Source organism: Scleropages formosus, chromosome 3, assembly GCF_900964775.1.
Source record: "Scleropages formosus chromosome 3, fSclFor1.1, whole genome shotgun sequence".
NCBI lineage: Eukaryota > Metazoa > Chordata > Actinopteri > Osteoglossiformes > Osteoglossidae > Scleropages > Scleropages formosus.
The window spans coordinates 6,506,543-6,557,033 of NC_041808.1; the positions used below are offsets into that span (position 1 = coordinate 6,506,543).

Here is a 50,491-nt window from a genome sequence, read left to right on the forward strand (position 1 = left end):
CAACTTTTAAAAAAAAATTATATTGTTACATTTCAAATTTGATGTATAGATTATATCCAGTATACTTTGCTTATTTTATATTTTTATTTTTTTATTTTCTGTACAATACGTATATTTCCTAAAATAATGGGATTTATTCCTCCAAATAATTTAAAAAAATTTACAATTGATTTTTGTAATAGAGGAAGGTGTCTAAAACCAGTGAGTTATATACTAGTCTAGATTAGCTCTCTTATGTCTCAGGGTACTTTTGCAAGAGTCGAACCCAACCCTGATAAATGTGCAATCTGCAGTTTTAACCAAAATATTCCCATTGAGAGACCAGAATAATGTTAATAATGCTTTTTACAGAAGAGTTACAGGTTACAGTCAGCAATTAGAACTATATTTGCAGACTCAACAATATTACTTTATAGTTGAATATGTAAATATTCATCCCCTATATTATATGTTCCGGTACTGTGATTTGCAATATTTTATTGTGTTGTGTTGCACTGTTGTATTTATTTTGCACTTCTGTATTGCTTTGCCCTCTTATCTTTTCCCACACTATTGCTTTCTATTGTTTCTTGTTTGGTTGTATCAAAGGGACTCTGATCCTGCTGTAATGACTCCAGCTTCCATAGCTGTTGATCTGTTTGTTGCACTTTCCACTGTCAGATTTGTGAATCCATGCTGACCTGAGGAGAAAACATGAACGGTATATGTTAGTGTCTTTTGATGCAAAAGTACAATACCAGTCATAAGTCTGGTAAAGGCTTATGACCCAGTGAGGTGCCAAAGGCTGTTTTCCACTTGTTCCATAAGACTTTTTAAACTGTGTAAACTTGTCTGTAAAAACCAGACAGTGCTGCTTCAAAGTATATGCAACCTATAAGAATGGTCATTATTCTTCAATAAAATATTAAAATAAACCTATTAAATCCACACACACACACACACACACACACACACACACACACACACACACACACACACACACAGTCTGAAACCACTTATCCCAAGTGGGGTCGCAGCGAACCAAAGCCTAACCCTGCAACACAGAGCGCAAGACTGGAGGAGGGCACAAACCCAGGACGGTATGCCAGTCCATCACAAGGCACCGCAAGGAGGACTCAAACCCCAGACCCACCAAAAAGCAGGACCCGGTCAAGCCTACTGCTTAAAATAAACTTGTAAAATGAATAGAAATTATGACTTGCACACTTGATTCTGCTTACCAACTTTGTTTAACCAATACAACTTGGGATTCACCTGCACTGCTTCCATTATTCTACTACACACTTGATTTTCGCTGAACCAACAAATGGAATTAGTAATTACACACCTATTATGCCAGATGAGAAAGACCAGCTGTGATTAAATTATAGTTTTGTAGCAAAATAAAGGAGCACAAGGGTTTTACATACTGTAACAACCCGCGTTACTGTGTTTAGGTGGGAAACCTGCTCAATGTAAATATTTGTATTGTGGGGAAAAAATGTGGAATGTAAGTGTGCAGTCACTGGGGGCACTTCTGGGGAAAATAAGGGGGTGACTGTGTCCATCAGTGTATTGGGAGACAGCCTGCGGGCACTAAGCAAGCTGGGGAGGTTGGTTTGAGGTGCAGGTCCTGGAGGAAACGTGATCCTCGGACCAAGAGCATTATTTTCCTGGTGCCGGTGCACAATAAAGTGTTTGAGATGAACACTGTCTCTGCATCCTTCTTCGTCTCATCCAAACCCACAGTCCTGTGCGCCACGATACCTCCAAACAGCACTGTGTATTTCAATACCTATACTTTTACCAAGCAGAAAAAATTAAAATTGTAAATGTGTGTGTGTGTGTGTGTGTGTCTGCAATGAGCTGGTTTTTTTGTCAGATGTCTTTTGTAGTCTAGTATGCTTCCAGAATAGGCTCAAATCTGCCACCACCCTGCCTTAGGATAACTGAAAGGGAGTGAGAAAAGTTCATAGTAAACTTGAGAATATTGTACATTTTAAAAATATTATCTTCTACAGGAGGATTTCATTTTAATTGAAGTCTGAAATGTTTTTGGCATTACAATACCCTGCTGTCCTAAATAGTGTAGAAGTGAAACACAGGTAATATGGTTTTTCTTTCTTGTCTGGTGTGATGTGTTAATTAGAGGTTAACAGGGGTTCTTGGGAACTGATATGTTTTCTATCAGGATTTCTCACTCATATATCAGATTTACAAAAATATTGCAGACCTACATTTTCACGATCTTCAGATATTCAGTATTTTTCTCTAAAACACTGAACTAATAAATATATCTATCATTTAAAGTAGTTATACAGGTTCATTACAGGAACTGATTTTGGTTAAATGTCACAAGTTTTTCTAATAATATTTCTCCAAATTGGTATTTTTCTCAAGATTGATTTCTCTGTGATTTATGCAGTGTGATACACAAAAACTGGGAATTAACGCTGCCTTTCTTCCCTCTCGGTTAACCATCACTAACACCACCATGCATTCTTTTGACTCAAAGAGTTCAGTTATTTATTTCTACAGTCAAAAGTGATGTTGCATTTGCAATGGAAAGTGTAAATTTCACAATGTACTAAAAGCATTTTAATAGCTGTAACTCATAAAAGGGTCACCTTTGCATGTTGAGTTGTTATGAAGAACAAGTGTCTCCCAGTGAAACACCGCTCAGCAGATTCTCAATCATCTGAAACAAAATCAGAAAGAGGCTGGATAACAGTATTATTTTCATTACATAAGAAATTGTCAGGAATAATAAGTTCACCTGCATTGAAAGCATGGTACAGAGGTTTCATAGTAGTTAGGTAAGAAGACAGAAAAATAGATTACCGTCTGTATCAGCTGAGGATCTTTGGGATTCAGCTGTAGACCTTTGCTAGTCACATGAACCCTCAAGAACACCTTATATGCTGCAGTAAACATATTGAAAAAGAATTCACATGTGTGGTCTGAATCTTGATTCAAACATTATTTGCACATGATAATATATGATTGTTCCCTTGAACATCAAGCTCATCTGCTAAATTGTGCACTGATTTAATGGAAAACTACTTATAACCCTCCTTTTGGTTTAAATCAACATTTCCTTCATCTTCATGACACTGGAGGAAATTTTTTATTTTATAAAAGCCTATGAAGTGTAAAAAGAAACTTATTATTATGTCTTTTCGTTAGAAGTTTTACCTTTGACACAGCTGAAAGATGTTTGAAACACCCAGCGACCACTGACATTGACATTTTTGCTCAAAGTCAACCCTGTGACTGAAGTAGACCACAATATATTGTAGTAATGTGCTGAATCTCCTGAGCTATAGCCAGCCTGAACCTAAGACAGACAAAAAGAGAAAGCATTTAGATATTTTATGGACTGGAATCATTTAGACTGATAACAAATGTGTCATAAATTTGCTAAAAATTTACAAAATTTTAAGTAGAACTATTATGCTTACCTGTGTATTTGAAAGTAGATCTGAGATCCGACCGTAGTTGAACAGTACAAAGGACTGACCTCCGTTTGAGATCAGAACCACCTGGAAGGAGGTTTCCTGAAAAGAGAAGTGTATGTATGGGAACTGGAATTTGTTCTGGAATTCTTCATTAAGAAAATCACTGGAAACAATAATGCTTGAACATCACTGAGGGAGTTGGTCCATTTCTGGGACTGGAATTAATGATGTTTTTTAACAGAATTTCAAATCCATCAAAAACTATATTACAGAAGAAGTCAGAATTTTCCTGTGGAGGAGTGTAGAATTCAATCAGCACATTTCTGGGATTGAAATAACTACAAGCTGACAAGTCTTAAGACTTCGTCTGAAAATAAACATTGAGGCGTGCAACACCATGGGTTTGGATGGGGCAAAAAAGAATGCAGAAACAGCGTTCCTTACGAACGATTTATTTAAACACCAGTACCAAAGAAATAATGCTCTTAATCCAAGGACTCCATTTTCTCTAGGACCTGTGCCTACACCCAACCTTCCCAGGATGCCTAGTACACGCAGCTTCTCTCCCAACACACCCATCATTTCCCTCAGAGGTGCCCCCAGTGGTTACACACACTATTTACAAGTTACCCACAATGCAACTTTTTACATTTAACATCTTCCCACCTAAATGCCAGTAACGCGGGTCGTTACAATATCACAAAATGCAGCGTTCTTGATTCTTTACTCAGTACTCTCAATGTTATTTTAATCTGAAACAACTACAAATAACTTTGCTATTTCAAGGTGCAGTGCCAACGAGTAGCGTCTTTACCGTGTCCATGTTGTTGAAGGCCACACTGTCCCATGTGGCAATGAAGACCCAGGTAGCAACGAAGTTCAGCTGAGGAAAGTACTGGTTTATGTCACTGGTGGCCCGTTGGAGATCACTGCCACTGGTCACTTGACGGTAAGAGATGACGCCACTTTTTGCGTTGTTCCAGTAACTCCATAAAGGAGCAATGGCAACATAGCTAGTGTACAGGTAAGGGTAAGAACTGCTCACTGATTGGTCAAATGTCAGTAATCCCATGTTCTTTACCTAAAATAGATAAACAAATAAAGATCAACGACACTGTCACAACTGGTGGTCATGCTGACAGGAACTTGTTTTACTGTGTGTCCAAATGCAGACGGAATGGGTGATACTCTTAAATGTGCGCAAATATATATCTGTGCACCGGGTGAAGTAAGAAAGGAATCAGCGATATAATACAAAGAACACGGAGCGAAGAGATGCGCTGAGTGTGTTCTCGTAGGGGAAACTGAATTAGTACTGAACCCAGAACCCTTTATTACCAGTGTACAGCATATTGGAATGGGTTGTGGTTTGGTGGCGAACATGAAACAACAACACGACGCAATAACAATATACTGAACAATCACCATGTCAAGTAATAAATAAAACAACAACATGACTGAAAACTGAAGTACTACATTACCTGTTAAAGCTATTAAAAAAAAATTGGAAGAAAGTGAGAATGGAGAGAAAAGCATTTAAAATGACATTTTGAGGTATTTTTTTAAGAAAAGTTTGAAATAAGTTCTAATGTAGTGTTCTTGTTATGAAACTTGTTATGCGACTTACATAAAGTTGGTTGTATGCGTTTCCAAAGTATGGAAACGTGTTAATTAAGGGGATCGCAGAGGAACTTCCGTCATCCACACTTGGGTTCACTGTGTCTCCATTGCTGGGCCCATATGGGTAGAAATTTTCTAATACAAATGAGAGAAAAGTAAAAATCTCAGACTGCAATGGACTTTGGGTCCCATCCAGGGGTAAACTCTACATATTCTTGCACTCCACAGTGCCAGGATAGACTCCACACCACCATGACACCATGACTGGATGAAGATGATTGGTTAAAGGAGTCCTGTACAGCAAAACACTTCAAGAGCTTAAGAAAATGTATTTTCATCCATATATATTCTTATTTTTACATTAAAGGCTTTTATTGATTGTATTGTATTCTTTTTCCAGCTCTATACCCTCACTAGGGTGCTGGAGGGTTCGTGGGAGTTTGCCCAACCAGTCCATATGTGTTTTGTGGACCTGGAGAAGGCATTCGACCGTGTCCCTCGTGGCATCCTGTGGGGGGTACTTCGGGATTATGGGGTTCGGGGCTCGTTGCTACGGGCTGTTCGTTCCCTGTATGACCGGAGCAGGAGCTTGGTTCGCATTGCCGGCAGTAAGTCAGACCTTTTCCCGGTGCATGTTGGACTCCGCCAGGGCTGCCCTTTGTCACCGATTCTGTTCATTATCTTTATGGACAGAATTTCTAGGCGCAGTCAGGGAACGGAGGGTGTCTGCTTTGGTGGCCGCGAGATCTCGTCTCTGCTTTTTGCGGACGATGTGGTCCTGTTGGCTTCATCAAGTCAAGACTTGCAGCGTGCACTGGGGGGGTTTGCAGCCGAGTGCGAAGCGGCGGGGATGAGAATCAGCACCTCCAAATCCGAGGCCATGGTTCTCAGTCGGAAAAAGGTGGATTGCTCCCTCCGGGTTAGGGGGGAGTTGCTCCCTCAAGTGGAGGAGTTTAAGTATCTCGGGGTCTTGTTCACGAGTGAGGGAAAAATGGAGCGGCAGGTCGACAGACGGATCGGTGCGGCGTCCGCAGTAATGCGGTCATTGTACCGGTCTGTTGTGGTGAAGAGGGAGCTGAGTCGTAAGGCGAAGCTCTCAATTTACCGGTCGATCTACGTTCCTACCCTCACCTATGGTCATGAACTCTGGATCATGACCGAAAGAATGAGATCGCGGATACAAGCGGCAGAAATGAGTTTCCTCCGCAGAGTGGCTGGGCGCACCCTTGGGGATAGGGTGAGGAGCTCAGTCACCCGGGAGGAGCTCGGAGTAGAGCCGCTGCTCCTCCGCATCGAGAGGAGCCAGTTGAGGTGGCTCGGGCATCTGTTCCGGATGCCTCCTGGACGCCTCCCTGGGGAGGTGTTCCGGGCTTGTCCCACTGGGAGGAGGCCTCGGGGCAGACCCAGGACACGTTGGAGAGACTATGTCTCCCGGCTGGCCTGGGAACGCCTTGGGGTTCCCCCAGAGGAACTGGAGGAGGTGTGCGGGGAGAGGGAAGTCTGGAGTACTCTGCTCGGACTGCTGCCCCCGCGACCCGGCCCCGGATAAAGCGGAGGAAGATGGATGGATGGATGGATGGATGTATTCTTTTTTATTCTGATTCTGGTCTGGCTCTTATCTGGTTACAAAGTATATTAAAAGTGTGTTCAAGTGCCCCTGTGTATTAAAATCTAAATTACACTGGAAACAAAGACTGTTGTTGTAAATAAAGCCTTAAATTTTTGTTCTCTCTACCAATTCTATGTGCAGCTACCCATGTAAGGTATGGTGGATCAAATGGTGACATCTGACAAAGTGACTTCTTCGAGAATCACGTGTCTGTAGCTATATCTCTGTTGGTGAAATTCACTTATTTGCTGTTATACAGCACTTTGGCTAAATGTGTGTGCTAAATGAATGAACGCATAAAATGAACATTCATCGGGTGATGCTGTTTTTCATTTTGAACCTTTTTTCCCATTTTACCCAGGAAACCGTCTTTATTGAGTATGTGCTAACTGCGTGTTGTCTTTGTCACTTTGTTGAGGAAAAAAACACTATATAAAATTGTTAAATTACTTTTTCTGTGCTTGGTTAATTGTGTGTTGCAATACAATATCTCTTTCTAGACTGCCATCAGCTGTTATCATGCAGTGCTGTAAACATATTTTGTCTTGTCTTAATCTAATGTCTTAAAATATATAAAATTTCTAAAAGTTCCAACTCAAGTTACTTTTTAGGACATGACACTAACTTATCCAATAAGTTATCCAATAAAATAAACTGCATAATTAATATTGAAAACTTGCTTCTTAAACCCATCATATCAGTAAAAATATTTACCTTGGAAGAGACAATCATTCAGACAGTAATCGGTGCGAAACACCCAGCGACCCGACGTGTTGACATTACTCGTGAAAGACAAGTCGGTGATGTTGCCTTGGAATGATTCGGCCATACTGAAGTAATTTGATGAATTTAATGAGTCATATCCAACCTAAAAAAAAGAACATTAATAAAATCAAAACCAGGATGTTTTGTTTACTTCACTGCCAGAAACGGTCAACAGTTCGATCAACCAATGGGAACAGTAACGAATTAGCACTTCTATGGACTGTAGTATAATCTTGACAGTTATACCTTGTCAGGTCCGCACACGTCCTGCGTCACCACAGTACAATGGTCAGGAAGGGTGGGGGGAGCCATTGATACTTGGAACCCCAGAGGATTAATTGTCTCCCTTCTTCTTTCAAGTTGGGATGGGGAATTTTTTGAATTTCTCTCCAGTGTTGTCAGCTGACTTAATGTATTGTTAATTATGTATGTTATATGTGTTATTTGGGGGTGCGGTGGCGCAGTGGGTTGGACCACAGTCCTGCTCTCCGGTGGGTCTGGGGTTTGAGTCCCGCGTGGGGTGCCTTGCGATGGACTGGTGTCCCGTCCTGGGTGTGTCCCCTCCCCCTCCGGCCTTACGCCCTGTGTTACCGGACAGGTTCCGGTTCCCCGTGACCCCCGTATGGGACAAGCGGTTCTGAAAGTGTGTGTGTGTGTGTGTGTATGTGTTATTTTTCAGTAACATTATTTAGCATTCTAACTTTGTTCAGTGCTCAGTGTCACTGGTGAGCAGTGTTCTATAAAAACTAATTGAATTCACTTGAATTGTGTCTTCATCCGAATTTCTGAATCTTGTGCAGCACACAAATATATGATACTACCATGTTCACATTTTTCATGTTTTAATGCAGTAACTAAGTTATAACTGTAGCAACAAGCATATTATTATGTTTCTTTCCCCAGACATGCACTTCAATCAATGAGATGATACTCACACATTATAATTTAATAAATCACAGACTCCTTACCTGGACATTTTCACTAGTTGGGGCAAGGTTTCCATAGTTCATCATGACAAATGACATATTCCCATCTGAGACCAGAACAACCTGGAACATGGTGTCCTGAGAGGGACAGAAAGGTTGCATAGGTAGATTTTTTTAAAACAAACAAAATTGTTATTGCTGTTTTCATTGCTGGTCTTGGAATTTATGTAGCTGATTTACAATTTTAAGTAATTTTTAAAAAATGTTCACACAAATATAGTAATGATTTTCCCTGTGAATGAACTAGCCACACTCTGGCACAACGAATAGATATATTCTTCTTAGTGGTTCGGCTGGGTTCAAGTCTGGGCTCTATGCAGGCCAGTCAGGTTCTTCTTTACAAGACTCAGTAAACCATTTCTTTATAGACCTTGCTTTGTGCACAGGGGCGTCATCATGCTGAAACCAAAATCCCCAAACTGTTGCCTCAAAGTTGGAAGCGCACTAACGTCCGGACGTGAAACAGACACAGATGAGTTTTGCTGTTACGACCGGACACAGGTGTGAAATGCAATGATCTCAACTGCAGTGTTGATACAAGTGCACAGTGCAGACCCGGAGATATTAATTAGAAACGGTGCCCATATACTTTTGGCTGTGTAGTGTGTGTATGTGAATATACCTATATATAGCTCTTGCCCTTTCAGAAATATTTCAGTTTCAGCATGAGATCACCTGACAATTCTTCACCCCAAAAGTGCCCAATATCTCTGAAAACTGCTCCAGAAGAGCTGAGAGGACATGTCTTGATAACACAATATATCACACGGTTCTATAGGAAAACTGCTTGTGGAAAATTTTGCTATAGTCTTGGTCCAAAAGCCTGTAGTATTTTGTGTGTGTGTGTGAGGTGCTGCTGTCCAGCAGAAATGGAAGAAGGCTGATAAGCTACATGGCCACCTGAGCAAGACAGACTGACTCCACCAGAAGGATTTGTGGGGTTCTTACTGGTGTCATCAGTGTGCAGTGTTGTGGACTGTATATTTTGTTTGAGACCTCGTTCTCATCCATATGCACTGAAAGTTGTATGAAGGCTGTGTAAATAGCCTGTAAAAACCCCAGCTGTGTATTATGTGTAAATCATTTTTTTTTTTTTGTAAATAAGTGTAAATAAGCAACTGCCTGTTTTTTTCAGTTACAAGACAGGCTAGATTGGTTTTTTGGTTTGTTTGATTTGATAGGGTAAGTAGGCATCACTAAGGGCAGGCTTCATTTCTGTTTGTTGTGTTGGTGTGGCACACCCCTGGAGTGACGGCTTATGGGTTGCTTGTGTTCAGTAAAACAGACCACCTTCTTGCAGTGTGAAAGAATTGGTGACCTTCTTTCTGGTGGTAGCTGATCTCAACAACCTTGTGTCACTGCCCAACCCTAGACTGGGCTGTAACAGTTTGCAGTCATCAGCAGTGTATACTTTTACATTGAACTACTATCTGACACTTACATTGTCCATTGCTGGTTGATATTCCAGCCAGTTCCATGTGGCAATGAAGACCCAGGTAGCATTGAAGTTCAGTTCAGGAAAGTAATGGTTTATGTCACTAGTGGCCTGTTGGAGGACGCTGCCACTGGTCACTTCACGGAAGCTGCTCACACCTCTTTGGAGACTGTTAATGTTCATCCAGAAAGGAGCAATGATATTATTTATTGAATAGGTTGGGATGGTGGCAGAGTAATAGTAGGGTAAATTTGATCCTAAGCTCAAGAGCCCATTACCATAAACCTACAAGTGGAGAAAAAGAACAATATGAAAATTCTTTTATTAATAAAAATCACACATGTTCTAAGCTCCATGAAGCTGGCTACCCTAGAAACAGCACAGAAAATCCCCTATAACTTGTTACTACTGTGTTTGTGCTGTTTTGTGCCAAGACAATTGAAGCTTGTGCCATTTTTGTTTTTAAGATAATAGAAATTATTAATTGCAGGCTGAGACATCACCCAGCACCCCTATAACAGCCAAAGAGATCCGAAAGCCAGCTCATTCATTAGTGGTACTTTTGTGCTCTTTGCGCTGTTGAAAGCATCATTCCATTTCTTTTACTTTTTGAGATATTAATAATTATTAATGAGAAATTATATAGCATTATCATATTTAAACAGGTGTTTAGAAACTGTAAAAGAACAAATTAAAACATTTGCAATGTTTCCACTTACAATTGTTCGATAATATTTGCCACCAAAGAAGGGAAAATTGTTTGTCCAACTCTGACTTGAATAATAATAATAATAATAAAAGTAATAATAATAGTAATAATAATAATTCCAGAATTGCTGTATATCTCCATTATTTGTGCCAAATGGGTAGAAAGGTCCTGAAAAAGCAGAATAAAACACTTTGAAATAACAGACTGGGTATTCATTCACAAAATTATATACAGTACAACAAAACAAGGAAACAGTAAAAAACCACCCAAAGAGATTCAGTTTCTTTGTGATTCTATTAATTATCCAATCATTTAGCTCACACTTTTCTCCGAAGTGACTCAATGTTACCATACTAAGATACTTATTTGTCTGTTTACAAAAGTCACACCCCAAGATACACCTCTTCCGTCCTCCAGACTTTGTAATGAGACTTTTCATTTCTTCCTCTACAACATCTAACCTTTTATCAGTGAGTACGCTACCTACCTTCTTGTCAAGACCCTTGTTTTCTCCAGACTTGATTAGGGTAATTCATTTTCAAATAATCATAATTTAATGTTTTTGTCTTCCTGTGTTTGCCATCTGCTCTCACCATCTCATACAAAATGCTACTACTGCTTTGGTTTATAATATTCTACAATATACTCAACACTCCACTGCTCTGGTCCCTCCACTAGCTTCCCTTTCTCCGAAGTCTCATACTGTCTTGATCATAACCCCTGCTTTGTTTGCGTTTTCTCAGTGGGTCTTTCCTAATGCACAGTGAACAATTGCTCATTATCTTATTTCAAATTTCACTCTCAAACTGTGGCATGAGCTGCCATTTGACATCAGCTGTGCTAAAAGTCCTGTCCTTTTGGCACCTTTGGAAAATTTCTCTTTGCTTGTAACCTTGGAGCATCTTAAACACCTTCAGCCACTGCAGGCCATTTCACTCTTCTGTTTCCTAGGCTAAAACCATCTTCTTCCACAGCAAACTACAGTCTGCAGTCAACAATCTACACAGACTCTTCTCCATCTTCTGCCCTTCTGCCTCTCCATCCTCTTCTCTCGCTGCTGACGATTTGCTTTGTTGTACAACAGAACAAAGTTAACTCCAGACATGTTCCCGACACTGTCCTGCCCTCATCATGCTGATTCTCCCTGCAAAGTCTCATTCTCTACTTTTCCACCCCTGTCAGAACTCCTGCTCTCACACAGAGCCACAACCTCCTCCCTCGATCCTATCTCTTCATTTCTTCTATAGGACATTTTGCCACAACTTCTCTTATCTCCACGATCATCAGCTGCTCATTGTCCTCCAGTTTGATTCCCATCTGCCTTCAAACATGCCTTCATCTCTCAATTCAATTCAATTCAATTCAATTCATTTCTACAGAGCGCTCTTCTCACACAGTGAAGCACGGTGCTGAACAAAGGATCAGAAACATAATACAAATAAAAAGTTGGCCACAAATTAAATTACTACAATACACACACACACATTTTCAGAACCGCTTGTCCCTTACGGGGTCACGGGGAACCGGAGCCTACCCGGCAACACAGGGCGTAAGGGGACACACCCAGGACAGGACGCCAGTCCGTCACAAGGCACCCCAAGCGGGACTCGAACCCCAGACCTACCGGAGAGCAGGACTGCGGTCCAACCCACTGCGCCACCGCACCCCATTACTACAATAACTATGCAAATTATTAAAGCTGCAAGCAAGCCAATTTGCCATGGAGGAAAGAACGAAAAAAGTGTCAGCCGAAAGACAAGGGAGAAAAATATAACCATTGGGTTCCAACTGCCAGTGGCTGCCCACCCTTAATGGGCATTCTAGATTGAAAAAAAGAGACTTATAACATAATAATGCTAATAAGTTGATTTTCAAGTTAACATAAGCATGTCGTGTCCTTCATGGTATGGAGTTATTGGTTTCTGTCAACATGGACTGCTGGTATCACATGTTGGTGCTGTGATCAGCTGTCTGCATTCCACGCCAGAATGATCTCCTTGACAGTAATCAGTATGATCCCAAGTGACTCTGTCAAGGAGATCATTTTGAGTGTGGATTGTTAATATTATATATATTTTTAACTGTCAGTATCTCGGAGAACATTTTAATGTCACATCACGTTAATAAAACATAATAAACTGGTGTCCCATCCATGGTGTACCCTGAAAATAATTGAAAGTGTACTTTGAAACGTTTACTGAATTGTTAAATGGGTTTATTTCTGAACTATGCTGGGTTGTTTGCAACAGTCTTTGAGCTGGTTTTGGTTCATACAAACAAATGAAAGAAAGTTGTTTTGGAGATAGGTGTCAACTAAAGACACACACACTTTCTGAACCACTTGTCCCATACAGGGTCACAGGGAACCAGAGCCTACCCAGTAACACAGGGCTTAAGGCCAGAGGAGGAGGGAACACACCCAGGATGGGACACCAGTCCGTCACAAGGCACCCCAAGCAGAACTCAAACCCCAGACCCACCAGAGAGCAGGACTCAGTTCAACCCACTGCGCCACCGTGCCCCCAACTAAAGATGCCGTAATAATAAAGTCTAAGGCTTGAAAACAGAAAAGAAAGCACAAAGAATCATTATTTTCACTTAGAAATAACTATTTTATGCAAATTTATTATACCTTTGGTATAATTCATGTTCAACTGAAAGACCCAACGACCTCTGTCATTGATATTGCTGCTGAAAGTCAAGTCTGTGTATAAAGTTTGCTCCAGGATATTGAAGTAAATCATTGAGTCAGCAGTGACAAATCCAGCCTGAAAACAAGAATTAAACAGAATTAGGATTTTTAAAAAATGTCACACAATTTGCTCTATAACCATGACTGTATTTTTAAAAAATTCACAGTCAATAGCTGTTCTTTCATTATAGTTTCCAGATTTTTAAAAAATCTTGATAAAAAGTGGCCTACAATACGAAGCAAGAATTGGAAATGTTAACATTAAATATTTTGCCTACCTGCAAATATGAGACCACAGAAGAGATTCGCCCATAGTTCAACAGTACAAAAGAAAGATTTCCATCTGAAATCAGAACTACCTGGAAAGAGGTTTCCTAGATAAAAAGAAAGATCCGTGAGGCTGCCACTGTGGCTGTTTTTTGGAGGGGAAAAATCCCGGCTCTCTAAGAAAACTATCATGTTTAATCTAAAATTCTTTCACAGTCACTTTATCTTTCAGTCTTAATAAATCTTTGATTTCTTCAATATGTAAAACCCAACAAACAAGAACAAATCATTTCAGAAGCATTTACTGTGTCCATGTTGCCATAGGCCACGCTGTCCCATGTGGCAATGAAGACCCAGGTAGCAGTGAAGTTCAGCTGAGGAAAGTACTGGTTTATGTCACTGGTGGCCTGTTGGAGGTCACCGCCACTGGTCGCTTGACGGTAAGAGATGACGCCACTTTTTGTGGTGTTCCAGTTACTCCATAAAGGAGCAATGATATCATAGCCAGACTGAAACATTGAAGGGTAAGAATTGCTCACTGGTTGGTCAAAGGTCAGGAAACCATTGTTGTTCACCTAAGAAAAATGTTAAGAATGTTAAGAAATTTGTTTAAAACTTATTTAAATGTGAAATAATTTTATTTAATAGCAGACAATATTTGCCAGTGGAAAATCACATTGGCACCATACCACACACACACACACACACACACACACACACACACATTTTCAGAACCGCTTGTCCCATACAGGGTCACGGGGAACCGGAGTCTACCCGGTAACACAGGGCGTAAGGCCGGAGGGGAAGGGGACACACCCAGGACGGGACGCCAGTCCGTCACAAGGCACCCCAAGCGGGACTCGAACCCCACACCCACCAGAGAGCAGGACTCGGCCCAACCCACTGCGCCACCGCGCCCCCCTACACATTTTTAATTAGTTAAAAATATTTTATGGAAGGTTGAAAAACATTTAAGAAAACAAAGTTTTGTTTTTTAGTACTTTAAAAGTCAGGTGTAAACTGAAAAATTTTATTTTGTTTAGCAACTAATTGAATGACTTACATAAAGCTGGTTGTGGTCTGATCCAAAGAACTGAAAAGTCTCATTTAATAGAATTACAGAGGAACTTCCATCATCCACAGCTGGGTTCACTGTGTCTCCATTGTTTGGACCAAATGGGTAAAAGTTTTCTGAGACACATGAAGAATAGAGAAGAAGCTCAGTAATTCAGTTCAGAGATTGTATGTTGCAACAGTTGGAGCAAAGTAATCCCACAGCATACTGTACATAATGAATGGTATTGTACATTGGAAATCATAAAATTCAGTGATTGACCGTGAATAATGTAACAGTAATTAAAAAGTAAATTCAAAGTAATTTACATTTTCTTAAAGTCATTCTTTTAGGGCTTTTTGGCAGAACAAAATTCAAATTATTACTTAACAATATTAATGTTTTATAATCAAATAAAATGACATTATGAATGTGGTTCTAATTTGTGTAACACTTCTCCAGTTTTAAGTACCTGAGGACACAAAAACTCATCCAAACTACCAAATTTCCTAATTAATGTTCAGTCATTTTTGGTTCCATCTACCATGTTACAAATAAAAAGTATTCATCTTGAGACAGAGCTTGAGCCTGAATTTAGACTGGTTAAATAATTATAATTATAATTATAATATTATTAAAAAGAAAAAATAAAAATTTGGTAGGAGGGTATCAGGATTTGTCTATCCTGTTATGCACCTACTTGAACAGTGAACCTCGGTGCAGCAAGTGGTAGGTAACAAATTAGGTTTGCTTGGGTCACATGTCTGCAGCTATGTCTCTTTCTCTTAATGTAATGCATAAATTGTACTTCTGCTGAGATGTATGTCACTTTGGACCAAAGTGTCTTCTAAATGAATAAATGTAAATGTAAATGTAAAATGAAACATGTATTTATGTATGACCCACCACCACAATTAACCTTTGGGGCCCCAAATATTAACTTGTTCACATACATGTGGTATTTCACTATAACCAGTCCAATATCGTAAACTGAAAAAAAAACATTTTACCTTGGAACAGACAGTTATTAGGACAGGAATCGGTGCGAAACACCCAGCGACCTGTTACATTCACATTACTGGTGAAAGACAAGCTGGTGATGTTGCTTTGAAAAGACTCAGGCATGTTGAAATAATTGGTTGAATTAAATGTGTCATATCCAACCTTAAAGAAAGAAAGAAACAAATAAATAAATGACAATTACTTCATTTCTTTGCAAACCAAACTGATTAATGACATGACAAATATGTACTGTTTACATGTTATGAAAATTTTGTATACTAATTATTTTTGCTGAAATAATTGGTTGAATTAATTGTATTGAATCCAATCTAAAATAATAATTAATAATTTATATATTAGAAATTTTACACATAAGCATGACTGATGTGATATGACAACCCTGCACTACTGGCAGCTCGACATGATTTTCCAACAACATAGGCATTTATTGAATGAGATAACTACTAATGATCAAGTTGTATTCAATCAGCCATCAGACACACAATGTTTCACACAAAAATGTTTTGCAAATCCTGTGGCAATGTAAATGCGAAATAATACAATATTTTTATCCTAACTCAAACCGTAGCAACAAAGTGCCTTTTTCCACCACAAATACGTGTCAATAAAAGACTTTACACTTATTTTGTTTATTAACCTAATAAAACAGTGTCTTTGTACCTGGACGCTTTGAGTTTTTGGTGCAAGGTTTCCATAATTCATCATGATGAAAGACAAATGTCCATCAGAGACCAAAACCACCTGAAACATTGTGTTCTGAAAGAGGAAAAAAGGATTGCATTTTTAGAAAAAACTTTAAAAATTCATACACAGAAACATTCTGATGAAAATCTTCCCTTTCACTTAAAAGGACTACTGCAAACTTTAATAATACTGGCAAAAAAAATTGCAATATATTTCAAGAGAAACTCAAGAAATTAAATCTTGTAGCATGTGCTGAATATAAATTTTAGGATTTTATCCAGTTTGTTTCTTGTTCAGATGACAGAGTTTTGGAGGAATAATGCAAGATGAGTATTGGTTATATAATCATTCAGCAGTGTGCACTTATTACAATAACATTTATTATGAAATTCGAACTGTATTATGTACATACCAGAGTCAAAGTTTTCAACCATTTATATATGACACTTACATTGCCCATTGTTGGGTAATATTCCATCACGTTCCATGTGACAATGAAGACCCAGGTAGCGGTGAAGTTCAGCTCAGGAAAGTACTGGAGTATATCACTAGTGGCCTGTTCAAGGACACTGCCACTGGTCACTTGGCGGTAGGAGACCACGGTGCTTTGTGTGTAATCAGTGAGCAACCAAAAAGGAGCTATGTAATTATTTCTAGAATAGGTTGGGAACTGGACAGGTATTGTGTAAACACTCCCAGGAAAAGTCAACAAGCCGTAGCGGTAAATCTATAAAAAGAAAAAAGATACAATAAGAAAATGTTTTTCCAAATGACCTACTTTCTGATTTTAGTCATTAATTTCAATGTGTGAGATAATTATTTAGTTCCATTTCCAACCCAGAAAATCAGATGTAGACTTAAAAAAATCATTTTTGAAAACACTTACATATAGCTGATAGTATTTGCCACCAAAGAAGGGAAAATTAATGGGTGTTCCAGTCTGAGAATAATAACTATAATAATAATAAGAATAATAATAGTAGCTGTAGTAATAACTTGGAATGTATTGCTGTGTATCTCCATTGTTGGTGCCAAATGGAAGAAATGGTCCTAAGAGAAACAGAATAAAACAGTGTATTGCAGTGTAAATGACAAACAACATCTTATGTGGTGCAATTCACAAAATACTTCACAAAGTGTCAGGAAAAAAAAAAGAAATTCTTCATGGTTCGATTAACTGTTGGGGTTATCTGAGGTTAACTAGTAGCACAGGGTGTTCCTGTGGGAAGACTGGAACTGCCTACTGCGTATATAGTAGATTATTAAGGTGAAGAGAGATTTACATGAAGGAGTGAATTGTATTAAAGTATGCAAATATAAAGAGAAATAAAACGCTGTGAATCATCACACAATGGCTGTGGAAGGGAAATAAATAATTCACAAAGTTACCTTTTTCATAATTGATGTTGGTTTGAAAGACCCAGCGCCCTTTAACATTGACATTGCTGCTGAAAGTTAGATCTGTGTATGAGCTGTACTGCAGGATATTGAAGTAAATCATTGAGTCTGCAGTGACAAAGCCAGCCTGAAAACAACAATAAAGCATTGACGCTTGGAACATTACTGAAATATTCTTTAAATAAACTCAGAGTTGCAAGTGAAATACAGATGTAAGTTAGAATTTGCTGATGCCAGAGAGACATTTTCCTAGAAATTACCTGCAAATATGAGATCACAGAAGAGATTCGCCCATAGTTCATTAGTACAAAAGAGTGATTGCCATCTGAAATCAGAACCACCTGGAAAGAGGTGTCCTACAAAACACAAAGGTCTTCATGAGGAGTTTCATTACATAGGTTTTATCCTCTATAATGTTCATGTTGTTAAGTACAGTTAATATGATTTTCCTAAGGGTTACAACCTCAACAAAAATAGAAGCACAATGAGAGTCTGTTACTTTCAACTGGTTATAAACTAATAAATTTTGGCTTATATTATCGTGGGAAAAATGTATACAATGTTTCTTGCTAAACAGTATAAAATAAGTATAAACCCATTTCTAGAATTTCTCCTGGGTTTTCAGCTTATTAATGTAAAATTATTTTGAAGATGGGGGTGCAGTGGCGCAGTGGGTTGGACCAGGTCCTGCTCTCCAGTGGGTCTGGGGTTCAAGTCCCGCTTGGGGTGCCTTGCCACGGACTGGCGTCCCGTCCTGGGTGTGTCCCCTTCCCCCTCCGGCCTTACGCCGTGTGTTGCCGGGTAGGCTCCGGTTCCCCGTGACCCCGTATGGGACAAGGGGTTCAGAAAGTGTGTGTGTGTATTTTGAAGATTTCTTGCAAAGGAAATCTGTACATAAGTATTTATATTAACATTGCTCATTGAAATAAGTCAAGCTGCTTAGCCAATAATTCGTGGTAAGAAATTTTCCTTGTATTCTAAATAAATATTTGATTTCATCGATACAAAAAAAGTCAACAAACATAGTAAAGTATTTGAACTGTCCTTACTGTGTCCATGTTGTAGAAGGCCACATTATCCCATGTGGCAATGAAGACCCAGGTAGCAGTGAAGTTCAGCTGAGGAAAGTACTGGTTTATGTCACTGGTGGCCTGTTGGAGATCACCGCCACTGGTCACTTGACGGTAAGAGATGATGCCACTTTTTGTGGTGTTCCAGTTACTCCATGAAGGAGCAATGATGTCATAGCCAGACTGAAACATCGAAGAGTAGGGACTGCTCACTGGTTGATCAAAGGTCAGGAAACCATTGTTGTTCACCTGAAGAAAAATGTTAAGGACAGGCAAATACATTGTGAATTACATTTTTGTTTAAAAGTTATTTAAATGTGAAATAATTTTATTTAACAGCACACACACACACACACACACACACACACACACACACACACATTTTCTGAGCCGCTTGTCCCATACGGGGTCCCCGGGAACCGGAGCCTAACCCGGCAACACAGGGCGTGGGGACACACCCAGGACGGGAGAGCAGGACCTGGTCCAACCCACTGCGCCACTGCGCCACCACGCCCCCCCCTTAATAGCAGGCAATATTTTCACAGTTGAAAAATACACTGACACAATACCATATTTACACATAAATAATAACACTGAACGTGTTAAGCTTTTGGGGGTGCGGTGGCGCAGTGGGTTGGACCTCAGTCCTGCTCTCTGGGAGGTCTGGGGTTTGAGTCCTGCTTGGGGTGCCTTGCAGCGGACTGGCGTCCTGTCCTGGGTGTGTCCCCTCCCCCTCCGGCCTTATGCCCTGTGTTGCCGGGGAGGCTCCGTGACCCTGTACGGGACAAGCGGTTCTGAAAATGTGTGTGTGTGTATTTGTGTGTGTGTGTGTGTGTTAAGCTTTTCTCAGTCAAACTAAAAAAGAACAATCTGAAACACACTTTGGGTATTTACTTCTTGTGAAAAAAAAAATATGAAAACACCTTTCAAATTACTAAAAAAAAATAGAATGCACACATTTCTAATTAGTTAAAAAATGTTATGTAAGGTTGAAAAACATTTAAGAATAATAAGTTTTGCTTTTTTAGTAGTTTAATAGTCAGGTATAAATTGAAAAATTTTATTGCATTTGGTAACTAATTGAACAACTTACATAAAGTTGGTTGTGGTTTGATCCAAAGAACTGAAAAGTCTCATTTAATAGAATTACAGAGGAACTTCCATCGTCCACAGCTGGGTTCACTGTGTCTCCATTGTTTGGACCAAACGGGTAAAAGTTTTCTGAGACACATGAAGAATAGAGAAGAAGCTCAGTAATTTAGTTCAGGGATTGTATGCTGCAACAGTTGGAGCAAAGTAATTCCACACCATACTGTATATTATGTATGGTATCGTACGTTGGAAATCATAACATTCAGTGACTGACAACGAATAATGTAACAGTAATTAAAAAGTAAATTCAAAGTAATTTACATTTTCTTAAGGTCATTCTTTTAGGACATTTGGCAGAAGAAAATTCAAATTATTACATAACAATATTAATGTGTGATAATTATACGTAATATTTAATTTTTTAACAAATATGACACTATGAATGTGGTTCTAATTTGTGTAACACTTCTGCAGTTTTAAGTACCTGAGGACACAAAAACTTATCCAAACTACCAAATTTCCTTATTAATGTTCAGTCATTTTTGGTTCCGTCTACCATGTTACAAATAAAAAGTATTCATCTTGAGACAGACCTTGAGCCTGAATTTAGAGTGGTAAAATGAAACGTGTATTTATGTATGACCCACCACTACAATTAACCTTTGGGGCCCCAAATATTAACTTGTTCACATACATGTGGTATTTCACTATAACCAGTCCAATACTGTAAACTGAAAAAAAACATTTTACCTTGGAGCAGACAGTTATTAGGACAGGAATCGGTGCGAAACACCCAGCGACCTGTTACATTCACATTACTGGTGAAAGACAAGCTGGTGATGTTGCTTTGAAAAGACTCAGGCATGTTGAAATAATTGGTTGAATTAAATGTGTCATATCCAACCTTAAAGAAAGAAAGAAACAAATAAATAAATGACAATTACTTCATTTCTTTGCAAACCAAACTGATTAATGACATGACAAATATGTACTGTTTACATGTTATGAAAATTTTGTATACTAATTATTTTTGCTGAAATAATTGGTTGAATTAATTGTATTGAATCCAATCTAAAATAATAATTTATAATTTATATATTAGAAATTTTACACATAAGCATGACTGATGTGATATGACAACCCTGCACTACTGGCAGCTCGACATGATTTTCCAACAACATAGGCATTTATTGAATGAGATAACTACTAATGATCAAGTTGTATTCAATCAGCCATCAGACACGCAATGTTTCAGACAAAAATGTTTTGCAAATCCTGTGGCAATGTAAATGCGAAATAATACAATATTTTTATCCTAACTCAAACCGTAGCAACAAAGTGCCTTTTTCCACCACAAATACGTGTCAATAAAAGACTTTACACTTATTTTGTTTATTAACCTAATAAAACAGTGTCTTTGTACCTGGACGCTTTGAGTTTTTGGTGCAAGGTTTCCATAATTCATCATGATGAAAGACAAATGTCCATCAGAGACCAAAACCACCTGAAACATTGTGTTCTGAAAGAGGAAAAAAAGGATTGTATTTTTAGAAAAAACTAAAAATTCATACAAAGATTCAAACTGATGAAAATCTTCCCTTTCGCTAAGAAGAAGTCTTGCAAACTTTGGCAATACTGTTCTAGAAAAAAAAAATCACAAAATATTTCAATAGAAACTCAAGAAATTAAATGAAAATAAATACTGGAAATAAATTTTTGTATTTTAACTGGTTTGTTTCTTGTGCAGATGAGAGATTTGGTGGTAAAATACAAGCTGAGTTATCCATCCATCCATCCATCGTCCTCCGCTTTATCCGGGGCCGGGTCGCGGGGGCAGCAGTCCGAGCAGAGTCCTCCAGACTTCCCTCTCTCCGCACACCTCCTCCAGTTCCTCTGGGGGAACCCCAAGGCGTTCCCAGGCCAGCCGGGAGACATAGTCTCTCCAACGTGTCCTGGGTCTGCCCCGAGGCCTCCTCCCAGTGGGACAAGCCCGGAACACCTCCCAGGGAGGCGTCCAGGAGGCATCCGGAACAGATGCCCGAGCCACCTCAACTGGCTCCTCTCGATGCGGAGGAGCAGCGGCTCTACTCCGAGCTCCTCCCGGGTGACTGAGCTCCTCACCCTATCCCTAAGGGTGCGCCCAGCCACTCTGCAGAGGAAACTCATTTCTGCCGCTTGTATCCGCGATCTCATTCTTTCGGTCATGATCCAGAGTTCATGACCATAGGTGAGGGTAGGAACGTAGATCGACCGGTAAATTGAGAGCTTCGCCTTACGACTCAGCTCCCTCTTCACCACAACAGACCGGTACAATGACCGCATTACTGCGGACGCCGCACCGATCCGTCTGTCGACCTGCCGCTCCATTTTTCCCTCACTCGTGAACAAGACCCCGAGATACTTAAACTCCTCCACTTGAGGGAGCAACTCCCCCCTAACCCGGAGGGGGCAATCCACCTTTTTCCGACTGAGAACCATGGCCTCGGATTTGGAGGTGCTGATTCTCATCCCCGCCGCTTCGCACTCGGCTGCAAACCTCCCCAGTGCACGCTGCAAGTCTTGACTTGATGAAGCCAACAGGACCACATCGTCCGCAAAAAGCAGAGACGAGATCTCGCGGCCACCAAAACAGACACCCTCTGTTCCCTGACTGCGCCTAGAAATTCTGTCCATGAAGATAATGAACAGAATCGGTGACAAAGGGCAGCCCTGGCGGAGTCCAACATGCACCGGGAAAAGGTCTGACTTACTGCCGGCAATGCGAACCAAGCTCCTGCTCCGGTCATACAGGGAACGAACAGCCCGTAGCAACGAGCCCCGAACCCCATAATCCCGAAGTACCCCCCACAGGATGCCACGAGGGACACGGTCGAATGCCTTCTCCAGGTCCACAAAACACATATGGACTGGTTGGGCAAACTCCCACGAACCCTCCAGCACCCTAGTGAGGGTATAGAGCTGGTCCAGTGTTCCACGGCCAGGGCGAAAACCGCATTGCTCCTCCTGAATCCGAGGTTCGACTATCGGTCGGATTCTCCTTTCCAGTACCCCGGCATAGACTTTCCCAGGGAGGCTAAGGAGTGTGATCCCCCTGTAGTTGGAACACAATCTCCGGTCCCCCTTCTTAAAAAGAGGGACCACCACCCCGGTCTGCCAGTCCAGAGGCACCGTTCCCGAACTCCACGCGATGCTGCAGAGGCGTGTCAGCCAAGACAGCCCCACAACATCCAGAGACTTGAGAAACTCGGGGCGGATCTCATCCACCCCCGGAGCCTTGCCACCGAGGAGTTTTTTGACTACCTCAGCAACTTCAGCCAGGATAATGGACGAGTCCCCCTCCGAGTTCCCGGCCTCAGCTTCCCCTACGGAAGGCGTGTCGGAGGGATTGAGGAGATCCTCAAAGTACTCCTTCCACCGCCCGAGAACATCCTCAGCTGAGGTCAGCAGCGCACCACTTCCACTGTAAACAGTGTTTGTGGAACACCGCGTCCCCCCTCTGAGTCGCCGGACGGTTTGCCAGAATCTCTTTGAGGCCGACCGAAAGTCTTCCTCCATGGCCTCACCGAACTCCTCCCAAGCCCGAGTTTTTGCCGCGGCGACTGCCAGAGCCGCGCTCCGTTTGGCCCGTCGGTACCCGTCAGCTGCTTCAGGAGTCCCATGAGCCAGCCAGGCCCGATAGAACTCCTTCTTCAGCTTGACGGCATCCCTTACCTCCGGTGTCCACCACCATGTTCGGGGATTGCCACCGCGACAGGCACCGGAGACTTTACGGCCGCAGCTCCGAACCGCCGCCCCGACAATGGAGGCGCGGAACATAGTCCATTCAGACTCAATGTCCCCCACCTCCCTCGGGACCTGGTTGAAGCTCTGTCGGAGGTGGGAGTTGAAGACCTTTCTGACAGGGGCCTCCGCCAAACGTTCCCAACAGACCCTCACTATGCGTTTGGGCCTGCCAGGTCTGTCCAGTTTTTTCCCCCGCCATCGAATCCAACTCACCACCAGGTGGTGATCAGTTGACAGCTCAGCCCCTCTCTTCACCCGAGTGTCCAAGACATATGGCCGAAGGTCAGAAGAAACGACTACAAAGTCGATCATCGACCTCCGACCTAGGGTGTCCTGGTGCCAAGTGCACTGATGGACACCCTTATGCATGAACATGGTGTTCGTTATGGATAAACCGCGACTAGCACAGAAATACAATAACAACTCATCGCTCGGGTTCAGATCAGGGAGGCCGTTCCTCCCAATCACGCCCCTCCAGGTATCACTGTCGCTGCCCACGTGGGCGTTAAAGTCCCCCAGTAGAACGACAGAGTCCCCAGTGGGAGCGCTTTCCAGCACGCCCTCCAGGGACTCTAAAAAGGCCGGGTACTCTACACTGCCGCTAGGCGCATAAGCACAAACGACAGTGAGAGACCGTTCCCTGACCCGAAGGCGTAGGGAGACGACCCTCTCATTCACCGGGGTAGACTCCAACACATGGCGGCTAAACTGGGGGGCTATTAATAAGCCCACACCAGCCCGCCGCCTCTCACCTTGGGCAACGCCAGAATAGTGGAGAGTCCACCCCCGATCGAGGAGAGTGGTTCCAGAACCCAAGCTGTGAGTGGAAGTGAGCCCGACTATATCTAGACGGTATCTCTCAACTTCCCGCACCAGCTCAGGCTCCTTCCCCGCCAGTGAGGTGACATTCCAAGTCCCAAAAGCCAGAGTTGGCGCCTGAGGTTTGGGTCGGCCGGGCACTCGGCCCCGACCACCGCCCAAATCACAATGCACCGGCCCCTTACGGTTTCTCCGGCAGGTGGTGAGCCCACCGAAGAGCAGCTCCACGTCGTGGCTTCGGGCTGAGCCCGGCCAGGCCCCGTGGGCATAGACCTGGTCACCAGGCGCTCGCATGAGAGCCCCCCCCCCCAGGCCTGGCTCCAGGGTGGGGCCCCGGTGACCCCATACCGGGCGGGGTAAACGAAAGCCTTGATTTTTCCTTCATAAGGGGTTTTTGAACCGCGCTTTGTCTCGTCTGTCATCCAGGACCTGTCTGCCATGGGAGACCCTACCAGGGGCATATAGCCCCAGACAACATAGCTCCTGGACTCATTCAGGCACTCAAACCCCTCCACCACGGTAAGGTGGCGGTTCACGGAGGAGCAAGCTGAGTTAAAAATATGTAATCATTTAGCAGTGTGTGATTATTATTATAACATTTAGTATGAAGTACTAACTCTATTATAGATATACCAGTGTAAATATTTTAAACCATTTATATATGACACTTACATTGCCCATTGTTGGGTAATATTCCATCACGTTCCATGTGACAATGAAGACCCAGGTAGCGGTGAAGTTCAGCTCAGGAAAGTACTGGAGTATATCACTAGTGGCCTGTTCAAGGACACTGCCACTGGTCACTTGGCGGTAGGAGACCACGGTGCTTTGTATGTAATCAGTGAGCAACCAAAAAGGAGCAATGTAATTATTTCTAGAATACGTTGGGAACTGGACAGGTGTTGTGTAAACACTCCCAGGAAAAGTCAACAAGCCGTAGCGGTAAATCTATAAAAAGAAAAAAGATACAGTAAGAAAATGTTTTTCCAAATGACCTACTTTCTGATTTTAGTCATTAATTTTAATATGTGAGGTTTACATTTACATCCATCTCCAACAAAATTAAATGTAGACTTAGAAAATAATACTTGGAATCACTTACATATAACTGATAATATTTGCCACCAAAGAAGGGAAAACCGAATGTCCCAGTCACAGAATAATATGTGTAGTAATAATAATAATAATAGTAGCTGTAGTAATAACTTGGAATGTATTGCTGTGTATCTCCATTATTGGTGCCAAATGGAAGAAATGGTCCTAAGAAAAATAGAATAAAACAGTGTATTGCAGTGTAAATGACAAACAACATCTTATGTGGTGCAATTCACAAAATACATCACAAAGTGTCAGGAAAAAAAAAAGAAATTCTTCATGGTTCGATTAACTGTTGGGGTTATCTGAGGTTAACTAGTAGCACAGGGTGTTCCTGTGGGAAGACTGGAACTGCCTACTGCGTATATAGTAGATTATTAAGGTGAAGAGAGATTTACATGAAGGAGTGAATTGTCTTAAAGTATGCAAATGTAAAGAGAAATAAAACGCTGTGAATCATCACACAATGGCTGTGGAAGGGAAATAAATAATTCACAAAGTTACCTTTTTCATAATTGATGTTGGTTTGAAAGACCCAGCGCCCTTTAACATTGACATTGCTGCTGAAAGTTAGATCTGTGTATGAGCTATATTCCATCATACTGAAGTAAATCATTGAGTCTGCAGTGACAAAGCCAGCCTGAAAACAACAATAAAGCAATGACACTTGGAACGTTATTCAAAAATTCTTTAAATAAGATCAGAGCAATATTACAAATCAAATATCAATGTAAGTTAGAATTTGCTGATACCAGACGGAAACTTTAGCAGAAATTACCTGCATACTATAAATCACAGAAGATATTCTCCCGTAGTTCATTAGTACAAAGGATTGATTCCCATCTGAAATCAGAACCACCTGGAAAGAGGTTTCCTACAAAACACAAAGGTCATCATGAGTGTTTCACTACAGTGTTTCTTTACCTTTTATGTCATGGAGGAAATCAAATCGAAAATGCCACTTGAAGTGCAATTGATGAAGATGTGTTTGTCATATTTCGGTCATACGGTTCGAAGAGAAAGATCACTGGAGAAGGATGTCATGACTGGAAAGATCGAGGGTACAAGACGCAGAGGAAGACCACCAATGTGATGGATCAATGCAATGAAAATGATGACAGGGCAGATGCTCAAGGATCTCATCAGACTAGCACGAAACCGAGCCCTTTTTAATTCATTGGTCTATCAAGTCACCAAGACTTGAACCCGAGTTGATGGCACATGACAAGGGTTACGACCTCAACAAAAATACAAAAACAATGAGAGTCTGTTACTTTAAATTCTTTATATACTAATAAACTTTGGCTTATATTATGAAAGAAAAATGTAGACAATGTGTTTTGTTGATAAGGGGGTATGGTGGTACAGTAGGTTTAACTTGGTCTTGCTCTCTGGTGAATCTGGGGTTCGAGTCCTGCTTGGGGTGCCTTATGATGGACTGGCGTCCCATCCTGGGTGTGACCCCTTCCCCTCCAGCCTTGCGTCCTGTGTTGCCAGGTTAGGCTCTGGTTTGCCGCAACCCTGCTTGGGACAAGCTGTGTATGTATGTATTTGTTTCTTGCTGAACACTATAAAATAAGTATTGTAACGACCCCACGTTACTATTTTAGGAGGGAAACTCCTAAATGTAAATAGCTGCATTAATATAAAGTATATCTGTATATACTTTATATTAACATTGCTCATTGAAATAAGTATCATGTTCCACAGCCCATAATTCCTAGTGAGAAATTTTTCCTCTAATTCTAAATAAATATTTGATTTCATCAATACAATAAAGTCAGCAAACATAGTAAAGTATTTGAACTGTCTTTACTGTGTCCATGTTATTGAAGGCCACACTGTCCCACGTGACAATGAAGACCCAGGTAGCAGTGAAGTTCAGCTGAGGAAAGTACTGGTTTATGTCACTGGTGGCCTGTTGGAGATCACCGCCACTGGTCACTTGACGGTAAGAGATGACGCCACTTTTTGTGGTGTTCCAGTAACTCCAGAAAGGAGCAATCATATCATAGCCAGACTGAAACATTGAAGAGTAGGGACTGCTCACTGGTTGGCCAAAGGTCAGGAAACCACTGTTATTCACCTGAAGAAAAAGTAAGAAAAGAATGATGAAAAAGCACATATAAGTATATGGCAAATTTCAATTTTTTCACAAGTAACTGAAATAAGAGGAACTGTTTTTTTTAATTTTTCCATTAAGCTGATGATAGTCTGCAAAGCAATTTACAACATGATATTTCTGTGCTAGGGGGTGTGGTGGCGCAGTGGCACAGTGGATTGGACCTGGTCCTGCTTTTCAGTGGGTTTGGGGTTCGAGTCCTGCTTGGGGTGCCTTGCGGCAGACTGGCATCCCCTCCTGGGTGTGTCCTCTCCCCCTCCGGCCTTCCGCCCTGTGTTACCGGGTAGGCTCTGGTTCCTTGTAACCCCGTATGGGACAAGCGGTTCTGAAAATGTGTGTGTGTGTGTGTGTTTCTGTGCTAAGCAACTTACAGCAAATCTCCTGATTTGTATACAACTGGTAAATTTACACTAGAAAAATTCAGATTTAGCATTATGGTAATTATAATAGTAGTTTAACTTTGGACCAAAATATTACAGCTTGAACTGTATTTCTAAGAAAAAATAAAAATATTTATTTTATGGCTTTGTAAACCAGACTAAATAAGGACACATAAAAACAAGGATTTTGCTCTCTTCCTTCAATGAAGAAACTAAAACTATTGTATAACTCAAACTCACACACACACAGACTGAAACCGCTTGTCCCAAGCGGGGTCGCGGCAAACTGGTACCTAACCCACCCAACACAGGGCGCAAGACTGGAGGGGGAGTTGACACACCCTGGATGGGACGGGATGCCAGTCCGTTGCAGGGCACCCCAAGTGGGACTCGAACCCCAGACCAGCCAGAGAGCAGGGCCAGGCCAACTGGGTTCAGTATTTCCAGTTAAGAGCAGTTTAGAATATTCTGTGGTCACTGAAAACTAGTTATGCCACTTACATAAAGTTTGTTGTATTCTGTTCCAAAAAACTGGAGAGTCTCAGTTAATAGGATCACGGAGGAATTTCCATCATTCACAGGTGGGATCAGTGAATCTCCATTGTTTGGGCCATAAGGGTAAAAGTCATCTGAGCAAAAGGAACAACAAGGGAAAAGGATATTTTAGAACAAATAAAATCCACATGAAAAAAATAAATGTAGGATGGAAGAAGTAGAGCAAATATACTGTACTTTTAAATCATAATGTGTTACTGCGTTATGGTGAGGTATTGCAAGACTATAATATCTTGAAAGATAAGATATTGTAGGTATTGTAAGATATCTAAGTTGAACATTTATGCACAGTTGTGATACTTCAGCAGTCTCTGATACAGTAAAAGCCAAATAATCACGTAACAGTGTGCACCAACAATTGTAATTATTTTATTTTTGAAACTAATACTGCAACAAATGAAAATAAGCTAGAGCGGTAAAATTAAATGTATATTTTTCTGTACAACCCACCACCACAATTAACTATTTGTGCCACAAATATTAACTTGTTCAAGTACAACCAAGTGGTATTACACTTTAACCAATCTACTATTGTAAATTTAAAAAAAAAAAACTTACCTTGGAACAGACAGTTATTGTAACAGTAATCAGTGCGAAACACCCAACGACCTTTTACATTGACATTACTGGTGAAAGACAAGTTGGTAATGTTGCTTTGGAATGATCCAGGCATGCTGAAATAATTGGTCGAATTCATTGTGTCATATCCCATCTTAAACAAACAAACAATTAAATAAATAAATGAGAATATTTCTTTGCAATCCAGATTAAGGACATGTGACAAATATTTATTGTTTACATGTAATAAAAATGTTGCATACAAATATTATGAGGTTAGCAAAGGTTAGAATGAAACATTCTGAACAGCTAAAAAACAAAATGCATACATTACCACATTTTAGGTAAATGATGACAAAATGCAACAGTGAGAAAAACAAATGATGGAATAATTATGTGGTGTAAATAGTGAGCACATGGTGGCACAGTGGATAGCACTGGTTTTCATGTTCTCCCAGAGCTCATCTGAATTTCTTCTAGGTGCTCTAGCTTCATCTCACATGTGAAATATCAAGTTTTTAAGGGAAATGCTGACATGACACTGCTCTTGGTGTGCATATGTTAATATTTACTTTTACATTTCTTCATTTAGCAGGAGATGTACAACTCAGAAAACAAGACAAAAAATGACATTACATGAACAGAAGGAGAGATTTGGATGCAGACACATGATTCTTGAGTAGAGTCAATTTGTCACATACCTCTATATAAAGCAATATAAATTACCTGAGTAGCTGTATATAGAGATTCTTTAATTAAATATTATATATATATTACATGTTTACTAAGCAAACAGGAAATCAGGGGAGAAGTGAGTCCTCACAGAGATTTAGCATTTCTGAGTGAGAGGAGGAGGTCATTCCAACTACATTGGAGCCAGAACCTCAGATGTTCACTCTTTTAACTTTGGACCTCTTGTGCTTGGGACCACCAAGCAGGCAGAGGTGGAGGAGTGTAGTTGTTGTTGGGGTGTATCGAATAATGGTCTTGTAGGATGTAAGTAAAATGCTGAATCTGATAAGGGCAGCAACAGGTAGTCAATGGAACGAGAAGAGGAGGGTTGATACAGGGGAACGCTTTAGTAGGTGTAAATATCAATCTTGTGCAGAAGCATTCTGTATCAGCTGGAGATGTCTGATGTCAAAGGCCAGTAGGCCAGACAAGAGAGACTTTCAGGAATACACACACAATATCACCATGGCCTGGACCAGAAGTTGCATAAAGTTTCTTTGGAGATCAAGTGAGAACCTGTGGATATTATGCATGATGTATCTGCAGGACCTGATTGTGATTTTGATGTGTTGAAAGAAGGACAGACTTGAGTAGACCGTTACTTTAAGGCTCTTAGTCAATGAAGCAGGAAAAAAGATTGAGTTGTTTAGCTTGAAGGAGAGTCTTTGACAAAAACCTACACCAGTGTGAAGTACGTCTGTTTTGGAGAGGTTGAGTTGCAGGAGAGGTGGTGATCAAACATTCATGCAAAGATGTCTGAGAGGCAGGCAGCGATAAATGAAGAAACTTCTGTAGCCCCAGGATGAAAAGAGAGGAAGAGCTGGGTATCATCAGCATAGCAGTTGTAGGAGAATCCGTGGAAGGTGATGACAGGGCTGAGGGAAGAGGTATAAATGAGGAAAAGTAGGGGGCCCAATACTGAGCCTTGTGGAACACCAGCTGAAAAGGAGCCATGTCAGATCACTTGATAAGACCTACTAGAGGACTCAAACTATTTCAGTGGTGTTCCTTTGATGTCAAGCTGTGCAAGGAAAAAGAATAGAATCTGGTGGTTGACTGTCAAATGCTGCAGACAGGTCAAGAAGGATGAGCATCAAGTAGAGAAAGGCTGCTCTGAATAATTGCAGAGCATATGATACTACAAGGAGGACAGTTTTGGTGGAATGTCCAAATTTGAATCCAGGCTGATAACAATCAAGAAAATCATTCTGGACAAGGAATACAGACACCTAGTTACTTTTTGCCTTTTCCAAAGATTTTGACAGAAAAAAGGAGGAGAGAGAATAGCTTGATGTTGTGGACTAAGTCTGCATCCAAAGAGGTTTTCTCTAACAGCAGTGTGATGAGGGAAATTTTGAAGGCAGATGGGAATCAGACTTGAGGAGAATGGGCAGCTGATGATCATGGATATAACAGAGAAAAATTGTTGGGAAATGTCCTGTAGGAAAGGTGACTTCTCACTGAGATTAGGGGAAGGGGGTGCAGAGAACTGTGATAGAGCTGACAGAGAGAGTCTAGAGAGGAAGATACGTGCATCAGGTATCATAGTGGTTAGAGCTTCTGTTTTTGAATCCAAAAGTTTTCTGTTTGAACCCCACCTACTGCTCTAGTGTCACTGGTTTTTGGCTCGGTGCCTTCATCATTGTGCATACATACTATAGCAAGAGACAAATGTGTGAAGTTTAAAGAATTTGTTGATGTACTATTTGCAGTATTTCACTACTGGATTCCTTCTGTTATTTGTGTGTCCAGTAATTACAAGGTCAAAATTTGTTGCATCAAATCATGCTCTTCTGAGAAACACCTATACAATAGTAATAGCTCATTTTCACTTGTTTTCGGAATGAATTCAATGGCAAATCAGACAACATTGTCACTTGTTAAATCACAGTCTCCTTACCTGGACATTTGCAGTAGGAGACAGGTTCCCGTAGTTCATCATAACAAATGATAAAGTCCCATCTGTGACCAGAACCACCTGGAAGGTTGTTTCCTGAGGTGAGATGAGGGGTGCAGATTTAGTTGAGGTATATAGTAATATATTTACTAGGAAAAGAGATATATATTAATACTTTTCAAAACATAAAACATTGTAAAGGAAAAATTCTTCTGCAGAAGTCGTTGTTATTGTTCATTGACAGAAGACTCCATTGTATAATAACCCAACATGGTCATCCAAGGGGACTGTACACTGACATTAGAAATAATACATTTAACATACACTGGCTTCTCAGGCTAAGAACACAACTGAAACTGGAAGCGTGTTCATAAACTGATTTGTTCATAAATGTAGTTTTTACTTCAGTTATTACTGAAGATTTCTCTTGGTTTATTTCTAAGTTAGATTCTGTAAAAGTTTCAGATATACAGACGGTCCCCGAGTTATGATTGGGTTACATTCCGATAAACCCATCGTAAGCCGAAAATATCGTAAGTCGAAAATGCATTTAATACACCTAACCTACGGAATATCATATTATTTTTTTTTTAATTATTATTTTTATTTTTTTATAGAGCGCTCTTTTCACTCAGTGACATGTAGCCTAGAATATGTGCAATGGGGATTACGGGCCTGCTGCCTTCATGCTGGGCAATTATCTTGAGTTTCTCCTCAAGAGTAATTGCCTTCCTCTTCTTCTTCTCACCAGTAACAAGAGACACAGATGGGCATTTCATAGACATGATGGATGTAGAAAATACAATGTAGAAATGGGGGGTATCCAAAAAAAACACTGGCAACACAGAACGCTACAGAGTATCAGCTGTATACTCTAGCAACCACGTGGTAGACTGGGAGATGCAGATAGCTGGCTATGCCCAGCTGCCCAGCATCACGAGAGAGAATTGTACCACATATTGCTTGTATCGACTGTTCTATATATTTAGAAATATATTTAGAAATACATTTAACCGAAGTTGAAATCGTTCTCTTTTTTTTCTGTCTTCAGCAGAACGCGCTTGAGCTCAGCGTTTAAAGGTGATGCTTCTTAAAGGGGATGGTGGCTGCATACAGGAAAAAAATCGAAATTCAACATTCAAAGTACGGTTTCTACTGAATGTGTATTGTTATTGCACCATCGTAACTTGGGGACCATCTGTAGGTCTCAACTTCTAAGCTATGTGTTCAGACCTGCACTGAAATTAAGTTCTGTCTGGGTTCACCACAGGTACACAGATTTTCACCCACAAGCTAAGGTCATGTACTTCAGGTGAATGGGGTAAATTAAATAGTCTTTACTGTGCAACTGGACAGATCTTTCATAGAACATAGCATAGCGTGCACCAGCAGATGGATGAGTTAATTGTAATACAATCGTATCACTGCAGGATGTCCTGGTTTCAGTGAAATATGGGCCAATAATAATAAAACTTTAGAGTGAATAAAAGTCAAAATACAGACTTCTATTTTTTCTTTACTAAGCTGACAAAAGCAATGCTAACTGGTGTCTAGTTTCTCTGATAAACATCTGCATTGTCTGTCGCGTTATTATCGATCCCTGCTGCTCACTAATCAGACACAAGATATAAACACCGTGGATGCATTTTATATCAATGGGATCCCAAACTTCTGTTCTCACAGGGTGCATTTTGCCTGACATATATTAGCTGGCTGCATAAACTATTGGCTCTGCAATGTGTGCTGTAAGATGTACAGTAACGTGACCATGTGTAACACAAGGAGCCAGTGTACTTTGTTTAAAAGCCAAAAATTAGTTAATTGAAATGCAAAGAATTATAACAGTTACAAGGGGAGTTGCTGAATAGTATTCCGTCCAGTTCCATGTGGCGATGAAGGCCAAGGTTGCGCTGAAGTTCAGCTGAGGGTAGTACTGGTTTATGTCACTCGTGATCTCTTGTAGAACACTGCCACTGGTCACTTGACGGTAGGAGAGTACAACATGTAAAACGTTGTTCCAAGTGGTCCAAAAAGGAGCAATGAAATCATTTCTCGAATAGCTTGGGAATTGGATAGGAAAATAGTAGTCTGAAGTTTGTCCGAGAGTCAAGAACCCTTGCATGTAAATCTATAAATAGAGGGAGAAAAAAACGTGAAAAAGCGTTTCTTTCTAAAAATCAAGTTTTATATTAATTCCAGTTTTTATGGTAATTTATGAACACATGGATTCCAACTATATGATATTCGAGTAACAGCTGATACTGTATTTAGCATTTAAGAAAAGAAAAAGCACAAATGCAAATTGTCTGAATGAAAAAATATGCACTTACATTTATCAGATAGTATTTGCCTCCAAAAAATGGAAAACTAGTTTCTGGCTGAATCTGAAAATACTGTCCATAGTTGTAATAATTATTGTAGTCATACTGTGTGTCTCCGTTGTTAAGGCCAAATGGGTAGAAAGGTTCTGAAAGGAACCAAATGAAAACAAAGGACACAGAATTATTTATTATGCTGAGAAATTTGATCCTTGTCCCCTGATCCTTTTTAGTGCTCTCTGTCACTGTGTAATAAGAGTGTGTAAAAAAACTGAGTTGTTTAAAAAACATATCAAACTGTTGATGTATAATGATAATTCTGATTACGGATTTTAATCAAGAATGGTGCTGTGGACTGGAAGGAATTGTCCACCTTTTCATAAATTCTGTACTTTTAATATTTTAAAAACATGCTATGAATACTGAAAATTATTTTATAAATACATACTATACATTTTCAACATACTCCTTACATATATTGCCCAAAGATTTACAGCTTCTTTGAACCACTTAGATGGATTGCAGTAATATTTTGTATAAATATTGTGAATGAGGTTATTCCTTTAAAAAAATAGATTGTTCAAACTGTGATGTAACACTACAAACTTTAAATGCGTACGTGTGTGTGCAAGCTGTATATGAAAAATGTGTACATTAATCATCTAATATTGTCTAGTATATTTTCTTTCTCCTGTGTGATCTACTCATGAGGTTATTACCTTGCTTTACACTGATTTTGTTTAATTTATCAAAATTACCTGACTGAGCTGTGTTCCCAGAAGCTGCTGTAAATGGAAATACCGATTAATTGTCTTTGTCAGTTATGCAGCATATAGATTTTGTTAGTATGATAGTTCACAATAAAACCATAAAAGTATTATTCTAATAGAATTCTAATTTACAAACATTGTAAATACATTTCAAATGGACATTTATGAAATTAATATTCAAATCAATAGCTACACATTCAACATTTCACTTTTAAATGTGACCATTACATGTGATATTTTCAAAACAGTTTAGCTTCTCAGAACTAAATAAATAAATCACTGTATATAAATTATAGACACAATTTGGAACTAGCTGTAAACAAGTGTGCACAGAAGTGTGCACAACATGATAATCTTACTCACCTTATATAGTCAATAAGGAAACAATCTTAAAAATAGAAGATGAACTGCATATAGCAGTATAAAATATGTATAATTTCACTTGACAGGAGGAATTCCTACTGGTATTCTACGTATAGTGTACATTTTGTTTCATATTTAGAACATGTTTTATGTCTGCAAAATAATCATACATTAATTCAGTCACTATCAGGCATCACTTAAGAACCACAGCAGTTCAGAGTCTATCTCAGGAGCGCAGGCTGTAAAGTACAGTACAGCCTGCAGCTGAGGTCTGTTAGTCACTGTCAGACTCTAGTCAATAACTCTTAAGTAGGGCATTATTATTTAAACATTTTGTTCTCATTCAATATTGTAGTTTTAATATTGGCAAAAAACTTAATAACTCACCTAAGAGCAGCAGGTGCACCACACAGAGAGATACAAGAAGAAAACCCATGACAAGTTCTGAGAATTAAAACCATGCAAAATATTAAGTATAAACATACACTTTCTTCTATATAAAAACTGAAAACCTATTTATTCATCATTTTCTACTATCATTCAGTTTGGTTACCAGTTTTAATTGACACAATAAGTACTTACTGAGCTCAACAAACAACTATTCTGTCTTGTTGAAGTGAAAGTGAGCTATGCCATGAGGTTAAAATGTTTTTCAGGAGCCTGCACTGCCCTTTAAACAGTGAGAAGTGTGTAACACATTGTTTTGTCACTTAATGGGTGTGTTGCATTGTTGTAGTATCAGTGTTATCAGTCTGGTCTTGAGGTGAAGGACACAACTGTCAAAGCATCACATGGTTTTAGGAACTAAAAGTAAAAAAATCCTGTAGTAAAGTAAAAGACCCTGAAAAACTCCACAGAAAAAGAGCTATCCTTACCTTTAGAGCTGTGTCCCCAACATCTCTACTCTCAAATTAGAGCCCCTCTTTATGGAGCCTAGGTTTTATTTAATACATTAACAGAAACCATTAAAGTACACCTTGGACAGAACACCTGTCTGTGGCTGAGCAAACACAAACGAGCTCATCCACTCACACATCCACACACCAATTTACCTGAAACATACGTCTGTGGACAGTGGGAGAAAACCAGAGCACCCAGAGGATACCCGCAGGAACATGGAGAGAACATGCAATATGGTTATGCATAATAGTAAGGTAACAGTAATAGCAAGGTAAATTATGAGAAAGAAAGAAAGAAAGAAAGAAAGAAAGAAAGAAAGAAAGAAAGAAAAAGAAAAAGAAAGAAAGAAATAAAAAGGGAGCATACAAATGCATACAAATGTTTTATGTATTAGCAACATGAACACGACTTGTTTGGATGTTCTGGACATAGTTTTCAATTAGGTTTTCTCATATAAGTAGGACCTTTGCATGTTTCACAAAATACAGTCGGCTTGCTTTGTCTCTGGGTATATAGTTCCAGGACCCCCGCGGATGTGCAAAAACTGTGGAAGCTCAGGACACTTATATAAAATGACATAATTTTACCCTATGTATGTTCATAACTTGAAACCCCAATTATATGTACTAATAAGAACTGCTAAAACCCATGTAAATCTGTCATGTAGAGCAGACCGGAGACCCAGGTGTGGACCCGATTTAGGTGTCATTGTTTATAAAGATATACAAGCCGAGGCAATACTCTCAGTTGGGGGCAGGCGTGGTTCAATCCGAGGTGCAAACGGGGTGAGGGGAAAATCCAAAGACATGGCTGATGAAGCAAAGCGAGGGCGATACTGTGGGAAACAGGAACAGGGACAAGGAGACGGGCAAGGGAACACAGAGCGGAGTACACTGAGGAGAACGGGTAAGTCCCCGAGAACAGCTCGTGGATGCAGAGGGAACAATTGTCTCTAAGAGATTCTACAAGTAGGAAGGAGCAGGGGATGGTTTTTATGAATGAAGGCTCGAATTGCAGACAGGTGCCGGTGGTTGAGGTGCTTGTCTGGTTGTGACAAAATCATACTGACTATAGTATTGTAGCATACTGGATGCCATCATAAGAATACAATTTACTGTACAGTAATACAATACACCAACTTACATAAATGTACAGTACATTAATATAGAATATGGCACAAGCGACATGCCACCTTTCAACAAATCTAATATTTTCACTTTATCACTGACATTAAGCATTTTATAATCCATCCTTGTCTTGGAGGGATTATCATTTTTCCTTTGTCTTTTTCAAGCCATCTTATCACTAATATAGCAATTAAGGGCAGCAAAATTACATATTTAAAGTCAAGAGTAAAGGAGCCAGGGAAACACAGAGATGGGGTAGGCAAACACGGGAGCAAGGAATGCGAGGTAAACGTAGGAAGCGCTCGGCATGGAAGCAGCGGTGTGCTCTAACAGGTTCTGCAACTGGAGGTGGCTGGAAGCCCTGCTTTTATACTCCTGTGCCCTGATCCGCTGCAGGTGCAACCGCTCCGTGCGGGGGCGTGACAAATATGTTGCTGAGAATAAACATTAACTCATATATTTATTAACAAAAACTACAACAGAATAGAAAGATGACAACACATATGGAACTGGAGCAGCAGTGCACCTCTGAAGGCTGGAGGTCAAGGCGTGTGTCTATTAAACTAGTAAAATAGTCAAAAAAGATTGTTTAATAGCAATTTTAAATGAATTTATACAAAAGTATACACTTTTAAGTAACAATTTCAAACTAAAGATTCAGATACATAGAAATTTTCTTCCAATAAGTACTTTTATTGTAAACCTAATTTTTTGCAACAGTTTATTTTCAAAGCCAAAATAAATAATTTGTCACATGATTAAAAAAAAAAAAAAACGTGGAAAACTGGTAAGGCTGAATCAGCTTCTGGCACCATTGTTTTGGGTTATCTGCAGTTCATCCAGGTTGGTTGGATGGCATGTCTGGACTGCAACAAGCGAGCAGAAGTAGAAAAGTGAAGGGGTCTGGTTAGGGTGTAGCAGTTGATCAGGTCATGTAAATAGCTGTGAGCAGTTCTATTGATGCATTATTAGGCAATAACCAGGTTCTTAAATTTTATCCGGGTAGCTATAGGAAGCCAGTGCAGAGAAATGAGTAGTGGAGATACATGGATCTCTTTGGCAAGTCAAACACAACTCGTGCAGCAGCATTCTGTATCAGCTGTAGAGGTTTGATGGCAGTAGCGGGAAGGCCACACAAGACAGAGTTGCGGTATCCAGACGGGATGTCACCATGGCCTGGACAAGTAGTTGGGCAGAGTCACTTGTGAGGTAAGGAGAGATCCTGCAAATATTATGCAGTACGTATCTGCAGGACCGGGTTATGGCTTGGATGTGCTGAGAGAAAGATAGACTTGAGTCAATCATCACTCCCAGACTCTTAGTCAAGGAGGTAGGAAAAATAACTGAGTCGTCCAGTTTGATCGATAGATCGTGACAGGAGGACAGGCCAACTGCGAAATGAAGAATCTCTGTTTTGGAGAGGTTGAATTGGAGGTGGTGATCAGACGTCCATGTAGAGATGTCCGACAGGCAGGCAGCAATGTGTGCGGAAGTGTCTGATGTTTTAGGTGGAAAGGAGAGGAAGGGCTGGGTATCATAAGCGTAGCAGTGGTATTTGAGTCAATGGGAGGTGATGACAGGGTCGAGGGAGGAGGTGTAGATCAAGAAGTAAGGGGGTGGTTTGTAACTATGGGCTGTACGTAAGTCGGACGTTCGTAACTCAGGGGTTGCCTGTAGACTCCTTTGGTTGCAGAACAATATATTGCAATGATGTCTGTGATAATGAGACACAAAAGGGTGTTAAGCTTCTCAAGATGGACCATTTATTTCAAGTTACCCAGAAATGCTTAAAAGATAGAGTAGCACTGTTCTTAGTAGGGGAGAGAAAAAAATTACTTGCAGTCAGATAAAATTTTCTTTGCCATCCCACTACTACTGAAAAGCAAATGGATTTATTAAAAAAAAAAAAAAGAAAAAGAAAAGATTCACACACAAGTGGCCATATTTACTGTAAAGTGCAAAAGGAAAAACAGGGCAGCAGCTGCTTTAGAAACAGACAAACTGCTGTTAACAAACTGCACTTCTTGTCTGTTCAGTCTAGCAGGTTTTTCAGGTATGTGTTACAAGACTTATGCATTTTGTCTCATGTCTGAAAAAGTGAAAGCAAAAGCTCTGCAGTACTAAGATAAAACTTCCAGAACAAAATGCGGCTGTCACCGACCAAAATCAAAAAACACTTGGCCCAGGCAGGGCAGAGTGGCACAGTGGGTTTGGCCTGTGCCTGCTCTCAGGTGGATCTGGGGTTTGAGTTCCACTAGGGGTGCCTTGCAATGGACTGGTGCCCTGTCCTGGATGTGTCCCCTCCCCCTCCCCCTCCAGACTTATGCCCCTTGTTGCTGGGTTAGGCTCCGGCTTGCCGCAACCCCACTTGGGACAAGTGGTTTCAGACTGTGTATGTGTGTGTGTGTGTGTGTGTGTGTAAGTTGTCTGAGGCAGAATTGCAGTGAGCCAGAGCCTGACACAGTAACACAGGGCACAAGGCTGAGGAGGGAGAGGACACATCCAGGACAGGATGCCAGTCTGCTACAAAGCACCCGAAGCAGGACTCGAACCCCACATCCACCACACAGCAGGCACCTACCAAACCACACCCCACCACACAAAACTATCACATGAACTGCAAGCTACTGCAAACCATGGTAGCAGAATAATCATAACGTCTGGTGTATTATCAGATGTCCATGCAGAGGTGTCCGACAGGCGGGCAGCAATATGTGTGGAAGTGTCTAATGATCCTTATTAGCAAATAAGGAATAAATGGTTGATAAGTTTCAACTGTCACATGTCTAGGGTGTAACAGAAAACAGAACAATGTACTTGTGGGTTTGTGATGTACAAACAGAACAAAGTTCATACATTAAACACACATTTCCAGACAGCTGTAATCAAAGTTTTGGGACTTGAATTTGCTTCAGTTGTACTGGAGAGAGATGTGGTGGTGCAGTGTGTTTGGCCAGGGCCTCCTCTGGCGTAAGTCTAGGGTTGGAGTCCTGCTTGGGTTGCTTTGGGGTGGACTGGGGTCCCGTCCGGGGTGTGTCTCTTGTGCCCTATGTTTGGCTTTGGTTTGCTGCAATCCCACTTGGGACGAGCGCTTGTAGACATTGTGTCTGTATGAATTGCACTGTGTGCTGGCTCAGGTTCTTGAAAGTATTCCCACTGACTTGGGGTTTCCAGATAGGGTGGAAATGAATTAAATTTTTTTCATTTAAAATACTTGAAAGCAGGTTCACAACATTTTCTGGAATAGATTATTTTTGTAAATGATGCGATAGCTCTATTGTCTCTGTTAAATTTTTATCACAAATCAACGTGCTAGTAAAATGACGTATGCAGAAGTTTAATTTTCCTGACCTGGTTAACAAATGAATGGTCAATTGTCATACTCAAATCTGCTACAAGTGTTAATTAGGTCCATTTCTGTACCATGCTGTTTGCTCTCCTTTAAGGCCCTTGATCTGGTAAACACCTGCCAAATGTCCTCTTGAGCTCACTGAACCAGGACAGCCATTCAGGATACAGGTGAAGGAATCCAGACAAGATATCACCATGATCTGGATCAACAGATACCTAGTTTCACAGGGCCGAGATAGCGAGATAAGGGCGGATCCTACAAGTGTTATGTATCTGCAGCACAAGGTTACGACTTCGGTATGCTGAAAGGAGGACAGACTTGAGTGAACCATTACTCCCAGGTTATTAGATGATGAAGTAGTTGAAATGACTGAGTTGTCCACTGTGGTAGCTGCAAAATCAAAAGTCATGGCAGGGTGAGAGAATAACATTCAGCAAGCTTTATTTCATGATGTTGGGGACTCTATCTGCATACTCACAAGAGCCTACAGGGAGATCTTCTGTACAGGAGTTTGTTCCTTGTTTATATACTTTTACTCATGCACACACACTGTATGGAAAATGTTAACATCAGCATTATGCAGCTTGTTTGACAGACTGTCGCAACACATCAGAAACCTTCTTTGTTGAAATACCAGATATGTCTTATTTACATATCACCAGTGTAGACTCAATTCATTCTCTTTTAGATTTACAATAGGTGCATTTGCTGCACAATATATCCTGTTTTGCATGATTTTATCGGATCAACAATTCCATGCATTCCATAGATTCCTGTTTATCATGCAGGACGTCCTTTAAACTAAGCAGGAAAAGCAGTGCATAAATCACTTTCAACAAAGATTAAATCCCTTTTTTTATATATAGTAATAGATTTATATATTCAATATCAGAATAAGTTTCATTGGCAAAGTGTACTAATGCACACAAGGAATTTGCCTCCAGTGTTTATAGGCAAACAAACAGGTGACACAGAATTACAAAATCCATCCATCCATCTTCCTCCGCTATCCGGGGCCGGGTCGCGGGGGCAGCAGTCCGAGCAGAGTCCTCCAGACTTCCCTCTCCCCGCACACCTCCTCCAGTTCCTCTCGGGAAACCCCAAGGCGTTCCCAGGCAAGCCGGGAGACATAGTCTCTCCAACGTGTCCTGGGTCTGCCCCGAGGCCTCCTCCCAGTGGGACAAGCCCGGAACACCTCCCCAGGGACGCGTCCAGGAGGCATCCGGAACAGATGCCCGAGCCACCTCAACTGGCTCCTCTCGATGCGGAGGAGCAGCGGCTCTACTCCGAGCTCCTCCCGGGTGACTGAGCTCCTCACCCTATCCCTAAGGGTGCGCCCAGCCACTCTGCGGAGGAAACTCATTTCTGCCGCTTGTATCCGCGATCTCATTCTTTCGGTCATGATCCAGAGTTCATGACCATAGGTGAGGGTAGGAACGTAGATCGACCGGTAAATTGAGAGCTTCGCCTTACGACTCAGCTCCCTCTTCACCACAACAGACCGGTACAATGACCGCATTACTGCGGACGCTGCACCGATCCGTCCGTCAACCTGCCGCTCCATTTTTCCCTCACTCGTGAACAAGACCCCGAGATACTTAAACTCCTCCACTTGAGGGAGCAACTCCCCCCTAACCCAGAGGGGGCAATCCACCTTTTTCCGACTGAGAACCATGGCCTCGGATTTGGAGGTGCTGATTCTCATCCCCGCCGCTTCGCACTCGGCTGCAAACCTCCCCAGTGCGCGCTGCAAGTCTTGACTTGATGAAGCCAACAGGACCACATCATCCGCAAAAAGCAGAGACGAGATCCTGCGGCCGCCAAAACAGACACCCTCCGTTCCCTGGCTGCACCTAGAAATTCTGTCCATGAAGATAATGAACAGAATCGGTGACAAAGGGCAGCCCTGGCGGAGTCGAACATGCACCGGGAACAGGTCTGACTTACTGCTGGCAATGCGAACCAAGCTCCTGCTCCGGTCATACAAGGAATGAACAGCCCGTAGCAGTGAGCCCCGAACCCCATAATCCCGAAGTACCTCCCATAGGATGCCACGAGGGACACAGTCGAATGCCTTCTCCAGGTCCACAAAACACATATGGACTGGTTGGGCAAACTCCCACGAACCCTCCAGCACCCTAGTGAGGGTATAGAGCTGGTCCAGTGTTCCACGGCCAGCGCGAAAACCGCATTGCTCCTCCTGAATCCGAGGTTCGACTATCGGTCGGATTCTCCTTTCCAGTACCCCAGCATAGACTTTCCCAGGGAGGCTAAGGAGTGTGATCCCCCTGTAGTTGGAACACAATCTCCAGTCCCCCTTCTTAAAAAGAGGGACCACCACCCCGGTCTGCCAGTCCAGAGGCACCGTTCCCGAACTCCACGCGATGCTGCAGAGGCGTGTCAGCCAAGACAGCCCCACAACATCCAGAGACTTGAGAAACTCGGGGCGGATCTCATCCACCCCCGGAGCCTTGCCACCGAGGAGTTTTTTTGACTACCTCAGCAACTTCAGCTAGGGTAATGGACGAGTCCCCCTCCAAGTCCCCAGCCTCAGCTTCCTCTACGGAAGGCGTGTCGGAGGGATTGAGGAGATCCTCAAAGTACTCCTTCCACTGCCTGAGGACATCCTCAGCTCAGGTCAGCAGCGCACCACTTCCACTGTAAACAGTGTTTGTGGAACACCGCTTCCCCCCTCTGAGTCGCCGGACGGTTTGCCAGAATCTCTTTGAGGGCGACCGAAAGTCTTCCTCCTTCCTCACCGAACTCCTCCCAGGCCCGAGTTTTTGCCGCGGCGACTGCCAGAGCCGCGCTCCGTTTGGCCCGTCGGTACCCGTCAGCTGCTTCAGGAGTCCCATGAGCCAGCCAGGCCCGATAGAACTCCTTCTTCAGCTTGACGGCATCCTTTACCTCCGGTGTCCACCACCATGTTCGGGGATTGCCACCGCGACAGGCGCCGGAGACCTTATGGCCGCAGCTCCGAACCGCCGCCCTGACAATGGAGGCGCGGAACATAGTCCATTCAGACTCAATGTCCCCCACCTCCCTCGGGACCTGGTTGAAGCTCTGTTGGAGGTGGGAGTTGAAGACCTCTCTGACAGGGGCCTCCGCCAAACGTTCCCAACAGACCCTCACTATGCGTTTGGGCCTGCCAGGTCTGTCCAGTTTTTTCCCCCGCCATCGAATCCAACTCACCACCAGGTGGTGATCAGTTGACAGCTCAGCCCCTCTCTTCACCCGAGTGTCCAAGACATATGGCCGAAGGTCAGAAGAAACGACTACAAAGTCGATCATCGACCTCCGACCTAGGGTGTCCTGGTGCCAAGTGCACTGATGGACACCCTTATGCATGAACATGGTGTTCGTTATGGATAAACCGTGACTAAAACAGAAATTCAATAACAACTCACCGCTCGGGTTCAGATCAGGGAGGCCGTTCCTCCCAATCACGCCCCTCCAGGTGTCACTGTCGCTGCCCACGTGGGCGTTAAAGTCCCCCAGTAGAACGACAGAGTCCCCAGTGGGAGCGCTTTCCAGCACACCCTCCAGGGACTCCAAGAAGGCCGGGTACTCTACACTGCCACTAGGCGCATAAGCACAAACGACAGTGAGAGACCGTTCCCTAACCCGAAGGCACAGGGAGATGACCCTCTCATTCACCGGGGTAGACTCCAACACATGGCGGCTAAACTGGGGGGCTATTAATAAGCCCACACCCGCCCGCCGCCTCTCACCTCCCAGGCCTGGCTCCGGGGTGGGGCCCCGGTGACCCCATACCGGGCGGGGTAAACGAAAGCCTTGATTTTATTTTCTTCATAAGGGGTTTTTGAACCGCGCTTTGTCTCGTCTGTCATCCAGGACCTGTTTGCCATGGGAGACCCTACCAGGGGCATATAACCCCAGGCAACATAGCTCCTGGACTCATTCAGGCACTCAAACCCCTCCACCACGGTAAGGTGGCGGTTCACGGACGGGTTTGAGTAATCATTGGTTTTTAATCTGTGTTTCTATGTGGGGCAGTGGCCTATGCCCTGTTTAACATGGTGTGGACCTTGGGCTGCAAGTCCTTCATGAACAGCCAGAGAGCTGCGTGTCTTTGTGAGGAAGAGGAAAAAGACGAGCTGTAGAGGGTGCCAGTGTGAAACAACCCACTCCAAGCATGATTTGGAGCACTGCTTCTCAGTCCTGGTCCTTAGGACCCACCTCAAGGGCTTGTTTTTGTTCTATTTAGTCTTAGTAAACAAAATGTCTGAAAAAGTATGTGCTTTTGAAAGTCTGAATTTTTTAACTGTAATAAATTACGAAAAATGTACGTCTATGTACAAATGCTTCTTATTTATTCATTGATTAATGATGATTAATGATGTTATTTATTAACTAATAGGGGCAGCTGGTAGTGTAGGGGTTGAAACTATTGCCTTTGCACCTAAAGATGCAAATCATGTGCAAATCCCACCTTTTGCTGGAGTAGCAAGGTACTTATTGTAAAATTGCCCAGCTGTAGAAATGGGTAAATAACTGTAGGTAGCTTAACATTGTAAGTCGCTTTGGAGAAAAGCATCAGCTAAATGAATAAATATTAATTGACTTATAATTTTATTTAGTTCAGTTGCTGCTTCTGAAAATGTAGAGGTTCAGTTAATATAACCTAACCTCACTGTTTCTTTTGTGGTTCACATTAAGATGATACTCCTTTACCTCAATAGCAGAGCTAACCATCTTGAGCATTTGCTAACAGTGTGTTGCTTGCGGTCTATTTAGTTGACGCTTTGCTCCGAAGTTACTTATTTACCTTTTTAAACAAAAACCAGACATATTTTGAGGCCAAGTACCTTGATAAGGGTATTAGAGCAGGAGGTGAGATTTGAACCTGAGTCCTCTGAGGCTAAAGGTGATGGAACTAACCACTACGGAACCTGCTGCTCTAACTAGATGCAATGTGTATGTGGAGTGAATTGCTGAACAAGGGAAGAAAATGCGGCACGTGGGGAGGCTTGTCCACAGGGAGGATCCCCAGGATGTGACAAAAACCAAGATCTGATGAAAAAAGCACAGGAGCATACACAAGACATGAAGCTCGGAACAAAAAACAGTTGAACCTCACCGTCAAAAGCCAAAGAAACCACTAGTGTCTATATCGATACTGTATAAAGTTGTGTATAAAGAACTTACATTAACACCAAAGTCACCAATAAAAGCATCAATTTAGCCATGAATTTATTAAAGATAAAAATTTAATTATTTTTTTTAAACATTGATTTTGATGACACATCAGGGTGTTTCTGGTCCGGGCAGTGACCAGCCACAAGGCAGCAATGAGGGGGATTTACCAGTTTTGTTAAGGGCAATACAGTGATAACAAAACCACCACAACACCTAGTAATCAGTTGACTCTTCACAGCTGGTGCTGAGCAATAGCCCTACATGCCTTTATAAAACAACAGTACAAGTAGTAGAATCAGATATCTGAACTAAAGCATTTTTATTTTTCACTGTGTAAATGTATTCAAAAAAATTATTTATCGAACTCTGAGTAGCTAGATCATGTAACAAAAAGGATGCTTCGGAGTAGGATGGTATGAAAATATCATAATATCCTAGTTTATTTTGTATTTAAGTTTAATTCCGTATTTTTCGGTAATACCAGATGCTCCCTCCATGATTTTACAGCAGGTGGCGTAAGTATTTGTGAAGTAGTAGAAAAGTTGGTAGCTTGATTGGTAAGTTTGTAAACTGCTGAGCTTCTTCACTTCCAGCGGTTGATCCTGAGCAGCTGGATGTAGGCCAGCAGCATGCACACCGACATGATGCCCAGCAGGGCAATCTCATTCTGCCAAAAGCCCCAGAGGCTGTAGTCAATGCCTTGCATCTTCAAGTACATTTCTCCTGTCAAGCTGGCAGGTGAGGTGAAAAAACAGAAAAATAAAAAGTAACAGTAAAATATAGAAACATTTCACAGAGCTGAAATGATCATATGGAATCAATTAATTTAGCTGATATTTTTCTCCAAAGCAACTTACACTGTTAAGGTTAAAATTATTTACCCATTTACAGAGCTGGGTAATTTTACTGGAACAATTATGGGCAAGTACTTTGCTCAAGGGTATGACATCCAGAGGTGGAGATCAAACCTGCAACTTATGGACCCAAAGGGAGTAGCTCCAACCACTTTTGTTTTGCTATGATAACACATACCCACACTACAATCACTTCTCCCAAGGAGGGTTACAGCAAACCAGGGCCTAACCCAGCAACACAGGGAGTACAGCTGGAGGGGACACACTCAGGATGAGACACCAGTCCATCACAAGGCACCCTAAGCAGGACTTGAACCCAGGACCCACCAGGGAGCAGGCCCCAGCCAAACACACTGCACCACTGTGCTCCCGCCCTCCACATACTATGGTAATAATATAGCAAATAAAGTATAATCCATTAGAAATGTTGTCTATATTGTGACACACTCAGCCCTCACACAATGAGGTCCCACGCATCAATAACACCAGCGCAACTATATGTAAATACAAACTCAGTTCATTTAAGAATGGGCTTTTTACACAAAGGGTGTTTTTCAGTACAAAGGCCTGATACATGACCGTTTTATCTTCCGCAACTAATATGTAATTCTGCACAAAGGCTTCTATCAGACATTTTGGAACAGTGATAGAGCAATAGTGTTCTAATTTGGACATGTTTTTGTCCCTCAAATGGTGTTATTTTCCTTCAAATTTTCAACATGATCAAACTACTTCTTTAACAGCAGCTATATATTCCTACCTGACAGTCTCAGCCAGTCATAACCACCAATTAAGATAAATATAAATAACTGAAATATCATATTCAACACTACTATTTCTATTATGTAATATAGCAAACATTTTCCTCTAATATGACTTTCAGTGTTCATGATACCAAATGATCAAGCCATTTGTACTGCAGAGTAATACTGAATTTTTAATTGTGAACATTTTCATTAACATCTCTAAGCCAAATTATCAAGAGGCCTCTGTCTAGGGTGCACCCTGCAATACTTTAACATTTTCTGTTAACATACCTCCCCAATAGCACCCTCAAACAAGCATCCTTTGTAAAAACATTACAAAAAATCTGGGAATTGTCATTATTGTCATGCCCCTAATCACCTGCCCAACTGAACACACCTGCAGCTGAGCCCGCCGGCTGGATCCCTGAATACGACATGACAATTTTTATTCAAAAAGCTAAATTCTGTGTGATTTTAGGTGACATATTTTTGCCCAAATACCATTTTCTATAAAAAATTATGGCCATTTGATCCCCACACAACAGGAATTCACCAAATGGGGTGATTTCATGGAACAAATCACCCTCTTATGTGAGGAATACACACACACACACACATTTTCAGAACCGCTTGTCCCGTACGGGGTCACGGGGAACCGGAGCCTACCCGGCAACACAGGGCGTAAGGCCTGAGGGGGAAGGGGACACACCCAGGACGGGACGCCAGTCCGTCGCAAGGTACCCCAAGCGGGACTCGAACCCCAGACCCACCGGACAGCAGGACTGCGGTCCAACCCACTGCGCCACCGCACCCCCTTTATGTGAGGAATAGGTATATATCAATGCTCTTAATGTCTTTAAAGGTAAAACATCCTTGTTGCTTATTGCATGAAACAGAGAGAGTTGGGACTTACACTGTATAGTTATCGGTGAACACCTGGCCCCTCATCTCGTTGATAGTCACTGCCTACGTGAGGAAAAACAGAAAAGTACAAAAAAAGGAAGTCTAACCTTTCAACGAAGATACTTCAGTGCAGATACCTGCGAATAACTACATGGATATATTCCTAATGAGTTGCTACCTCAAGAAGATAAAGTTTATATATGTGAAACACCTACAGTATGTCTCGGAAGGTGCGTGCTTCTCAAAAACAGAACTAGGGCTGGATATGAACCCCACTACCCAGGAGGTCATAGTGCCACCCACTGAACCCCTATATTTCCAAGATGAGAAACTAACGATATCATGCATGTCCATCTGACTTTTCCTTGAAGAAATTCAAGTTCTCTGTAAAAGGGAGAAGAAGAATGCGTAGTAGATTTAAGATTCAATTTCCTTTCACCTCCAGTCCATAGCGAAATATGCTGGCCCATTTCATCCATGACATCCAGCTGAGCATGGAGTTAAGGTTCACAAGGAAGCCACCAAAAACCTGGGGGAGTAGACAGACTGGCAATAAAGTGCTGACCCATGGTGGCAGCCACCTTACAAGATTTAATGGTTGAACAACCTTTATCATCATTATGGCCATCAGTATCATCAGGAAAACTAAGATTTCCTGTATTTGTCGGATCTCACCATCATAAAGACGAAGGGCAGAGCGATGAGGATGTTCGCCATGGCAAAGGAGGACACGCTGGCACTCACCAGGAAGGCAAGACCCACAGCTGACAGGCTCACCAGGCTCATAGTGAGAGCAAACAAGAGGAAGGCCTCAACATCTGTCTTCAGTCCTGAGAGAGAAGGAACATGAACATGTTGGTCCAGACTGCTGCATTTTATACTGTAGTCACTGTCCAAGTGATTGATGGCAGCACTTCATCAGTCTCATTGCCATTTCTGTTGTGGGCTTGGAGTTGTGGAGAGTGAATTCACTTTGTATGTGGAGGAAGAATATGTTTTAAAAATGTTGCAGAATTAGTATTATTATGCTATGTGATAAGTGTACCTACACCTGGACAGCTAGTAACGTAGTGATTAGATTTGCTTTATTTGGACCCAAAGGTTGCACATTCAAATCCCCCCTGTAGTTGAAGCAACCTTCAGAAAAGTACTAACCTTAAATTGCTCCAGTAAAATTTCCCATCTCTATAAATGGATAAATAACTGTAAGTTTCTTTGGGCAGAAAGTGTCAGCTAACTAAAAAAATGTAAGTGTACCCCATCTGTGTTCGGACTCCTCGCCAAGCCTCATTCCCTGCATTTATTTTCCTCACTCAAGGTGAAATCTCTGCTCACACATAGAGCCCCCATTTTCTCCGTGCCAGACTTTTTTTGTGATCTCTACTATCATTAACTCCTTGTTTTTCTGTGGTTCCTTCCCATCTATCTTTAACTTCCCGTTTCTCATCACTTTATGAGAAATCCTCGCTGGACCCAAACTTAGTTGATAATTTCAGGCTAGTTTCTCTCTTCTTTTGTTTTTTTCTCAGAAACTCTTGAACATGCAACGTACATGTATTATTTACCCAGAATTATCTCTTTGATGGTGCTCAGTCTGGATTTGAGGTCAGCCATTCCACCGAGACTGCCTTTCTTGCAGGTCAGAAGCTCTTCAGTCAACTAGAGTGGCCTTCCTGCCCTTGGTCCTCATTCTACTCAACTTCCATGTTGCACTTGACACTGTTAACTACTAGATCCTGCTTTCCTGTCTTTGACATACTGGTATCAAAGCATCAGCACTGAAATGGTTTCATTCATATCTGTCAGACAAATCCTAAGAGGGTCTTTGGCATGGCTCCCTGTTTCCCCCATCAATCGCTCTCAGCTGGTGTTCCACAAGGGCCTTTACTCTTCTCCAATGACACCTCTTCCCTTGGCTCTGTCATGAGGTCCTCCTATCACTGTTATACTGTTGATACCCAGCTCTTCTTCCCTTTTCTCTTAGTCACTTCAGACATATTCTCTTATATCACAGTTTGCCTCTCAGACATCTCTTCTTGGATGACTGACCACCACCTACAACTCAACCTCTCAAAGATCCTTCAACTCCTAGCAACTAGGACCTAACTTGTTATCAAACTTAGCAGCTCTCTAATTTCACTCGTTTACTGCCAGCTACTGCAACACCCTCTTGTCTGATCTTCCAACTTCTGCCATTAAACCTTTCTAGTTGATGC

General features: G+C 41.6%; 3 protein-coding genes and 1 long non-coding RNA gene across 4 annotated transcripts in view; all 4 read right to left on the bottom strand.

Moving 5' to 3' along the window:
• Positions 1-244: 244 nt before the first annotated feature.
• Positions 245-7,396, bottom strand: LOC114910253 (sushi, nidogen and EGF-like domain-containing protein 1). Its single transcript, XM_029250597.1, has 8 exons — positions 7,381-7,396; positions 5,065-5,192; positions 4,252-4,518; positions 3,441-3,536; positions 3,175-3,316; positions 2,821-2,900; positions 2,607-2,677; positions 245-680 (listed from the first exon to the last, which is right to left on the bottom strand). The coding sequence occupies exons 3-7, from the start codon at positions 4,507-4,509 to the stop codon at positions 2,624-2,626; spliced, it is 630 nt and encodes a 209-aa protein (XP_029106430.1). The 5' UTR covers positions 4,510-4,518; positions 5,065-5,192; positions 7,381-7,396; the 3' UTR covers positions 245-680; positions 2,607-2,623.
• Positions 7,397-7,457: 61 nt separating this feature from the next.
• LOC114910254 (uncharacterized) lies at positions 7,458-9,959 on the bottom strand. The gene is made up of 3 exons (XR_003797571.1): positions 9,859-9,959; positions 8,400-8,495; positions 7,458-7,534 (listed from the first exon to the last, which is right to left on the bottom strand). It is a non-coding gene; the product is annotated as an uncharacterized LOC114910254 (long non-coding RNA).
• A 3,152-nt stretch (positions 9,960-13,111) lies between these two features.
• Positions 13,112-27,546, bottom strand: LOC108923745 (uncharacterized). The gene is made up of 14 exons (XM_029250133.1): positions 27,355-27,546; positions 26,317-26,412; positions 26,043-26,178; positions 25,650-25,703; positions 19,843-19,970; positions 18,720-18,998; positions 17,940-18,035; positions 17,671-17,806; positions 16,733-16,863; positions 16,258-16,353; positions 15,585-15,738; positions 14,584-14,711; positions 13,826-14,095; positions 13,112-13,117 (listed from the first exon to the last, which is right to left on the bottom strand). Exons 1-14 carry the CDS (start codon positions 27,544-27,546, stop codon positions 13,112-13,114), a joined length of 1,902 nt encoding a protein of 633 aa, XP_029105966.1.
• An 18,630-nt stretch (positions 27,547-46,176) lies between these two features.
• LOC114910242 (ATP-binding cassette sub-family G member 2-like) overlaps positions 46,177-50,491 on the bottom strand; it is a 13,008-nt gene continuing 8,693 nt past the window's right edge. Inside the window, exons 12-15 of the mRNA XM_029250537.1 lie at positions 48,951-49,105; positions 48,715-48,804; positions 48,286-48,338; positions 46,177-46,503 (exon numbers count right to left, since the gene is read on the bottom strand). Coding sequence (XP_029106370.1) covers positions 46,356-46,503; positions 48,286-48,338; positions 48,715-48,804; positions 48,951-49,105 — 446 coding nt within the window. The 3' untranslated portion in view covers positions 46,177-46,355. The remainder of the gene's footprint in view (positions 46,504-48,285; positions 48,339-48,714; positions 48,805-48,950; positions 49,106-50,491) is intronic.

Bases quoted from the DNA above. Each gene is read 5' to 3' on its own strand.
- LOC114910253 (XM_029250597.1), bottom strand. From the start codon at position 4,509: ATGGGATTACTGACATTTGACCAATCAGTGAGCAGTTCTTACCCTTAC. The intron at 3,317-3,440 runs GTAAGCATAATA...TGTCTGTCTTAG, and splicing joins ATCTACTTTCAAATACACAG to GTTCAGGCTGGCTATAGCTC. The intron at 2,678-2,820 runs GTAATCTATTTT...ATTTTGTTTCAG, and splicing joins ATCCTCAGCTGATACAGACG to ATGATTGAGAATCTGCTGAG.
- LOC108923745 (XM_029250133.1), bottom strand. From the start codon at position 27,546: ATGATTGCTCCTTTCTGGAGTTACTGGAACACCACAAAAAGTGGCGTC. The intron at 26,179-26,316 runs GTAATTTCTGCT...TGTTGTTTTCAG, and splicing joins CTGTGATTTATAGTATGCAG to GCTGGCTTTGTCACTGCAGA. The intron at 14,712-15,584 runs GTAAAATGTTTT...CATGTGTCTCAG, and splicing joins TAATAACTGTCTGTTCCAAG to AAAACTTTTACCCATTTGGT.